Source organism: Haliotis asinina, chromosome 4 (assembly GCF_037392515.1).
Source record: "Haliotis asinina isolate JCU_RB_2024 chromosome 4, JCU_Hal_asi_v2, whole genome shotgun sequence".
NCBI classification, from domain to species: Eukaryota; Metazoa; Mollusca; class Gastropoda; order Lepetellida; family Haliotidae; genus Haliotis; species Haliotis asinina.
This window is the reverse complement of record NC_090283.1, coordinates 25,679,003-25,751,091: the sequence shown is the minus strand read 5'-3', so window position 1 is coordinate 25,751,091 and position 72,089 is coordinate 25,679,003. Positions and strand designations below refer to the sequence as shown.

At 39.0% G+C, this 72,089-nt stretch overlaps 2 protein-coding genes across 2 annotated transcripts; both read right to left on the bottom strand.

The window, feature by feature from the left end:
* Nucleotides 1-5,194: 5,194 nt before the first annotated feature.
* On the bottom strand, nucleotides 5,195-16,894 carry LOC137281422 (uncharacterized oxidoreductase MexAM1_META1p0182-like). The gene is made up of 9 exons (XM_067812637.1): nucleotides 16,788-16,894; nucleotides 10,373-10,503; nucleotides 10,049-10,144; nucleotides 8,631-8,769; nucleotides 7,050-7,090; nucleotides 6,758-6,827; nucleotides 6,466-6,502; nucleotides 5,798-5,861; nucleotides 5,195-5,538 (listed from the first exon to the last, which is right to left on the bottom strand). The coding sequence occupies exons 1-9, from the start codon at nucleotides 16,819-16,821 to the stop codon at nucleotides 5,374-5,376; spliced, it is 777 nt and encodes a 258-aa protein (XP_067668738.1). The 5' UTR covers nucleotides 16,822-16,894; the 3' UTR covers nucleotides 5,195-5,373.
* A 29,089-nt stretch (nucleotides 16,895-45,983) lies between these two features.
* On the bottom strand, nucleotides 45,984-58,638 carry LOC137281421 (uncharacterized oxidoreductase MexAM1_META1p0182-like). The gene is made up of 9 exons (XM_067812635.1): nucleotides 58,377-58,638; nucleotides 55,326-55,456; nucleotides 54,982-55,077; nucleotides 48,812-48,950; nucleotides 48,126-48,166; nucleotides 47,847-47,916; nucleotides 47,491-47,527; nucleotides 46,807-46,870; nucleotides 45,984-46,551 (listed from the first exon to the last, which is right to left on the bottom strand). The coding sequence occupies exons 1-9, from the start codon at nucleotides 58,408-58,410 to the stop codon at nucleotides 46,387-46,389; spliced, it is 777 nt and encodes a 258-aa protein (XP_067668736.1). The 5' UTR covers nucleotides 58,411-58,638; the 3' UTR covers nucleotides 45,984-46,386.
* Between the last annotated feature and the right edge of the window lie 13,451 nt (nucleotides 58,639-72,089).

The window sequence follows — 72,089 nt, the reverse complement described above, 5'->3', positions numbered from 1 at the left end:
CAGACACATAAAAACTTGAAGGTTGGATGAAAACACGTAAGGTTAGATGAAAATGGTTCCACGACTGAGGAGCATTGAAGAAATCTGTTCAACTCTAATGAGGTTAATAAAACTACACAGTAAGCAAAAAACAGTTCCATAATCTTTGCTCACTAATGCACTTTAAAGGCATTAACAAACATTACAACGTGTATTGAAATTGTACAAAGACATTTGGTTGAATAAACATTTCAACAACATTTCATTAAACGTATCAAAAATTGTTTACCAGTAATTATACATAATTCATTTCTACTACGAACAATAGTGAAGCAATAAAGGTAGAGATGATAAGAGTTCATAGTAACTTACATTTGTTCCTTAACATGCCGACTCAAGCGCATGCTTTTTCAGACCATGTTCTTCCCTAGGGATGTCACGTGATAAACAAGAGCTAGAAACTAGGCTAATTTAAATACATTAAGAATATTAGTTAAATTAGTTACTAAAGTTTGGGCGGTTTGGTTTTTGGTGCAAGTGGGGTTTGAACCTACAGCTTTAGGTTTACAAATCCACAACTTTAACCATTAGACCAACGAGTAAAGACATTTGAATTTGAATTTGAAGTTTTAGTAAGCTTGAGTTTAAGATTAAGTTTAAACTTTAAACAATGTTAGCACATAACAATTAATGGAATATTGAAACATGCAATCTTGCATGGGTTCGGGCTCAAGAAGATATGTCTTTGTTCAGGCTTGCATAATGTTAACTCTGTTACCAACAACCAAAAGATAAGTATGTAGTTTGGATGTACGTTTGGAGGTTAGCAAACGCCATGCAAAACAATGTTCTCTCACCGATTCTATCAAAACTGGTTTGCCACCTAACCAGCGTGAGATTTGGCTGACTGGAGTTGGTGTTCTGATAATACTTAGTCCGGATGAACCATAGTCTGTTTCAACAAAATTCTCATTCGTGAAAATTGTATTGGAGTGAGACACATGTACATTGATATGATATTATTTGAGTATTTTTGGAGGATTTGAGGAATGCTCAGATGGTGACATTAGTGACATTTGTACGTGAGATACATTATATAATTAGCGAGATTAGTGAAATGATTTCAACTAGTCCACAAACATTTTCCGGGCACAAAAATTTAGGCTCCTAGTTTCAAAAGGACGCAAATTCGACTGCAGATGAATTCTGTACTTTACCAATGATGAATTGTTGAAAGAGTTTCAAGTACTGACAAATATCAACACAAATCATTCTTACCCAGTCCTACTGTGTACACATTCGAACCCACACCCTCAGGGTCAGGCACCCTATTGACATCAAACAACAGTAGTAGAATCAGTACTTTACTAGGAAAGAGCAATCTGAAATGCAGCATATGTAACATGCATTACATTTGACCATTTTCTAAAGGACCATTTTCTAAATGGCATAAATTGTGTTATCACACATCAAGTGCATGTGGACACTTCACCTACAAGCTGAAATGAAATCTTCATCATGTTATCCATTAACGCCAAATTGACGGATTCTGTCTGTGTCCTCCATCCATAGATAATTGAGGGCAGTACAGCTTATAGGGCTGAATCAGGTTTTGGTGTCAAGGCTACACAGAAATAAGTCAAGATTGTAGTGACACATTCTGTGCACCATTCATGCAAGACTGCACATAGCTATTTGTGATTTTTCAGGGTAAAGCTATAGAGATATGTTACAAAAATCAGTGGGTTAATATTCAGTCACATCGGCAATATCTCGGCCACATCTTGACAAAAACAATGTATACAATGAAAACATTGTGAAGATTAAACCTGTCGACGATGGACTGTAAAATATTGGAGAATCACAGATCTGAACATAAAACTAGCATGTAGAACTAACACAGTGTAATTAAACAGATGATACATTATAAAATACGAGTTATACAACATTTGAAAGCTGATCACCATACTAGGAACTATGGGGACTTACATTGCTTTTGCTTCCTGGATGGCTGGATATGCCACCATTCTTCAGCCACTGATATGTTACAACTGTTACAGCTCATGGTCGTAACATTTGTGGAAACAGGATTGCTGTCTGGGTCAAGTCCTGTTGCCATTGTACTGGGGAAAGATGCGCTTATCACGGGTAGTGTAAGGTGTGTAAGGATCCACAGTTTATGTGTCTGTAACCCGGAGATTGATCTCTAAGACTGGAGTAGGGACGAATACAGTTCACCATAAATGATGGCTTATCTTTTTTCATACACGTTTATATACTGGGGGACGAAATAAGCGATTTGTGAAAACATACGATACAAAGCCTGTGAAGAAAACCTTGGAAAAAAATAAAGAACACTTGTGCTTTCATGTGATCTTTTTTTACCCCTTCAGCATATCCAGACTGTCGTCATCTACCGAGAATATTGCTGATTGCGGGGTTAACAATATACAGCCAAATGAAATACTTCCTAACACTTGTCAATCTGAATATCAAGATAACCCTTTGTAAATCTGATTTCAATTGTATTTTAATGTCATATTCTAAGATGCTTCGCTTAAAGATTCTAAGTCCGGCCTACAGTTACTTCACTCCTAGAATATTGCTGAGCGCGACGTAAAACAATATACATCGAAATAAAATACTACCTGACATTTCCTCAGGCTGAATGTCCATCTTACGCTTTGTAGATCTGATTACAGTTATACTGGTGTGAGATTCAAACATGTTTCGCTAAAATATCCAAAGTTTCGCGTGCAGTTACTTCACTGCTCTTCTAACATGACAGGTGGAAACATAAAACCTAACTGTTTCGAGAGAAAATATGTTGCACGTCGACCCTCAATTAAACAGTTGACACAGTCCCACAATACGTCCGTGGAATGGCTCGCAACCAGTCAGCAACATCAGGATTTACTGTCATAAATTTACTGTGGTAGCGGAAATGCGACGTTCATTTGGCCAAATATATGTTTTACAGTAATTACGGATGCAATTACGTTAGCATACAGATGATGTGTAACCCGAACGTAAACCGTCATCAAATTGTGTATCACGTGTCTTCCAGGCAACGTGCTTCTTAAAGTAGGGGTGAGGTGGGGCGACAACAGAACAACACTTCAGTTAGCCCTGACTGAGGATTGTTAATTTAAGTTCACCTACCCGTCACTTTGCTGTTTGTTTCTGGCTAAATAATGGTGAAGTACATTGAATTAGTCAATTCCACTTACTCTAACTATATTAGTTCAGGCCAAAACTGAACTTTACTACATTATACATAGCGGTTGGAGGATCCGAAGAAATTATGAACTCACTTGACAATTCTTAGATGACTTTCACTCATTGACAAATCACAGATTCATGGAACCATAGTACTCGTATGAGGAAACTTAAGATATCGGATGGTCATTGGATACATATTATCAATCGCAACAATGGGCGCAAAATATGGCACTGAGACCAGAAAGGAAAGCTCGCTGAAATCGGCGACCAAGAGGCTGTAGATGTTGTACGGGAGCATCATGGACATAAACGAGTAGGCAACAGTGTTTTTGATACAGTTAATTGCACCGTATATGAAAATACCGGTACTCTATTGTGAGTGAGTGTGGGTGGTTCTACCATGGGTAAACATGTCCACAAGCAACTGTGGTATCATTTGTCGGTGTTTAGGTAATCAATGTTGTGATCAAAGTTTCAAGCCCGCTGCAATCAGCGACAACAGAACTGTACAAGAGCGTCATGAACATGCATTGTGTATGTGAAGGCACTAGTGTTTTCGACCAATGTTAATTGCACTGTATTTGATTGAAACTAAAGGTAGTGTCTTGTGAGTGCATGTGATTTGTTTTCAAACAACCAAATTATTTTCTGAAGATGCTAAAAAGCAAACTTACTAGAAATTTCCGGCAAAACAATGCTATACAGGATGATATGTGTTTCAAATCTAACCACTTGTTTTAAACTCGAATTTGTGACAATCTACTTATTTTACTGTCCTCCGCTGACGTTTGTTTAGAATTTACCATGCTATGCATAAAATCAATCGTACTCGTCACGATATAGCCGAAATGTTGTCTATGTGATGATAAACTGATGAATAACACTCACATCTCCAAAGTCGTAGGTATATTCAAATCAATCTGTCCGCCTTACCCTACCTAACCAGTTCGACTAGGAAAAAGAATACAAAAACCAAACTCCAACCTAAACTACTCCATACGTCCATTCTCCTCACCACTTCGGGCAAGTGCAAAAAAATCAAAATACACACAATTTAACATTTGAAGTAACTTTCGTTCAAAATCACCCTCTATCGATCAAACCAAATTGCCTCGCGTTCCCGAAATACGCATCATGACGAAAAGCGCACGTAAAATCTGACAGTCATCACTTAGAATGACACGACGTTTCGTAGTGTATGGTTGCACCTCTGACAAGGATGCAAGCATACATTCACAATAAGAAGTTGACATATATACATCTTGCCGTCCCTCTGATGTGTTTTTTATTTATACTTCCCATCTGCACATGTACTCCTAAAACGCTTCGTCTCCCTCGGTCATTGGATGTCAATTTCAACGGCACATCATATGATCAATCTCTATTTCTAGGAGAGCTCACAACTATTTGCAGCCATTTGCAACAAGTTATTGACGCTTTCCCATTTTTACGAGGTGCCTATTCACAGTTGGGTAGACTGGGACACATAGTCACAGTACTTTGCGCAAGTTCACTGCACATTGCTGTACCCGCAACAATATGTTTGCACGTATTGACGTGGCCACCATCTTGTCATATACTAACGGATTCGTGTGTTCTTTGGAGTGCACAGGGTTGTGTTCTGTACACTAGTGTTTGTAACAACGTTCAAAAGAGTCTGCACACAAAGTTCACAATAATGTTTTGATAACCAGTACCCGAAGCTCGCGGAATCACAAGCCTGGTGTCTCACACAGCTCGACCACCATGCCAGTAGAACAGAGACAAGACACTCTCGTTGTTAGCGCACCAGATGTGTTCATGTGTGTGGACAATAGTCTACCAAGCAAACAAGGAGGCTCTTATATTCCTGTCCAGCGGTGACCCGAAACTCCTGTGCATCTCTAACGTAGTAGTGGCTATAAAATACATATTTCTCAGTTGTTCTTAACTGAAAGCTCATTAACATCCCCCTGTGTTCACGTTTAACCAGACAAACAAAGTTTGAACCAGGTTTGCACAATATACATCCATATATATTTATTTAACTACAAGTGAGACAAATATTGTTGAATTTGAATCATCGATTAGTAACAGCAATTTGTTAAGCATGTATTTGTTACACTTTTGAATGTTCTTTACACAACTTCCTAATCACGGAGGCAGGTAAGCCTCTTGCATCCATCAATATGTTCATGCAATTGCTGGTGTGGTCATTGTAAAACCACCGTCGGCCCTGAAACTCTCCCCAGTTACAAAGCCTGCTTTATCCGAGGCGAGGAAGGCCACAATGTGACCCATTTCTTCCGGGGCACACGATCGACCCATTGGCGTCGCTTTTATCATAGCTTTCTCCACCTGAAAAAACAAGTGTGAATACATGAATGACATAATATGGTATATGCAGTAGGAGAGTGCTTTCGGTGCTTTAACTTGACGGTACCATGCTATTCCCTATCAAACATTGCTTGCAGTTGTAGTTGCTTTTAAAAGATCGGATGGTCAAGTTTGCACTCATTGTACACTGAGTGTCGTGTATCTGTAACGGCGAAAAGTTGCGCATGTCATCAGTTTCAAAAGGTTTCCAGGGCAATTTTGATGGGTTGCACGTACTTACCTCAGCAACTTGTCCTTTGTCATTCACCATATTTGAAATCAGCTGACTGGGTACAAAGCCCGGACTGAAACAAGGAAAACAACACAATGAAGCAGCTATTAAAACGAACACACCACTACCAGTGAATATAGAAATGAAATTGAGTACAATAGCCAATTAACTATAGATGAACGTATATGGACTAATAAGCAGGACACCAAGTGCAACACAATCATCTCCATCTACCTGCGTACGTAGTACGTTATATTCCTCTATGATTAAATCCTAAGATGGACAGGTTGTATTATTAATCTGCCATCGAATGTTGGACATGCTGGGTACGACATGTTCAATAAGCGTGCACCCAGATGGAATCGTAACAATGAAATATTCATATAAAAATCCCCAAAACAAACATAAAACCCCCAAACAATCCCCCCTCCCAAAAAAACCAAAAAATCCCCCCCACACACACACACCGACCCCCCCTCCCCCCTCCGAAATAATAAACACACACAAAAAAAAAAAAGCAAGCAAAAAACAACACACACAAAAAAAAACGAATCACAAACGACTTGATGCCTATTGAATCTCATATGAAACTGACTTCAAAAGAACTTAAGAAATATGCTATCGATATTTCCATCTGTTTAACATCAACCGTTATTGTGTTATTTATTTCTACTTACTTGACTGTGTTGACACGTACCCCCTTTGTTGCCAATTCTGTGGAAAGTAAGTTTGTTTTCTGCATAACCACGCTTAAGAATATTTCATAACCTTTGCCACAGGAAAAGATCATTTGTCAAAGTTAAAGTCGAATTATTAGACACTATATATTACCACACGTAGCACCTCTTACGGTCTAATGTGTTCACGAAATTTCTGATAAATGCCTTTGCTTAATATTTGAGATTGCAGATTGCAGGAGCTAACATGAGTGAGGCGCCCAACTGTTGCAAAAAGGTTTCAAAGACTAACCTTGGGCAAGGTAGCGTGTAAATGTCTCTAGGGCCACCTTCGACATAGCGTAGACACCGCCACCTGGTGCCTGTACACATGATATGTTGAAACATCTTTGAATGTTACATGAAAATAATGGTAGCAGCCGGCTCGGTTTTTTTTATATAGACATCGAAAATGATCCACAAATTAAATGTTTCTGAAAGGGGACTAACCTTATGTCTCCACAACTAATACTTTCGTTACTCACACAAGCACTTCAGTTTTACAGACTGTGAATTATTTGTGTAGTTGCTAACGTCACACTCACAATTGTACCCGTGCCGGCGGTCGAAATATTGATCACGTTTCCTGAAAGAAAAAGAATGTTTTGCAAAAGAAACCCCTAGTGACTACACTTATATAACATCCTCTTCAAGAAAGCAAGGATATATCCCGTGATTCTCCTTTAACCAAAACACCTAGTGACTATACAAACATAACATCTTCTGGAAGTAAGTGAAAAACAACATATCCCGTGTTTCACCTTTAGCCCAAAATAAACAAACAAACAAAACAAAACAAAACTAGTGACTATACTACGGCAGTGTATTAGGGCCAAAAATTTTTGGTGTCACTATCTCCTACGTCGGACTTAACATCACATTCGTAGGACTTATTATCTACTACGTAGGATTTAATATCTCCTACGTAGGACTTATTATCACCTTACCTTGGACTTACTATATCCTACGTAGACGTAGGACTTATCTTCTATGTAGGACTTATTATCTCATCCTACTATAGTAGGACTTAATATCTCCTACGTAGGACTTACTATCTCTACAAGGTGATAGTAAGTCCTACGTAGGAGATAGTAAGTCCTACGTAGGAGATATTAAGTCCTACTATAGTAGGATGAGATAATAAGTCCTACATAGAAGATAAGTCCTACGTCTACGTAGGATATAGTAAGTCCAAGGTAAGGTGATAGTAAGTCCTACGTAGGAGATAGTAAGTCCTACGTAGGACTTACTATCACCTTGTAGAGATAGTAAGTCCTACGTAGGAGATATTAAGTCCTACTATAGTAGGATGGTAAGTCCTACTACTTAGTAAGTCCTACGTAGGAGATAGTAAGTCCTACGAAGGTGATAATAAGTCCTACGTAGGAGATAGGACTTACTAAGTCCTACGCAGGAAAGACGAAGTAGTAAGTCCTACGTAGGAGATAACAAGTCCAAAGTAGGAGATAGTAAGTCAGAGGTAGGAGATAGTAAGTCCTACGTAGGAGATATTGACACCAAAAATATTTTTCACCGTGGCCCTAATACGCTTCCGTACTATACCCAGATAAAATCTTCTGGAAGAAAAATCGCTATACAGGTAGTAGAATATCCTACATTCCAATTGACGTACATAGAGAATACTAAACTACGTCCTGTGTAATACCGCATTTATGAAACAAGTGAATACCATTCACGAGTTTCATAAAGATGCTGTTACACGGGACATAGTTTAGTATTTTAGATATTACTCACCCACCACTAGCAAAATAATATCGAGCAAAGCACTTCTTTCCATAGAATTCAACGAATGTGACGACGCTCAGCTTGCCACGTGTCAATCAAGGTCTAATACTTCTGTGAGAGGGGTATTAGCATTGTGACGTCATCTTTGACGCCACATATGCGGCATCATGCAATGTTATCACACAATGTGTAATTATTGCGTAAAATTATTAAAAAGTGGTATCTTCAACGTGTGAGTAATAAAATGTTTTCTCTCAAACGAGAAACTAAACTACTTGTGGCGAAAATAGCTTCTCACGGGGCATCCGGGATATCCAGTGAACAATAATTGTTTGTGAGTGTAAATCCTGGGAATTATTTCCTTCGAAATCATTTCTGACCTTTGGATTCAATCAAATGCGGTACAGCTAACTGCGTCAGAAACAAAGGTGCCTCCACGTTTACAGTCATCATCCTGTCGTATTGGTCTTTGGTAGCTGATTGTATCGGACCCATGGTAGATATCCCAGCATTGTTCACCTAAACAAAGGTATGATACAATATGTTTGTTTGTTCACCTAAACACAGGTATGATACAATATGTTTGTTTGTTTGAGAGACCCATAAACATGGTACAATCTATTTATTTGTGTTCTGATTTGACGCCACACTCTGTTATCAATAAATATCTGTTATCTGTAAATATACATACAGGCAGATAATCATATTTTGTCTCACGTGTTCATACAACCAATCACTCAGCGATTTTGGAAGACATTAGAGCTTAAGAATAAAGACATATATAATATGAAATATATATAATTCATATACACGTTATTTATATACGTATATTAAGAGTCCCATAGGAAGTCTTGACACTATCAAATGTTACGAACGGTTTGCTATGTAAAACATGAAACAGTTCGTGTGGAGATACAATTGCAAAACCCTCTTACTCGCTACAACAGGACAAAAATAACTCAGACCTAACGGTGTCGTTTAAATGATAGAAGGGCAAGACGTGTTCTTCATCTCCTATAATGTTGATGCAGTTAAAACAATAGCTATGATTAAAATGCATTTTCTCAGAACGCCCTGTTTCAACCCTCAGCGACGCTACCCCACATCTAAAACTAAGCAAGCAAATATTCGAGTCCAGATTTATCTACAATTGTGTAATTCGGTTAGGGTCCATGCAGGAGAAAGTCATGGAAGTCGCCCCAGTCCGCTGTGATGTACCTACTATTGCCTACAGTCTTTTGTACTGGCTAAATATTTACATCTGTATCTGTGCTATTTTAGTTGATTGTACTGTTCGTCATTGACAGGTTTTAAGAATTTAACTTTATGTATTATGGGTGTATGAGTTCCTTAACTCAGTCGTTTAAGACATTGGAAATCATCTCAGGATTTTTCTAAATAAAGGTGGCCGCAGATGTTGCTTGACACCACCATTAGTACCTTGTTACAGATGGCAGACACTGCATTCAGGCCAATTAGTTGTGAGAAATAGATTCACCTTAGTTGTGTGTAATTTATAGTTCAACTGGTGGAATCATGTTACATGAGACACAAAAATACGGAAGTAAAAATCAGCAGAAACTGTTATGAAGTAATTTGTATATATTTATAGCAGAATCTTTCAACATCCTGGCCATACACATGGTGTGTCGAACATTACTCGCGAATAGTCCACTTTGCAGTTGGCTTATGGAAATATAAACGTTAGAAATTCTTTCTGAACCATTCAAGTGTCACGTAATCACTCGCAGTACATATATATCCAGACTTCCTTCTGTCCAACATGACGTATACTCACCAGAATGTCTATTTTCCCAAATTTCTTCTTTGTTGACTCCACGAGAGTTTTTCTGAAAGCATCCTGTGTAATGTCACCCACGTTTGTGAGAACGTCCTAAAATAGAACAGTGAGCAACCAAGAATAAACTTCAGTATGATGTGGTCTTCGATTTGGTAGTGAGGACAGAGAGATAGTGACTCTTTTGGACACCTCTTTTGTGAGATGATCAATTTCAATAGCTTACGTAAATTTCTGCGTCTTGGAAAACTTTGGCTTTATTTGTATGGAATAGTAACAAGTGTGTTTCATCAGATGTTGATGCCAATTTTGGTTTCTAATCACCTTACAGCCTGCCTTCTTGCAGTCCTTTACCACTTCCTCTAAGTTCTTCTGGTTCCTACCAGTCAAGGACAGCTTAGCTCCTTCCTTTGCAAACGCTACGGCAATTCCTGCCCCAATTCCTGAACTGGAACCTGAAACAGAGATTAAGTTTAAACGTGCAAACTATTCCACTTCCGTCTGCAGTGTGTTATTTTCTATGATTGTGCAGCTTTATCATTTTATTGTAATTATTATATCAGTTATAAATACTCACTGTTTTCATATGTCTGGATTATATCAGAATATCTACACAAAGCATGGAATGACATAGATTTTAATGCTATATTCACCTTCTGTCATCTCTCTAAAATGTAATTAGTACTCATCGTAACATGAATAACTAAACACGAATGACTAATAACAACAGTCAGTCCTAAAATATTGCAACAATACACAAGACGGTAGGTAAGGATGTAAATAATAGGCAGTTGTAGGAAATGTCCGTCAGACAGCTAGGGGAAGAGGTGTAGGACAATCACAAGAGTGACAAAGTCAACGTCGGCAGCAACAAGCTCAGCAAGCACAAGTAGTTGCAGCAATTCATAGTAGTTACTTGCAATAAACGTCAGACATTACGAAAAGGCCACAATATCGTCAGATTTCACCACTATCGGAAACATCACATAAACAGTACAACCAAACAACGTCACAGGCACCACACACGTCAGGAAAGGGCCTTTAAAGAACTCGATCAAACTCAAACACCAACAGTCCCACAAACAACATCAGAACCAACATTGCAACAACATTACATTTGTATTTTCTTCTGCGCACAAAATATATTGTTTCACAAATATAAAATACATCCCAATCATCTCCTTGAGAATACACTTGGTTGTATATGACTAGCACAACTAAAATGCTCATATCTACCACTCTCAACATCTACCTGTAAATATTTTTAAAAGTACATTCTTAAGAAACCGAGAACGATCCTTAACGGTTACGTATTTTTCAACATGTAAAAGAGATTTTAATTTGCTATAATACAACATTTGCTTTTACATAACATTTGCGGTTTGACTGTAAAGGCGAATACGAGGATTGAAATTATCATACAATATTTGCTGGAAAATATGCTATCCCAAGAAAGAAACGTATAGGCAGTTTGAACTGTAAAAAGTATATTAATTACCTATTGTGTTCAAACAATCGTCAAAATATGTTACAAAACTGTTGAGAACATTATTTTACGCAGTTGCACAAGTACAATATCGATTTTACCTGAAAAGCTTGAATTTAATGAGATTTCTTACAAAGATTAGAAAGGTATCCCCGCAACGCAAGAGAAATCACCTCCCGTTTGAAACTGTGCAGCAAAGAGCATTCATTGCTCTGGCAATAAAAATCCAGATTTCAGAAACTGGCATTCATAAACTGGCATTCAATTTGAAGGAGTTTCAAGGTCAAATGACTACGTCGCGTCTTGAATTAATGCACGCTGGAGATTCCAAATCTTCTGCGGCCAGGCCTTTAATGTTAGTCGGAGGAAGTTATCGTGGTTTGCAGCTCGTTGCAACTAAACAGGTATAGGAAATGACCGTCCCCGTAAAGGCAGAACTCAGTTACCACTGCTGCCCATGATCGGTACATCCGAGCACTACAGATGAATGATCGTACTGCCACGGATGAGAGCACAGCAGACTGGGTTTCTGGACTTCAGAGTATATCCGGTCAAACTATACGGAACAGGATGAAAGAGATTGGTCAGAAAACCCACTACTTCGTCACCATCACGTCTCCGTTATCATGTTTGAAATAAACATTTTCGCAACAGATTTCTTTTTTAGAAGGTAAAATAACAAAATCTTTTTGATCCCCAAGTTCATGACTAATCCAAACAAAGACAAATCTCTTTTGAAATGAACTTTTTCATCTTTGTCCCCTGCCTATAACTGTGTGTTCAGTCCGCTTTATGAGGATTTGTATAACAAAACGCCTTCCCTTGTTCCGCCTCTGGGGCTAAGAATTAAAGCATTTATTTCTTCTGCCGGCATTGAGCTGAAATGTATATCGCCTTCCCGTCTTCTTTCTTCTCTTCCTTGGCAATTGGCTAGGCCACAAGTTGACCTAACATTAACATCATTTAAAAATCAGAAACAAATGACTCACAATATAAAGAAGAATATCATCAATTAAAAAACAAATATATCAATTACAAATCCTTATTTACAGATGGCTCCAAGGACGGTGGCGCAGGGGCTTGTGCCACTGTCATTGGATCCAGAACAATATCTTCTAGACTACCAGATAGCAGCTCTGTTTTCACAGCGGAAGCTAACGCTATATTAACGGCTCTTAAATATATTCAAGGACACCCAAAACATAAACAATACATAATCTATTCAGACTCTCTGTCTTGTCTTCAGGCGATTAAAAATTTATCATGTAAACATCCATATTTAGTCGAAATTATTGAACTGTATAATGATCTTGCACCTAGCAAATACGACATCGTCTTTTTGTTGGTTACCCAGCCATGTAGGCATTTCTGGTAACACGATGGCCGATCTTGCTGCCAAGGCAGCACTCCATAAATCTGTGACACCACTTTTTATTCCTTACAGTGATTATAAAGCCACCATTAGATCTTATATCCGTGATCTGATGCAAAAGAAGTGGGGCACCCAAGTGGGTATAAATAAATTACATGAGATAAAACCTTACATTGGTTATACCCACTTGGGCTGTCAGTCCAGATTTGAAGAGGTTATTTTACGACGATGACGTATTGTCCATACACGGTATACTCATACATACCTATTGAAAGGTGAGGATATTCCGTTTTGTATACCTTGTGATGAAAGAATCATAGCATGTCTTGCTTCACTGTGTTGAGTATTCCATCACAAGGGATAACTAATTTAAATCACGAACTATGAAGGATCTTTTTAGTGATGTTAGTTATCATTTAGTCATTGCGTTTTAAAAAGAATTAGATCTGTTATGTGATTTGTAAATAGATAAATATTTTATGATTGGAAGTTTAATTAGCAGGTAAGATTGTTAGTGGCTGTATCCTCGAAGGGGGTTGAAGTACCGTAAAATAGTTTTCCTCCTGAGAGGGTACGTAAGTTGAAGTCAGATTTAATCTTCCACATTTTTAGTCGTAGAATATATGTCATTTTAAATTGTGGCTAATCTTGCATACAGTCGCCAGCAGCTGAGGGGATGGTTTTAAATCTAGCCACGAAGTAAAAACACACTTATTCTATGATTAAAAACCTGGAAAACTGAAATTTACTTGAAATGTTTTGAGACTAAGTCCTCTTAGGAGGACAATTATTTTACAGTACTTCAACCCCCTTTAAGGGTACAGCCACTAACGATTTGAGTTACTAATTGAATCTTCAAATTTTAAAATATGTATCTATTTACAATTCAGTTAACAAATCTGATTCCTTTAAAAATGCAAGGATTAAATGAGAGCTAACATTGCTAAAAGATCCTTCATAGTTTGTGAATTAAAATACTGATCCCTTGTGATGGAATACTCAACACTAAAAATAAAAGCATGTTTTACCGTAAGAATTTGCCGTGACAAACGATGTAAGAAATCCCCTGTGAAACAGCAAAACAGAACAAAGACAAGTCTAAAACATTTCAAATCTGTATTATTAAGCAAGAGAGCAAGTTATACAAGGTCACATCAGTTTCACAATACTGATTTCAAATACAATACAACTGACACAAAATCTAAGGCAATGGGTCACACAATGTAATATAGCAAACTCACCAAAGTCTTAGTGCAAGAGAGAAACAGTTATGCAGAATGTAACACCGCGAGTGGTCTGACAGTAGTTTTATGCGTTTATGGATTCGTTGGCGGAGAATATGAATGTGTGTGTCCCTAGTCTATACGGCAACTAGCATTTATATAGACACGCAGTCATTTCCCGAAAGTTCGGGCACACACAATCATCGCCTGTAGAAATCTCTAGCTGTCTCCCGGAAGTAACAAATAGAAAACCAAGGGCACATAATTTCCGGACAGCCTGCTACCAAAATCTTAAAAATGCTGCCCATCTTTTATACGAAATGTGACCCATCATAATTATTATTCAAAACACTAAACGTTGCTTTCAGAAAGACTCTCGTTGAGACAACCAAGGAGAAGTTCGGGAAAATAGACATTCTGTTGAGTATACTTTGGATTCTGCGGAAGAGCTAGAAAGACCTAGGCATACATGCCTTGTGTAGTATCACGATAGTTGTTTGCCGATTAACACTAGAAGTCTGCAGGTCACCTATGTGTAATCGATCTGGGACCAGACACGTCCGACTCGAGTTATGGTCATAACTGTTTGTCACGATAAACAAGAAACAAATAACACCAAAGTGAGTGAGTTAAAATTTATCATCACATCAGCAATATTTCAGCCATATCGTGATGCGAAAGATGAGAAAGATTAATTACAAAAATACATATTAATTAATGGCAAATTGTAAAAATTTCTCAACGCAGGACGGTAAAACTAACTAGAATATCACAGAGAAGAATGTAAAACTATTAATTAGATCTAAAAAGGTCTAGCTATAAAGGACAATACAATATAAAAAAAGGGCTATAGATTGACAACAACCGAAGGTAGATCACCACACTAAAGCCGATGGGGACTTGGGCATGTACAGGTATTTTTTAGCATGTGTTAAACTCTATTGCGTTAGTGATTGTGAGTTCTGTAATATGTTTACAGAGGTTAACTTCTGTGTGCACAAGCATCACATGTTGGTAATGCATCATATGGAATTTCATTGTCATTGGATGTTACGTTCGGGTGCAACGCCACGGTAATGCACCCTTACACCCCAACGTTTGCTGCATTTAGTTTCTTAGTTCACTTAGTTTTTGTCGATAGTATGTATAGAAACTACACTATGATTTAGAGTATCAAATGCGTAACTATCAAATCTATAAGCATACAGTAAATTATATACTTTATTTAATTTACCTCTGAACTAAGGACTGCAAGGAAAATATGTGATCAATGTGAGAGTACTAAGCCCTCAAACCAGCTTATGAGTCACTGATGATATTACGTGCATCGCTCTTGAAGGCGACTGTTGATAAAAGACACACATGACTTACAGTGCAATCATATGGAAAGCGTGTGTAATCATTAGGATGATTTTTTTCAAAAACCTGACTTAAACACAGGACAAATAATAATATCAAACCAAGAACTGGGAACCTGCTACTAAAACAAAAATAGAATTAAAAAAGTGAGTTATATATGGAATGTTAAGATGTCTACCAGTCTTCAAGAATTGTAATGCTACATCTGGCCTTGGAGATATATTGTTTGCTGCCGTGTTGATATGGGGTAAAACGTGCTGCTCAGTAATTGGGTGGATAAGACCTACTAACATCTCTGGTGAAAGGTCGACATCGGCTGTCTCCACTGGAACAAAGTGACCCGTCTCTGTAATTCATAGAATTCACATCAAATGCTTGACGGGATGCACGTGGGAAATTGAATGTGAAATACTATCACAATACTATTACAATTTTTAAGAATTTTCAAAGAGGTTTTGCCTCTCTTTCCCCTTACTGAAACATCCCTCCACTTCCGCTTTAAATGCATTCTTCGAACTAATACTCAAAGCTCTAGATACATCCAGACTTAGATCTCTGTGACCTCTAAGATTTTAATTCCACTAACCACTTGTCCAACCAAGGAAGTAGTTGACCTTGGGTATAGTTATTATATATAGTAATCAGTTATATATATAATGAGTCAGTGTATACACATTATACCCATAGGTGTGTGTGTATGTCTCTCTCTCTCTCTCTTTCTCTGTGTGTGTGTGTGTTTAACAAATGCTACTCATTTCATTTGAAAAGGAGCCCCAGTGAGTTGGGAGATTAAGGTGCTGTGGAAATCTGGACGTGCTTCATTCGGGGATTTAGCAATGCAAAGAGGGCTGAGTAGAGTGAGTGAGTGCGTGAGTGAGTGAGTTTAGAATTTAACGTCACATCGGCAATATTGCAGCCATAACGTGACGAGAAATGTTGTAGATGCACACAAAAATACAAATAATTAAAGAACCGGTCATCGGCGGACTGTAAAAGAACTAGAGTATCACAAAAAGAGTTAAAACTAGCTAGAATGTATATTTAAAAGCAGAAAACGATGTTAGACTATACCACGTACAATTGGCTATTGATCACCAACACCTGAGGGCTGGGTAGAAGGGACTGTGAGCCAGGTTAGGAGTATCCTCCCTTGTCTCTATAAGCTATTCAAATAAACCTCACCGTATGCTGGTCAGCATCAGAAACAGTTGCTGAGGGATCATTACTTGCTTACATGCGGGGTATTCAAACACATGAAAAACAGATCCTTGGTGCGCGTTACATAATTAACAATCTCACCTGTAATGATAGCAACTTTTTCTCTCAGCGCCATTTCAACAGCAGGTGACTGGTTCAACCGGTGTGTTGCGAAATCTGTAATACCTTGCACGGCGACAGGCGATTGTGTATCTACAGGTAGAACGGGCGAAGTTATATATAACAATGAAAACGCATGCGCACACTTGCTTGCACCTTTTTACCCTGTGTTATGATGCAACGTCTAACTTCACTCAGTGGTGCATGTCTATTCATTCTTAACAAGACTGCAATGACTTGCAGTAATCTCCAATGACAAATAGATCCTACCTGTTGGCCTTGTTTTACGCATGGTATCTCTACACGTGTCTATGTGTCATCCATAGTATATATATTACCTGCCTTTCGTTATTAATGATACATCTTGGTCCTAATATCCGTTACCCATGGTACATCTACATCCTACTTTCTGTTACCTATGGTTTACCTGCACCCGACGTTTTCTTACCCATGTTATATCTGCACCCGGCTTTCTGTTATTAATGGTATATCTGCACCCGACTTTCTCTTTCCCACAGGTATCTACAATGCATGTTTTTCAGTAAATTATCGAGTCTTTGACATCATGATCATCAAGTCAAGTGTTTGACATCATGATCATCAAGTCAACTGTTTTACATCATGATCATCAAGTCAACTGTTTTACATCATGATCATCGAGTCAAGTGTTTTACATCATGATCACCAAGTCAACTCTTTTACATCATGATTATCAAGTCAAGTGTTTGACATCATGATCATCGAGTCAAGTGTTTAACATCATGATCATCAAGTCAACTGTTTTACATCATGATCATCAAGTCAAGTGTTTGACATCATGATCATCAAGTCAACTGTTTTACATCATGATCATCAAGTCAACTGTTTTACATCATGATCATCGAGTCAAGTGTTTGACATCATGATCATCAAGTCAAGTGTTTGACATCATGATCATCAAGTCAAGTGTTTTACTTCATGATCATCAAGTCAACTGTTTTACATCATGATCATCAAGTCAAGTGTTTCACATCTTGATCATCCAGTCAACTGTTTTACATCATGATCATCGAGTCAAGTGTTTTACATCATGATCATCGAGTCAACTGTTTTACATCATGATCATCGAGTCAAGTGTTTTACATCATGATTATCAAGTCAAGTGTTTGACATCATGATCATCGAGTCAAGTGTTTTACATCATGATCATCGAGTCAAGTGTTTTCCATCATGATCATCGAGTCAAGTGTTTTACATCATGATCATCAAGTCAACTGTTTTACATCATGATCATCGAGTCAAGTGTTTGACATCATGATCATCAAGTCAACTGTTTGACATCATGATCATCGAGTCAAGTGTTTGACATCATGATCATCGAGTCAAGTGTTTGACATCATGATCATCGAGTCAAGTGTTTTACATCATGATCATCGAGTCAAGTGTTTGACATCATGATCATCAAGTCAACTGTTTGACATCATGATCATCGAGTCAAGTGTTTGACATCATGATCATGAAGTCAACTCTTTTACATCATGATCATCGAGTCAAGTGTTTGACATCATGATCATCGAGTCAAGTGTTTGACATCATGATCATCGAGTCAAGTGTTTTACATCATGATCATCGAGTCAAGGGTTTTACATCATGATCATCGAGTCAAGTGTTTGACATCATGATCATCAAGTGAAGTGTTTGACATCATGATCATCAAGTCAAGTGTTTGACATCATGATCGTCGAGTGAAGTGTTTGACATCATGATCATCAAGTCAAGTGTTTTACATCATGATCATCGAGTCAAGTGTTTTACATCATGATCATCGAGTCAAGTGTTTCACATCATGATCATCGAGTCAAGTGTTTGACATCATGACCATCGAGTCAAGTGTTTGACATCATGATCATCAAGTCAAGTGTTTGACATCATGATCATCAAGTCAAGTGTTTGACATCATGATCATCAAGTCAAGTGTTTGACATCATGATCATGAAGTCAAGTGTTTGACATCATGATCATGAAGTCAAGTGTTTGACATCATGATCATCGAGTCAAGTGATTTACATCATGATCATCAAGTCAAGTGTTTTACATCATGATCATCGAGTCAAGTGTTTTACATCATGATCATCGAGTCAAGTGTTTTACATCATGATCATCGAGTCAAGTGTTTGACATCATGATCATCGAGTCAAGTGTTTGACATCATGATCATCAAGTCAAGTGTTTGACATCATGATCGTCGAGTGAAGTGTTTGACATCATGATCATCAAGTCAAGTGTTTTACATCATGATCATCGAGTCAAGTGTTTTACATCATGATCATCGAGTCAAGTGTTTCACATCATGATCATCGAGTCAAGTGTTTGACATCATGACCATCGAGTCAAGTGTTTGACATCATGATCATCAAGTCAAGTGTTTGACATCATGATCATCAAGTCAAGTGTTTGACATCATGATCATCAAGTCAAGTGTTTGACATCATGATCATGAAGTCAAGTGTTTGACATCATGATCATGAAGTCAAGTGTTTGACATCATGATCATCGAGTCAGGTGATTTACATCATGATCATCGAGTCAAGTGTTTGACATCATGATCATCGAGTCAAGTGTTTTACATCATGATCATCGAGTCAAGTGTTTGACATCATGATCATCAAGTCAACTGTTTGACATCATGATCATCAAGTCAAGTGTTTGACATCATGATCATCAAGTCAAGTGTTTTACATCATGATCATCGAGTCAAGTGTTTGACATCATGATCATCAAGTCAACTGTTTGACATCATGATCATCAAGTCAAGTGTTTGACATTATGATCATCCAGTCAAGTGTTTTACATCATGATCATCGAGTCAAGTGTTTTACATCATGATCATCAAGTCAAGTGTTTTACATCATGATCATCGAGTCAAGTGTTTGACATCATGATCATCGAGTCAAGTGTTTTACATCATGATCATCGAGTCAAGTGTTTGACATCATGATCATCGAGTCAAGTGTTTGACATCATGATCATCGAGTCAAGTGTTTGACATCATGATCATCGAGTCAAGTGTTTTACATCATGATCATCGAGTCAAGTGTTTGACATCATGATCATCAAGTCAACTGTTTGACATCATGATCATCGAGTCAAGTGTTTGACATCATGATCATCAAGTGAAGTGTTTGACATCATGATCATCGAGTCAAGTGTTTTACATCATGATCATCAAGTCAAGTGATTTACATCATGATCATCAAGTCAAGTGTTTGACATCATGATCATCGAGTCAGGTGATTTACATCATGATCATCGAGTCAAGTGTTTGACATCATGATCATCGAGTCAAGTGTTTTACATCATGATCATCGAGTCAAGTGTTTGACATCATGATCATCAAGTCAACTGTTTGACATCATGATCATCAAGTCAAGTGTTTGACATCATGATCATCGAGTCAAGTGTTTGACATCATGATCATGAAGTCAAGTGTTTGACATCATGATCATCGAGTGAAGTGTTTGACATCATGATCATCGAGTCAAGTGTTTTACATCATGATCATCGAGTCAAGTGTTTGACATCATGATCATCGAGTCAAGTGTTTGACATCATGATCATCGAGTCAAGTGTTTGACATCATGATCATCGAGTCAAGTGTTTGACATCATGATCATCAAGTCAAGTGTTTGACATCATGATCATCGATTCAAGTGTTTGACATCATGATCATCAAGTCAAGTGTTTGACATTATGATCATCGAGTCAAGTGTTTGACATCATGATCATGAAGTCAAGTGTTTGACATCATGATCATCGAGTCAAGTGTTTGACATCATGATCATCAAGTCAACTGTTTGACATCATGATCATCAAGTCAAGTGTTTGACATCATGATCATCGAGTCAAGTGTTTTACATCATGATCATCAAGTCAAGTGTTTGACATCATGATCATCGAGTCAAGTGTTTTACATCATGATCATGAAGTCAAGTGTTTGACATCATGATCATCGAGTCAAGTGTTTGACATCATGATCATCAAATCAAGTGTTTGACATCATGATCATCGAGTCAAGTGTTTGACATCATGATCATCAAGTCAAGTGTTTGACATCATGATCATCGAGTCAAGTGTTTGACATCATGATCATCAAGTCAAGTGTTTGACATTATGATCATCGAGTCAAGTGTTTGACATCATGATCATGAAGTCAAGTGTTTGACATCATGATCATCGAGTCAAGTGTTTGACATCATGATCATCAAGTCAACTGTTTGACATCATGATCATCAAGTCAAGTGTTTGACATCATGATCATCGAGTCAAGTGTTTTACATCATGATCATCAAGTCAAGTGTTTGACATCATGATCATCGAGTCAAGTGTTTTACATCATGATCATGAAGTCAAGTGTTTGACATCATGATCATCGAGTCAAGTGTTTGACATCATGATCATCAAATCAAGTGTTTCACATTATGATCATCGAGTCAAGTGTTTGACATCATGATCATCAAGTCAAGTGTTTGACATCATGATCATCGAGTCAAGTGTTTGACATCATGATCATCAAGTCAAGTGTTTGACATCATGATCATCGAGTCAAGTGTGTGACATCATGATCATCAATTCAAGTGTTTGACATTATGATCATCCAGTCAAGTGTTTTACATCATGATCATCGAGTCAAGTGTTTTACATCATGATCATCAATTTAAGTGTTTTACATCATGATCATCGAGTCAAGTGTTTTACATCATGATCATCGAGTCAAGTGTTTGACATCATGATCATCAAGTCAACTGTTTGACATCATGATCATCGAGTCAAGTGTTTGACATCATGATCATCAAGTGAAGTGTTTGACATCATGATCATCGAGTCAAGTGTTTTACATCATGATCATCAAGTCAAGTGATTTACATCATGATCATCAAGTCAAGTGTTTGACATCATGATCATCGAGTCAAGTGATTTACATCATGATCATCGAGTCAAGTGTTTGACATCATGATCATCGAGTCAAGTGTTTTACATCATGATCATCGAGTCAAGTGTTTGACATCATGATCATCAAGTCAAGTGTTTGACATCATGATCATCAAGTCAAGTGTTTGACATCATGATCATCGAGTCAAGTGTTTGACATCATGATCATGAAGTCAAGTGTTTGACATCATGATCATCGAGTGAAGTGTTTGACATCATGATCATCGAGTCAAGTGTTTTACATCATGATCATCGAGTCAAGTGTTTGACATCATGATCATCGAGTCAAGTGTTTTACATCATGATCACCAAGTCAAGTGTTTGACATCATGATCATCGATTCAAGTGTTTGACATCATGATCATCGATGTTTGTAGTTGGGATGCGATGGCATGTATCCAGACTTTGTAGCCTACTTCGACAAGTGTGTGATGCTGTAGATCAGTTCTAACGGACATCTGTCATGCAGGCTAGATCTACATACATCGAATTTAAGCGACATTAGACATTAACTCAACCAGATACTATCTACGTAGGATGTGTTTGACAACACACTTCAATACTAAATGACATATCACTTAAGTTTTAGACCTTTCAGCCATACTATCTGTCTGTCTGTCTGTCTGTCTGTCTGTCTGACTGTCTGTCTCTCTGTCTGTCTGTCTATCTATGTGTGCTTGCGTGCGTGCATGCGTGCATGCATGGGTTCATGTTGAGCCAGCATTTTAACGAGAAGATCTGCATGGACGTTTTCACTCCATTTCACTCCAGCGAAATACTTAAGTTGAGTTCAAAACCAACATTCTGCCAGCTCGATCCCATATCTGGACTGCCTCTTGCCTGTTATTACAGATATTGTAAACCTCAGTTTGACTTCAGGACAAATCCAAAAATGCATGAAAACTGCTCTTAGTAAACCGTTTATTAAGAGACCTAATCTTGATCGCAATAAACTGCAAAGTTACCGACCGGGATCAAATCTGATATTTCTATCCAAGATCTTGGAAAAAGCAGGTAAAACAAGATTCCTGGATCACCTTCTTTCACTGGACCTACTTGATACGTACCAGTCGGCTTACACAAGCGGATTCAGTACAGAGACAGTTCTCAATAAAGTATTAAACGACTTGAGGACCAGTGTGGATGATGGAAATGTTGCACTTTTCCTGCTGTTAGATTTATCAGCAGCAATTGATTCTGTTGACCACACCTTGTTGACAGACCGACTTCGTATCGAATATGGTATACACGGCGTTCCGCTCGTACCTGAGAGATAGATTCCAGAGGGTTAGCATTAATGCTACATCATCTGACAGCATTCGTTTGACTTGTGGTGTATCACAAGGTTCGGTACTGGGCCCTCTACTGTTTACGCTTTACAGCAAGCCTGTCTCTGATGTCATTAGTAATAGATGAAGTGATTTTTTCGACAGATGTGAGAAACTTGGGTGTGAGACTAGACTCGTCACTCAATATGGACAACCATATAAATGACCTCGTCAAGAAATGCTACCTTCACCTAAGGAACAAAGGTAACATACGCCACTCTCTCACAGAACAGACGGGTGCAGTACTTGCCCGTTCAATGATCCTTGCGAGGATTGACTATTGTAATAGCCTCCTTGTAGGGGCTCAAGCGCAACAAATCAAACGGTTGCAAAACATCCAACACTCAACGGCTAGAATTGTCACTCTGTCAAAAAATCCTGCCATATCACTCCAGTACTCAGGTACCTCCACTGGCTGCCTGTCAAAGAACGGATACATTATAAGATCCTCACGCTCACATATTAGTGTATCGATGATATAGCACCTGGTTATCCATGTGAACTGGTAGAAAATTATGCCCCTACAAGAACACTCTGTTCCAGTGAGCAACACCTATTAAAGGTCCCCAACATAAGGCTCAAGACATTTGGAGGAAGGTCGTTTGCATATAATGCTGCCGTTATATGGAATGCTGTCACTTTTGGTCTCAAATCAACTTCAGCGCGAGCCTGTTTCAAGAAGCATCATAAGACCTACCTTGTCTTTTCGTGTGCAACACATGGCACATAAACCTTTCACGATGAGAGCGGCAGTAGTCAATGCCGGCCGTGATCGGGATCAGTTTAGAAAATACTATTGCATGTCTGTAAACCGAGACAGTTAGGACCATATTTCAGCCCTAGATGTGTCTTCCCTTTACAAAATACATATTTTGCACACTGTGACAATAATTATCCAGAAGAGATTGAAATATATACCCAGATGTCACATCACTCAGGCAATTTGCACTTCTGCCATTGCAGACACAATCATACATACGATTGAACGATTCAGAAAAAATGACTTATTGACAATACATGCTTTATAAACGCTTATTTAAACATTAATAATTTTAATGTGATTGTTTATAAAGTAAGCGCAAATGACCTATTATGCCTTAGAGACAGAGAGAAATATATCAAAGGCGTACATGTATATTTTATTTAAACACTCACTGTATGAATTACAGTGATTGATACAGTGACACTCACTGTCATCAACAGTGGTGACGTCATTCACATCATAGTATGACGTAAAGTTAGAATGACGTCACAAATGAGCAACCAGCTGAAAAGGCCAGCTGATGACACCTCACTGATGTACCCGTACTCGATGTAAACGAGTGCAGACAGTAAAACCCTTTGGTTTATTTTTTTGTTTACAATGTCGATAAACATCATGTGTTGGCCACTTTCCTGGTGTCAGCCAGATTTAGGGGTGGTAATAGAGGGAAGTAGTGGTGCGTTCATAAGATGTCTGTCCTTGAAACGTTTGTTAACGTTTACAAACTACAAGGGGTCAAACTACAAGTAGTTTACTCTTTGATCACTTTTAGCATCCCTCGCTCTCAAAAGGTTAAAATATGCAAATGTTTTGCCAGCATACTTTTTGTAGAGGACGTCTGTGTCTTCAGTTTTATCTAGCAACTTTGACGGATTGTCAGAATCTTTTAAATATTTATTTTTCAATATTTCAGAAAGAGCATCATTAGAATCAGCTGCAGGAAGAACAACATCCTTCTTCTTACCCGTCAAGGCATAAATAAAGTCATAAAGCGCATTTGCCTTCTTGCATTCAGAAACACTTCATTTGTAACACAATAGCCACTAGATACGATGAAATGTCAACCAAGTCGGCAAGTATAACCTCCCGATGCCGTTGTTGCGATAAGCACAGGTAGTTGCTGGAGATCAATTCTAACTATATTTCAAGAATTGGCTGTATTTTATCAACCCTCCTGTGGAAAACATGACCTTGTTGAATCTTAAAAATGTTATGGAATGTAGGTAAACTTTGCCAAACGCGAATATCCTTATAATCTAGGACTAAATGACCAGATTTATCCGATATATAAGGCAGCTGAAACCAGGTGCGACAGCAGAAATTGTGTGATTATTTCCCAGCCATGTTCTAAATAGTACTATGCGCAAAGGGGAACGAAGTACTTTAAACACAGCTGGGGACATTGCGTCAGTCCATTTTGGCTGTTTACATAAGGACGGATTTTCAAGTTGCCTAAAGTCTGCTCTGTACAACTTATGTTGTAATGTTAGTTTAACTGAAATACTAGAGCTAAATCATCACGTTCTGTCAATAAGTCTGAACTAGACAAACTAGCGATTGTGAGCTTTGTACGAGGCCGAAGGGGTACGAGTGCACAAAATAAGTTAAGACACGTAGCCTGATCACCATATCCACCCACACGTAAAACTGGGGACAAATTCTCAGCAGGAATCCCCTTGCGATGTCATGTTACCGTTGGAAGAAAGCTCGACTGATTAGAAGCTACCAAACGCCGCAACTGGCGATACTTTATGCTTAATCGCGATTGACAATATGAAATAGGTAAAGTAATATTTACAAGTGCGAATACTGGGAGATATGGCACTGTCCGGAGTGAAGGGGGACATCTGGAATTTATGGTGGACCTGTCAAACACGAGCACGCACTTGTTTCTTTAGTTCAATATCTTACATGATCATCACACTGGATAAAGTTTCATTTTCAATATTTCTTATTCCTTTGCCTCAGGATCGTTTTTTTTAAAATTTTAAGTGTCGATAGTTTACATAAGAATGTCTAGGAAGGATATCTATAGTATCAGATTTGTATCCAATATATTCTCTACAGTATCAGATTTGTATCCAATATATTCTCTACAGTATCAGATTTGTATCCAATATATTCTCGGCATATGTGATAACTCCACCTTGTTACACCCCTCGTCGCCTGTTTCACTTACTTCCAAGTTTAATATAGAACGTTAATGCAGAGGACCCAGCCTTGAGGATCCTTAGAAACAACATTTGTCAGGTGGCAACTGAAAAACGCAGTAAATGCAGCGAGATTATTGAAAAGAGCTCTCTTAGGAATTCCCAGGAATTAAGCATGTTGACAGTGTATAAGTCAATCACATCCCAGAAAGTTTTGGATGGAATAATTACAATATTATTTAATCCGCCACATAACTTTTGTGATTTAGTAGTAGAGTTACAAAGAACACGGAAAGCCATTCCACAAGCAGTCGTGTCTATGTTAGTGTTTGTGATATTCGCGTATGACGTAGATTCGTAACGTCAATGTCCTAGGAGCCGTTGAAGAAAGAAACGTTAGCACTCCGCCAGTGGTAAGTCTTTGTTGAGGTGTGGGAAAAGCGATCACCTTGGCGCAGGTTTTACTTTGTAAAACGGCACAACGGACATTCAACAAAGTAGTTCCGATATCAATATCCACCTACTAAGTATGGAAACTTGCTGATGATTGGATTGATCCAGGTTTGGCTCAACATACCGCAGCCAAATAGTTCGAATACCCAGCAACATAGTGCAGTGTTAAACACCATACGAACCTGATCATCCATTAGGTCCAACCTTTATCTCAAGCGAACAAATGAAATTTCATTCTAGGAATATTAATATCTCAAGTGATCAGATGCAATTTCATCCCAAGGATGACAACTGGAAAAACTATTACCCGCTGCCACAGTTATCATTAAACCCTCCGCCGAGAAGATGTATTAACCTCGAGAGAAGCATACAACTTATAATATTTGCACCCTGTTGTCCAAGCATCCGTGACCAATTGAGACTCATCAACAGGATGTGATATGTAACCAACTGATGTCTCCAAAAACAAACCAGTGCATATACCTTCCTAATTCATGCCATACATATCAGCAGGTTGTCTGTTGTCTAGTTGAGTCTACCTTCTCATTTAACAAACTTTACACATACCCAGGGCTACTAGGTAGCTTAGTGGTTATAGCGTTCGCAAGTCACGCCGAAGATCCGGGTTCGATTCTACTCATGGAGAATGTGTGAAGCCCATTTTGTAGTGACCTCCACCATGATACTGTTGGAATATTCCCAAGACCATACTTACTCACGTATATCCCCGTCAAGGATATATATTATGGATTACTCACTCACACAACGGACTGATTGGATCGACATGTTCGGGTAATCTGAAAAGAATGCGTAGATCAGCTACAAATCACGAAAAATATTTCTTGCTCAAGTGTGTACTAATATCATTTAATCTCTCCCTTAAGTAGTTACTTCATACTAAAAACGTTCTATTCTTAAATACCTATTTCAGATCAAAAACACGAAAGCTTGATTTAATAAGACGTCGGATCCTCTGAAACGGACATTCTAGAATCCTTATTCCACGTTCAATCACGATGAAATATACACGGCGTCATTAATGGTGGGTGAAGCTCTCCCTGACACTAATTCTTAAAAATTGTAGCCTCTTCGGTTTCGTTTGCAACATATACAACTTAAATGTTTTAGACACTTTCTTGATTGTATAAAACGCATGAGATCGTTGAAATGTAATTTTTACGACCTTTAGAAAATGAATACATTTTTTGGAAATGTCTCATTTTTATTCAAATTGTCAAGATGGAAATCCATTTACCAAGTGGAACTATCCATGACAAGTGGAGCACAATACCCATACATCGATGTTGTTTACTGTCGTTCACTGTCCAGGTACCTGTTACAAATCATAGCTGAAATTGAGACGTTTTTGACACTGACTGCAAAGTTTCTGGCTATATGTGGACCTTCTGGAAATGGTCAAGCTCAGCGACAGGTTAATGTGCGCTTTATTGTGAGTCAGAGTGGTATTTGTAGACTGTGACAAAGGTTTCAGCCCAATGAGTTCGTCACCCAGGTACAGCAGTCTGAAAATAGGTACATGGTTAACAGTACCTTACGTAACAGATTCCTCAACGCTGCGGATCTTCAGACAAGACACGTACAATGTTAACAATGTAAGGATATCCAGGAGCACCGTTTAAGGGCAGCCGGATTCTGTTGAAGTCGACCCGCAGGTCGTCCACCACTGGCACCACGTGACAGACTGGTGCGTTTGAGACGGAGTTGACATTATGTCCATTGGAATCTTAGTCAGTGGTCTCGTGTGTTCGTGTGTGAGAGCAGATCCAGTCTGTCCTTCCATGATGATCGGCAGAGGATTTATTGTCGAAGTGGACAGTCAATGACAGATGCAACTGTGGCCACGCAGTTGGTCTTAGCAGCGAAAGCTCCCACTGGACGTACTCCACTGCACGTGGTCCTCTGTAATCATGGCCATAATTATCACAGAATTCCTTACACAGCTGGGTGTAGAGCGGATGGAGTGCCTGGAATGGGCTCGGTCGAGGTGTGTACATATGTCACCCAGCACTAGTTGATGTCGCAGGACTCCGCAGAGCTCTAGTTGAGGAATGAAATGCGATAGTAGTCGTCTACACAATTGATGTTTGCTAGTGCTGTTGTAACGTTTTGTGTGAGTGTTAAGATGTGTCACGTTTGTCAGTACATTATACATCATGATGACACTCTTAATTCTATTCCATCACAAGGTATAGATTAAATTTTTTATTTTTTTAAGAAACTGAATTTTTAGATACATTATTACATACATTCTTAGATAAATGGTTTAAAGTTAATAAATATGTTATTATTGGCAGTAACTGAGAGTGTTAGTGACTGTACCACCAAAGGGGGTGGGGGCGGGTATTGTAAAACTATTGTCCTCCTGAGAGGGTACGTTAGTCCCAAAACATCCAAAGTCACTTTAAAACGACTACTATATTTACTCGTGGCACATATGCTGCTCTAAGTTAGATTATCTAAAACTGCTAATTGCTGAAGGGTTGGTATAACTCCAGTCCCACTGGTCCCTAGTATGGTCTCACCTTCAGTTTTTCTCAATCCATAGCCTGTTTCTATATTGTATCGTCTTGTATAATTCATATACATTAAGTTTTTAAATCTACATATGTGATACACTAGTTGGGTTTTACTGTCCTTCACTAACAGGTCATTATAACTTAGCTATAATTATTGTACACATATAATTTGATATAGTCGCAATATGCCTGCAATTCTGCCGATGTGACTTAAAATTTTAACTCACTCACCCCCTCTTAAGTTCTATTAGTTCTGAGAAACTTTTATTTGCATGTGCAATAAATCGTGTGATAGTTTATCAATGACGCTTAGTGTAGTTATTTGGCATGACAAAACTATTTAACATGATCAACAACAAAGTACTTTGTCAAAGCAAGTTTCTAGTGAACAACTTTTGGAACAGGTAAGTTGCAAGTCGAGCTTAAGTTCAGGGTCCACCAGAATCAGTCCTAGAACAGTTGAGTCGAATCAAATTTTTGTAACGTGCTCAAGGCTTCGACAGAGGACATCACAAGTCAAATTGTACGAGTGTTAAGAATTGACACATTCAAGCTGTTTACAGAAAACAAAATGTTGGAGTCACAGTTGTTCACATGAGGACGTGTCTGGAGGTATACGCCGCGCGGACGTCAAATCAAACCAACCTGTTAGGTGTGGGTCTGTAACGGTGTGTAAAGGAATCACTGTGACTCCGGAACCTTGCATTTTGTCAATACTTTGTGTGAGTAGGCAATAGTGTGCAATGCCATGCAAACCTAGTAGTTCACAGAATTAACTGATGCCGATCTCTCACAGGTGTCTGAAAACGATTGTGCCCATGTTCCACAGCCTTTGTAGTGTTGGTATCTGAGTGTTTTTTCCATTTGTTTGCACAGAAGCCAATATTGACATTTGAAACATGTTGACAATCAATTATCCCTGATAAGGTGATACGACCAACGAAGCGCTTCATTACCATCCAGTTCCTCACAGCTAAAAGAAAGAATAAAAAAAAGAATCTTAAAGAAACAAACAAAACCCAGTATGAACATCGACATCAATTTATTTAAGGTACAACAATATATATGTAAGGGCTGGTTTTGTCGTTGTTACCCCGTGAGAGGCGACTAACGGGATCGGGTGGTCAGGCTCGCTGACTTGATTGACACATGTCATCGGTTCCCAGTTGCGCAAATCGATGCTCATGTTTTTGGTCACTGGATTGTCTGGTCCAGACTCGATTATTCACAGACTGCCACCATATAGCTGTATTATAGCTGTATAAGTTTGTATTAGTGCGGCGTAAAACTAAACTCACTCACTCACTCGTTGTTACCCCATCACTGGCCTGGAAACATTCTCCTGTTACAAGACGGCGTTATCTGAGGTTAAAAAGGCCACACTGTAAAACGTTTCTTGTGGTGCAGTCCCGTGGCCCACTAGCATCTCATTTAACATTTACCATGTAAAACAGAGCAAATTATTCCTCGTCATAAGATGCGGTCAATGGAATAGGATAGTCATGCTTGCTGATTCGGTTAACATGCGCTTAGGAAGCCGTTTTCATGTCTATATAGTACTGAGGTCTTGGTCGGCCTTTTTAGCAACAATCATGAGTAAGTTCTGGCTTATTTTGTCATTATGGTAGCTACGTCCATGGTTGATGCATTTGTAGACTGCATAAACAGTGACTAATTCATATACACATATAACATCCCCAGAAAGAAAGTTTGAATATGTGGCGTGTTTCAATTTATGATCGACAATCGAAAAAAATAAATTCTATATGACGTTGTTGAAAGTTCCAACATGGAATATGCTTTGTTCACAGCCGCATAGGTGACTGAATGAGTTTTACGCCTTACTCAGCAATATTCCTGCTATATGGCGGCGGTCAGTAAATCGGGTCTGGACCAGACCATCCAGTGATCAACAGCATGAGCATCGATCAGAGCAATTGGGAATCGATGACATGTGTCACCCAAGTCAGCGAACCTGACCACCCGATCCCTTTAGTCGCCTCTTACGACAAGCTGGGTTGCTGAAGGCATGTTCTAACCCGGACCTTCACGGGTCACTTGCATAGTGAATATATGTATTGACATACATGCATGGTTCATAAAGCATAGTTACCTTTCTTATAACAATGTCTGTCGAAAATATTGTCTTCTTTAATGGTGTATTAGAGAATTACAGATGACTGTATGTTAAGCTAAGTGGAGTAATAGTATACACATTGTGTATTCATAAAGGTTTATTACAACATAAAATACACAGTGCGCCGGCCTAGTCTGCCCCTCGTCATCAGACAAGCCCTTGGTAACCGACGCCATGATCCAAGAGAGTTGTCCACCTAGTCTCATGCCGGGCAATAAACTCGGTCAGCTCCCTGTCTCGCCCTGTTGCAGTTGCTTGAGTGAGTTAATAACACTCGTATAAACATTCCGATTACGGAGCAGCTCGATTCACAGCTAGTGTCCCGTGTCCCAAAATGCACCCTTTGAATGTAACGTGACTCACCAGCCAGATCGGGATGCATTGACCTCAACACATACTGAAAGCGATACAGCGTTGGTTCTGTCTCCTGTGGTACACTATAATCACGAATGTAATTGGCAGACTAAAGAATATATGTTTATCCTGTGAGTGAAACGGTGAGCAATTTGCTTTATCGGTTACGGAAAAGGCGGGGTAGATAACAGGCACAAACGTAAATAGAAATGCCCGTCAGGTAGCCCTGAACGACGATTGATAATTCAGGTCACCGATGCAATCCTCGTTGTATTTGTTTAGTGCCTGTGATTAAACGTCCGTGAGTGTTTGAATGGGTATCCTGTTCGCTTTATTGCCGTGTATAATGTATGAAGGCACAGTTTTCCTTCATGTACTTGCTGGGAAGGTAATCAACGGTGTTTAAAATACACTTTGTCCTATATAAATCCCCCTAGTGCACGACCAGTCACCCCTTTACACTATTCCTTTCTTACACTATTATATACGGGAAAAATGTTAAGCACCTAATGTATTGACTGCTAAAAGGACTATGCTCGAGTTCAGTTTGTGTACCATGATAATTAAAATGAACATTTGAGAAACTATTGCAAGCCAGCATGGTGAAAGCTTTGGGCCAAGAATGGCGACACAATTTTCTACAACGGACAAACAGCTGATGATAGGCATGCGACTTAGGGTACAGGCAACACCTGTACTGTACACCAACTCCAGATCACGTTGGCTAAATGAAACCCTTAAATAATCTGCAATAAGGCAGGCATTCCCTGCTATTTCCATTATGTTCATATGTTTATAATAGCTCAGGCGGTCTGTATATCGACTGCTAAAAGATTAATGTTCGAGTTTAGTTTGTACGACGATACTCATGAACATATGAGAAACTATTGCAAGTGAGGTTGGCTGAAGCTTTGGGCCAAGAATGGCGACACATTCTTCTCAAACGGATAAACAGCCGATGATAGGTATGCGACTTGTGGTACAGACAACATGTGCAGTGTACACCAACTCCAGATCACGTTGGCTAAATGAAACCCTTAAAGATTCCGCAATAAGACAGGCATCCCATGCTGAATTTTTATGTTTATGTGTTTACAATAGCACAAACTACTTAAGTTGAACTTCCCTTCCCACGTGTCAGTAATTGCACAGGCTGCCTATGTTGAACTTCCCTCCTCACATGTTGACAATAGTACAGGCGTTCTGTGTTACACTTTCCTCTCCACGTGATAGCAATAGCACAGACAGTCTGTGTTGAACTTCCCTCCCCATGTGCTAGCAATAGCACAGGCGGTCTCTGTTGAACTTCCCTCTCCACGTGATAGCAATAGCACAGGCTGCCTGTGTTGAACTTCCCTCCCCATGTGCTAGCAATAGCACAGACAGTCTGTGTTGAACTTCCCTCTCCACGTGATAGCAATAGCACAGGCTGCCTGTGTTGAACTTCCCTCCCCATGTGCTAGCAATAGCACAGGCAGTCTGTGTTGAACTTCCCTCTCCACGTGATAGCAATAGCACAGGCTGCCTGTGTTGAACTTCCCTCCCCATGTGCTAGCAATAGCACCGACAGTCTGTGTTGAACTTCCCTCTCCACGTGATAGCAATAGCACAGGCTGCCTGTGTTGAACTTCCCTCCCCATGTGCTAGCAATAGCACAGGCGGTCTCTGTTGAACTTTCCTCCCCACGTGATAGCAATAGCACAGGCTGCCTGTGTTGAACTTCCCTCCCCATGTGCTAGCAATAGCACAGGCTGCCTGTGTTGAACTTTCCTCCCCACCTGGGAGCAATAGTACAGACTGTAGGTGTTGATCGTGTGATTATTGCATGAACAGGAACATTAGGATTATGTCAATAGAATCCTTGAAGGCATGTGTAAATACAGCTCCTACTTCCATTATGGACTTTTCCATGGACTGTCCTTCAAACTGCTCTAGTTGATGCATGTTCGTCGATAGGCGTGTTAGTAACGGGGTGCACGCTTTCAACAAGTGATCAGTTCTAGGACTGTGAATATTTTACGCGTCTCGTTTCCGCGATCGGAGATTATCATGTCAAAAACTCCCACGCAGTGAGAACAATCGGTATACAAGTGTCTCACTTATCTGGTAGAGAATCACGACCTCAGATGTTGGTGTTGCTATGCGTGAACGTGCACATTCAAAAAGATGTCGTGACAGCTTCGGTGTAAAAACACTCTGTCGATTTTATAGATCAGAAACAAATGTAATACGTATATTTTAAAGAGCATTATCACACCTTATGTTTATAAATCTAATATACATGTATATTACAAAATGTATCAAGATGTAATGATCCAAACGACAAAAATCATATAAAAAGAATTTGATAAAAAGAAGTCGCTCAATTTTTCGTGTAACGTTTAATTGTAAAGTACTTCAATGATGAAACGATATCAGACTGAAAGATATTTTTAAGTATCAAATTTCAATAGTGAAACATTTTTGTTATTTCAGATATAAAGTAGTCTGTCTCACAGTCCCTAAACCATATCACTTTCCTTAAATGCTAGACCCGATTGCAATGCTAAAATCACGGCTTCACTGGGGCTATTTGTGAATTTAAATGGGTAAAACAATATGTATCAAGAGACTAAGCGCTAGGTTATATACAAAGCAGCGCTGTGATCAGCACGTTCACATGCAAAGGGAAAAGCATTACTGATCTCAATATCGGTTATGCAAATCAGGGGCCGGTGGGGTAGCCCAGTGTTTAAAGCGTTCGCTCGTCGCAGTAGACGCCATGGGTAATAGAAAGTGGTATATAACACATTGTACATTGTTATCGAATGTACAATGCCAGGACTGGTTGATTCCCCATTTGGGTGCAATGATATGAAGCCCATTCCTGGTGTTCCCCGCCGTGATACTGAAGAAATATTGTTGAAATACTAAAACTAAACTCACTAATGTAAATCAAGTACATCTTTGTTAACAGAATGTCGGGTCAGATGTGTCATTAGTAACGGACTACTGGGTGTAGATGTACCATTGATGTCATGTGTAACACAACACGCTTCGTCAATCCAGGCTACTTTTATTTTAAAGAGAAAGTACAGGTTTAAACTGGCTTTGGTTCTGGCTCTGGCTTTGGCCCTCAGTCTCGCTCGGGACCTTTTCTGCTGCGGGCTGCCGGAGAGGTTGTTGGTTGTGCATCGGTCGTCTACCCTGCCGCCGTCTGCCGCCTCTTTTGTCTCTCCCTGCTCAGAAAAAAACCTTCGTTCTTATGGGTAGGAGTTTGCGTCCTACCCCTGAGCCCCTTGACCCAGTTCCTGACCTTATCGTCACGTTTTCAGTCAGGCACCGGAGCGGGATGTCGTACCAACATATTTAAGTTGTTTGTCACACCTGGTTGTCGACACTTGGCCCATAGCCTCAGGCTGAAGCATCTGGTCGTGACCCTTCACCTACTGTTCCAGGCGTTTTAACTGTCACAGTGTTCCGCAATTTAGTACATGAACTACTTCTTTAGACCGATGGTCATCTATCAAGACTGTCCATCGTCAGGAACACACCCACTCGTTAGCTTCAGAAACCCGTCCAAGAATACGTGACGCTCTTCAGGTAGCTTCCCAAGACCACAAAACGTGCTCTATTGGATGGAGGTCATTGGAGTGAGTGAGTGAGTGAGTGAGTTTAGTTTTACGCCGCTTATAGCAATATTCCAGCAATATCACGGCGGGGGACACCAGAAAATGGGCTTCACACATGGAGGTCATTGGACCTCGATGGGCAGTCCATGATGTTGATTCCAGCGTTTTGAAGGAAATTTCGTGTCAGCATCGCGTTATGCGGCCGAGCATTATCACGCTGGAACTGTAGACCTTGGCCATGAATCTCCATGAAAGGAACGAGTTCAGGGGTGAGAACCTGGTCGTGGTAGCAGCAGCTGTGAGGTTTCCACGGATTTCCAGAAGTCGGGAACGGTTATTCCCACAGACAGCACCCCACACCATGCACCCCACACCAACTTCCGCCCCCGAATCTGTCGACTTCCTGTCCACAACACTAGGCGTACCGTTCACGACGTCGTCTCCATACTCTATGCCTTCCGTCCGCGAATCTGAGGGTAAACCTGGATTCATCGCTAAAGACGACTCGACTCCAGTCTCTCTGGGTCCATCGGAGGTGACGTTGATGAAACGGCGTCAATATTGGCCCACGATATGGACGTCGAGAATGGCGACTGGCAGCTCGCAACCGATTTCGAATGGTCTGTGAGGACAGTCGACCTCTAAACATCTCAGCCCTGGTTTGTTTAGCCGACAGAAATCTGTCACATAGGTGACGTAGGACGATATGACGGTCTTCTGCTCGTGACGTCACACGTAGACAACCCGATTTGGCTGATTTGGCACTAACGTCATTTGCACGACGAAAGGATGGGTTAAGTGGGTTTTGCTCACGTTTTTCTTGGGTCGAAAGATAGGGATTCCATTCCGGATAAATAGATGTATCATCAGAGAAGCATTATTCATTATTTTTATTTTTTTGTGTGAAGTTTCTTTTTTTACTCAGTATATATGAACACTAAAACACCAGCTATTGACCAGCAACAGGTAGGGCATAGCCACATTACTAGGGTTCATGGGGACTTACATTACTCCAACTTCCTGCATGAATCGCCAGCAGTATTTATGAACAGCAAGTATTTTAACCTTGCCAGTGTTTGTTGTAAGGATGCTTCTGATGTTGTTTCGGTCGTTATGGCTAGCCAAATGGTTCAAGTGACCACGTGCTATGCTGAAGATCTGGGTTGGTTTCCCACACTGACAAAACGAAAGGAGCCTATTTCAGGTGTCCCTTGCTGGAATATTGCTAAAAGCAGATTAAAACTCAATAATTCACTCTGATGTTTGTGAGGATTCTGTTGTTGATAGTGGGGATGCTGTTGAAGCTGTGGTTATTGAGCATCGTTCATATCTTCCCCATGGGGATTTAGGACTGATATTTCGGATATTACTTTACTGCTAGAAAATTGAGGGCGATTGCAGTACAATGTATTGTGCTGAATCAGGTTTTGGCGTCAAGGCTACACAGAAATATGTCAAGATTGTAGTGCCATCTGTGGGTCAGTTCATGTAAGACTGCACATAGCTATATGTGATTTTGTCGAGTAAAGCTCGAGAGATATGTTACAACAGTGAGCGTGGTAATATTCCAAGTCACATCGCCAATATCTCAGCCACATCGTGACAAAAACAATATACAAATGAAAACATTGTGAAGAGATACACCTGTCGACGATGAACTGTAAAATACTAGAGAATCACAGGTCTGAACATAAAACTAGCATGTAGAACTAAAACAGTGTACTTAAAGAGGATACTACAATATAAAACATGGTTATAGATCACTAACAACTGAAAGTAGATCACCGTTTTAGGAACCATGGGGACTTACATTACTTTTATTACCTGCATGGCTGGATTTACTACCATTCTTCAGCCACTGATATGTTACAGCTGTTACAGCTCATGGTCGTAACACTCGTGGAAACGGGATTGCTGTCTGGGTCAAGTCCTGTTGCCATGGTACTGGGAAAAAATGCGCTTATCACGGGTGAGATTCTTCAAGGTGTAAGTTGTGCAATGATCCACATTTTATGTGTTTGTAACCCCGGAGATTGATCTGTAAGACTCGAGTAGGGACGAATACAGTTCGGCAGCAATAAATGATGGATTATCTTCTCCTGACACGTGTAAAATAAGCAATTCGTGAAAACACAAGCTCCTTTATGTTTTTCAAGCTCTGTATCCCATAGCTCGTGAGGAAACCTTGGAAGAAATAAAGAACACTTGTGCTTTCATGTGATCCTTTTTTCCCCCTTCAATATATACAGACTGTCGTCGTCTACCGAGAATATTGCTGATTGCGGGCTTAACAATATACAACCTAATAAAATACTACCTAACACTTCTCCATCTGATTGTCCAGTTTACCCTTTGTAAATCTGATTTCAATTGGATTTTAATGTCATATTCTAAGATGCTTCGCTAAAAGATTCCAAGTCTGGCCTACAGTTACTTCACCCCTAGAATATTGCTGAGCGCGGCGTAAAACAATATACATCGAAATAAAATACTCCCTGACACTTCTCTGTCTGAATATCCATCTCACGCTTTGTAGATCTGATTTCAACTATACGCGTGTCATATTCTAACATGCTTCGCTAAAGATCCAAAGTTTCGCTTGCAGTTACTTCACTCCTCTTCTAACATGACTGGTGGAAACATTTGACAATTTGACATTGACAAATCGCAGCAGACCGAGAAAAGAATCCATATTACGGAGATTTATGTAACCATAGTACTCATATGAAGCAGCTAAAGATATCGAATGGTCATTGTATACACATATTATCAATCACCACAATGAACGCAAAATATAGCGCTGAGACCAGAACGACAAGCTCGCGGAAATCAGCTACCAAGGGGAGCATCATGGGCGTAAACGAGTAGGCACCTGTGTTTTTGAAAATAACGGTACTCTCTTGTGAGCGAGTGTGGGTAGTTTTACCATAAGTGAGTGAGTGAGTGAGTTAAATTTTAATCAATGTTGCAGCCATATCGTGACGAAACCAATTTAATTTATATCAGTTTTAAATTAATAAATTTAGAACATAAAAACCTGCCATCGAAGGGCAGTAAAAATGTTAGGGTATCACAGATATGAACATAAAACAAGCATGTGAAACTAAAACAGTTTAATTAAAGAGGACAATGCAATATAAAACCTTGGCTATAGATCACCAATTTACCATGGGAAAACAAGTCCACAAGCCACTTTCTTATCATTTGTCTGTGTTTAGGTAAACAATGTCGTGATCACAGGTTCAACCCCAGCTGCAGTCAGCGACCAAAGAGCTGTACGACAGTGTCATGGACATACATATGAAGTCACTAGTGCTTTTAGTGAGTGAGTGAGTTACAACTTATCGTCACATCGGCAATATTCCAGCCATGTCGTGACGAGAAGGATTAATTACAAAACTACACATTAATCAATGGCACATTATAAAAACCTGTCAACGGAGGACAGTAATACCAACTAGAATATCACAGAAAATGTAAAAGTGGTAATTAGATCTAAAACAGTTCTACTATAGAGGACAATACAATATAAAAATGGGCTGTAGATTGCCAACAACTGATGAAGGTAAGATCACCACACTAGGGAACATGGGGATTTACATTACTTTTGGTACCTACATGGACCCTGGATGGATTTACACCATCCCCTCAGCCATTGGCTTTTATGCGGAGAATTAGCCATACATTAAAATGAGAAACAAACTACGATTAAAAACCCGGAAAACTTAAATTACATCAAGTGTTTCTGGACTTAAGTACCCTCTCAGGAGGACAATAATTTTACAGTACTTTAACCCCATTTGAGGGTAGAGCCACTAACACATTGAGTTACTAATTTCAAGTTCCAATTATAAAATATTTATCTATTTACACATCAGTTAACAGATCTAATTCTTTTAAAAAGGCAATGATTAAATGAGAACTAGTATTGTTAAAAGATCCTTCATTGTTCTTGATTTGAAATAGTTGTCCTTGTGATGGAATACTCAACACAGTCAAGTATGCTTGACTGTCATTCTTTCATCACAAAGGTTACAAAACGGAGAATCCTCACCTTTTAGTATATATTCGTGAATGTATCTTTTGTGGCCAATGCGACATCGTCGCATGATGACCTCTTCAGATCTGGACTGACAACCCAAATAGGTATAACCAATATCAGGTTTATATTTATTTCTACCTACTTGAGTTTCCCACTTCTTCTGCATCTGATCACAGATGTAAGATCTAATTGTAGGTTTATAATCTGAGTATGGTATAAGAAGTGGTGTCACAGAGTGCTGCCTTGGCAGCAAGATCGTCCATCGTGTTACCAGAAATGCCTACGTGGCTGGGTAACCAACAAAAGACGATGTCGTATTGGCCAGTACCAAGATCATTATATAAACAGTTTAAGAATTTCTATTAAAAGTGGATGTTTACATGATAAGTTTTTGATAGCCCGAAGACAAGAAAGGGAGTCTGAATAGATCATGTACTATGTATGCTTAGGATGTCTTTGAATATATTTAAGAGCTGTTAATATTGCATTTGCTTCAGCTGTAAAATAGAGCTGTTTTCCTGTAATCTTATTGTAATCTAGAAGATGTTGTTCAGGACCCAGTGACAGTGGCACCCGCTACTGTGCCACCGTCATTGGATCCAACTGCAAAGAAGGACTTGTAATTGCTATATTTACTTTTTAATTGATTGTATCCCTGGTTATATAGTAAATCATTCTTGTCTGACTTTTTAAACATAGTTAATGTTAGGTCAACTTGTGGCCTAACCAACTTCCAAGGAGGAGAAGAAAGAAGGCGGGAAGGAACTATTTCCCAGCTCAATACCGGCAGCAAATAAAAATGGTTTAATTCTTATACCAAGAGGCAGAACAAGAGAGATTTCTTATTGTATAAATCCTCATATAGAGGATTGAAAACACAGTTATATGCAGGATTAGATTTGTTAGAGTGTAGGTTTGTAATGTATTGTAAATATACTTTAATACGGCGCTATGTAAGAGATAGCTCATCTGCCTCGACACAAAGGTTGTCAACAGGAGAAGTTCTAAATCATCAAAGTCTTAGGCCTTGGCGGTGTACTGAATCTAATAGTTTGAGGTTACTTTTGCATGCTCCATCATATAAAATGGAGCCGTAATTAAGTTTTGATCGGGTGAGGGATTTGTCTTCTGATCCCCTCCCCAGTTGCAATTTGAAACTACTTTTAATGAATCAGTCCATTGCCTTCATGCATTTAGTCTTTCACTATTTATGTGCGGTAGGAAGGTCAGGTGTCTTTTACAACTTTGATAGTAGATTCATCCAATACTAAATCTAGATCCTTGGTTTATATTTCCTGCAAAAATGAATGTAGTTGGTCTTGGCTTTTGAGAATTTAAAACAATTTCAAGACACCATTTAATCTTATTCAAACATAACTGCAACTGCCGTTCAATAGTATGCATGCTTTTGCCGCGACAAGGAATGTTAAAATCATCCACCAAAAGTGATCCATCGATTGCATCATTTACGACCTTTGATAAACTGTTGATTTTAATCCTAAACAAGTTAACAGAGAAAATACTTCCTTGCGGGACACCCTGATCCTGATTGTAATGGTCAGAGAGTGTAGACCCCACTCTGACTTGAAATTGTCTGTCTTCTAAAAATTGAGATATAATTTGGGGTAAACGGCCCCTCAAAACCAAAGTCAAGGGGATCTTTTAGAATGACACACTTCCATGTCGTATCATATGCATTTTCAAAGTCGAAAAAATGATACAGCATGCTGTTTATTCAATATGGAATTTTAATAAAAGATTCCAAACGTACCAAATGATCGATGGTACTTCTGTTTTTGCGAAAACCCCACTGAATGTTAGTGATGAGGTTATTGGTTTCCAAAATAAACGATTATTAATCATGCGTTCCATAGTCTTGCTGTGTTATTGGTTGGTAGTTAGAAGGATCAGTATGATTCCGGCCAGGTTTAGGGATAGGAATGACAATAACGCTTCTCCATGATGGTGGAAATGGCCAGAAGTCCATATATTGTCAAAGACAGTCAATAATGTTTCTGAAGATGATTCAGGTAAATATTTAAGTAGCTGATAATGTATATTATCGGGCCCTGAAGCGGTGTCATGAGCTTGACCAAGGGCAGTGTGGAGCTCATGAATGGATAAAAAAAACTTCTTTATAATCCTCCCCATTGTCTGAATTAAAATTAATTTTCTTTTTTTCCTCTTAGTCTTTAAATTTCTTAAATGCTGGTAAATAATTAGTTGAGGAGGAATGTTTAGCAAACGGTTCACCAATTTTATTGGTAATAACAGAAGCTTCAGTTAGAAGAGTGTCACCCTCCTTTAGGTGGTGGACACTACATTTAGATCCTTTGCCTTTAATTTTCTTCACCATATTCCAAACCTTAGAAATTGGTGCTCGTGAGTTGATTTTAGAAACATAATTTTGTCATGACTGTCGTTTGTGTTGCTAAAAGTGCGATGAGTCTTGGCAGTTGGATGTCGACGGAAAAGCTGTTCTGCCTTCTTTCTCGCCTTTCTAGCATGTTTGCAGTCACTGTTAAATCATGGTGTACGAATGTGTGGGACTGTAGAGGATTTAGGAATACATTCGTCAGCAATAATATTTAGTTCATCAGAAAATGTTTGAATTGGATCGGTAACACTAAGAAATACATTAGGTTACAGTCTTTGAGTGCATAATACTAGTGTTTTTAACCATGATGCTTTACAGGATGATATACTGGGCGTTGTAACAACACATTATTTCAGAGAAAGGATTATACGTCTTGATGCAATGATCTAAACATACTGAATACGTAGCATACACCATATAAAACATACAAAAATTACGATATAAATGAGTTAAACCTGACATGTTCCTGTTTTCGTTCTTTATATCATATCGATTGGTGACAGTCGGTTTTGGGCTAAAGAAATCTATTTGTTTCAGGACGTGAGTTTGGTACAGGACGACATTACTTGGACATGGACGCAGGCAGAGATTACGTCATGTGCGGATTTGGCGGAATGTTATGTTTTGTTTATATCATTTTGATGTCATTGACACATCAAGATGTAGGCATACCATGGATGACAGAAAGAACACACATGCCAACTGACAGAAAGCTTTAAGCAAATGCACACACTGCACAGGAAGAGAATCACGTGAGCGTTTACAAATGCAGTTAAAACAACACATACCTAACACTACAATGTACCACCATGGCCCCTAGTGTGGTGACCTACATTCAGTTGTTGGTAACATATGGTCTGGTATCGTCATCTATGGCTAAACTGTTTTAAATCTAACTAGTAATAAGAATATTAATAAGAGTACTTATATGGCGCCTCATCCACATCACTAAGGGACATGCTCTGAGTGCATACACTGAACATCATTGTTATTACCCCAGATAACCCAAGCTGCCTGTTAGGCGCTAGTAGGTTATAGTCACATGACTTTATCTCACCGGCTATCCATTTTCTGGTGGGTGGACAGAGGCAATTCTTGAACAAACTCACTTGCCTAAGGTGGGACCACATGTTTCACGTGTGCTTCGTTGTGGGGCAGGACCGACGTCCTCTCAGGAGTCAAAGTGCCAAACACGGCTACTCATCCAAGGACTGTCCGAGCTCAACGGTGCTCAACTTCAACTGATTTTGTGACCTGAGCACTACACACAGGACCACTCGCCAACTACTTGTTTTAAACTCGAATTTGTTATAATCTACTTATTTTACTGTCCTCCGTTGACGTTTTTTTTCAACAATTTATCATTAATTACCATGCATAAAATTAATCGTTCTCGTCACGATATGGCTATTAAATTGCCTGCGTGATGATAAATATTAACTCACCTCAGACTACCAACACTCCTAAGCTGATGAATAACACTCACATCTCCAAAGTCGTAGGTATATTCAATCAAAGCTGTCTGTCAACCTTACCTAACCAGTTTGTATTATTACAAAAACAACATATAGGAAAAAGAATAAGGAAACAAAATCGAGCCTAAACTACTCCATACTTCCACTCTCCTCTCCACTTCGGGCAAATGCAAAATACATACAATTTAATATTTGCCGTAACTTTCGTTCAAAATCAGCCTCTATCGATCAAACCAAATTGCCTCGGGTTCCCGAAATACGTATCGTGTTGAAAAGCGCACGTAAAATCTGACAGTCATCACTTAGTATGACACGACGTTTCGTAGTGTATGGTTACACCTCTGACAAGGATGCAAGCCCACATTCACAATAAGAAGTTGACATATACACATCTTGCCGTCCCTGTGGTCTGTAGGATGTGTCTTTTTATTACTTATATATAGTCCTTCCCATCTGCACATGTACTCCTAAAAAGCTTTGTTTCCCTCGATCACTGGATATCAATTTCAACGGCACATCATATGATCAATCTCTACTCCTAGGAAGGCTCACAACTATTTGCAGCCACTACGCGCAACAGGTTATTGCCACTCTCCCATCCTTAGGAAATACCTATTCACACCTGAGTGGACTGGGTCACATAGTCACACTACTTTGTGCACGTTCATTGCACGTTGCTGTACCCGCAACTATATGTTTGCACGTATTGACGTGGCCACCATCTGGTCATATACAGTATGGTTCAAAATTATTGAGAATAGCTAAAGCATTTCATATTATTAAACGAGAACAAATCAGATAAAATTGAATGTATTGTTAAAGTGAACTGACCTGTTCATGTTGTGTAGGTAACAATTTAATATTTTATCAAGTCTCCTTGAGCTTCACGGCACAGTCTAAGACAGGTAGGCATACTTCCTATCAGAGAGGTTAGTGTCTCGTGAGTTATGCTGTCCCAGTATCGGACCACTTCTCTCGTCATGTCTTCAATTTTTGTCAACCCCTTTTGATTCACACATTCCTTCATCACCCCCCAAATGTTCTCAATGGGATTTAAGTCAGGACTATATGCAGGAAATGGTAATGCAGTCACATTTTTCTCCTGAAACCACTGCTTGGCATGTTTTGCGGTGTGTTTAGGATCATTATCTTGCTGCAAAATCCAGTCATTTCCATAAAACACATGTGCACTTGGAAGGAGAAAATTATCTAATATGTTAGTGTAGCGTTGACTTGTCAGATTTCCCTCAAACACACACAGCGGGGTCGTTCCTAATAAGGATATCCCTCCCCATACATGAAACTTTGGGCTGTATTTAGGTCGTCGATACAACGGTGCTGACGCAGACTTTGTCCATATTTTCACATTATTGGGATATACCCATATTGAGCTTTCATCAGTAAAAATCACATTTTCCCAGTCAAAGTTTTCATGTGCCAAACACCACTCAACACGCCTGTCTTTATGTTCTTGTTTCATGAGAGGAGAAGGAATTCCAGTCTTTTTCTCCCATCCAAGATCAATCAAATTTCTTCTAACTGTAGATTTTGATACAACTGTTGATCCCCTTTCTATCATTTCATACCTGATGTTGGAGATGCTTGCCCTTTGCTTTTTAGACGCTAAAATTCCAAGCCGGACGCGATCTGAGAAGTCCAATTTTCTGGGTCTCCCTGCTCCTTTCTGGTGCCCCAAATCCTTTCCCTCTTTAAAATTCTTCCTAATCCTATACACAGTAGAAAGAGGAGTTCCTGTTCTCTCTGCCAATGTATTTACATCATCAATTCCTTGATTACACAACTCAAAAATCAACCTTCTTTTATCTTCAGCAGACATTGTTGATAGTGCTGAGGAAAATGACGTCTGCTACAAATTCAGGGGAGGTAACTCTAATTGTACTATACTCAGTAGGCCAAGATGAGTTACCTCCCTTATACCATTACTTAGTTTTAAGTATCAGTGAATCAGTTGAGGTGTTAGGATAGCTCAAAGTAAAAAGAAAAATTCTCAATAATTATGAACCAGACTATACTTACGGATTCGTGGGTTCTTTTAAGTGCACAGGGTTGTGTTCTCTACACTAGGGTTTGTGACAACACGGAGTCTGCACACAAAGTTCACAATAATGTTTTTACAACCCATACCTCAAGCTCGCTGGATCACAAGCCTGGTGCCTCAAACAGCTCGAAAAGCACAATCATGAATAATAAATCCATTTCTATAACGCCCTATATCCCATCACCAAGTGGTTGCTCATGGAGCTAACATATGTACATATTTACAAACAGGAGTTCATTTAGAGGTCGTAGTGCTTCTTGAGCAGGAAAGTCTTTAATTTAGACTGGAAGCTGGTTATTGATTGGGATTCTTTGATGGACGCATGTAGATTGTTCCAGTGCATTGTTAAGACAACTATATGTCATGCTGAGTATCTTATATTCCATCCTAACTGAGATTGGCAATCAGTGCAGACGCTTGAGGGTTGGGGAGATGTGGCTGTGCTTGGTGGTTCTGCAAATCATTCACAGCTGCATTTTGGACTTATTGCAATCTGGAGAGCAGGTCTTTGCTCATGTTCCCGAGCAAACTGTTACAGTAGTCCAAACGGGACAACGCCATATTTCTAACAAGATGGTGGGTTGCATTAGTTGTTAGCAGGTGGCGTATGCTGGAGATATTCCTTATATGATGATAAGATATTTTGCATAAGTTACTGACGTGTGACTCCATGCCAGTAGAACAGACAAGACGCTTTCGTTGTTGGCGCACCAGATGTGTTCGTGTGTGCGTGAACAATAGTCTACCAAGCAAACAAGGAAGCCCACATATTCCTGTCCAGCGGTGATTTCACCACCGAAACTCCTGTACATTTCTAACGTAGTAGTGGCTAAAAACTACATATTTCTCAGTTGCTCTAAACTGAAAGCTCATTAACATTCTCCCGTGTTCACGTTTAACCAGACAAACAAAGCTTGATACAGGTTTTCAGAATATACATCCATATATATTTATCCAACTACAAGTGAGACAAAATGCTGCTGAATTTCTTCAAAGACTTTGTATTTACGTTAGTAATGGTTCCTGCCATCGTACCCCAATTACGTAGATCGATGCTTATAATGTTGATCAATCGATAGTCTGGTCCAGGCTGTTTTGCTTACAGGCTGCTGCTGAAATATTGCTGTGTGGCCTTACACAGCAAAGTAATAATTCTGAATTTTTAAGCCGACGGTTTGAAATAAATAAAAATATTCCTTTTCCAGGTTATCAAATCATCAATTAGTAAAAACAATGTGTTAAGCATGTATTTGTTACACTTCCGAATGTTCCTTAAACAACCTGCTAATCATGGAGGCAGGTAAGCCTCTTGCGTCCATCAACATGTTCATGCAATTGCTGGTGTGGTCATTGAAAAACCACCATCGGCCCTGACACTCTCTCCAGTTACAAAGCCTGCTTTATCCGAGGCGAGGAAGGCCACAATATGACCCAGCTCTTCAGGGGTACCAGCTCGACCCATTGGCGTCGCTTTTATCACAGCTTTCGCCATCTGGAAAAGCGAGTGTCAATGAATGTGTGAAAGAATGATGTTTATATGCTACAATCAGACAGTGCTCTAAATGTTTGAACTGCACTGTTACCAAGCCATTCCCCAACCAGTAGCGTTTGTTATAGGAACTCCTTTAAAGGATCGAATGGTCACGTTCGTACCCACTGTACCCCGCATGACGTTCATTCGCTAAGAGAGCTTCGAAAATCTAGGCCCAGGTTTCCAGGACGGATGTGATGGGTTGATCGTACTTACCTCAGCAGCTTGTGCTTTGTCACCCACGATCTTTGCGATCAACTGACTGGGTACAAAGCCCGGACTGAAACAAGGTAATGAACACAATGCAACAGCTATTACACCACTACCAGTGAATATAGAAATTAAATTGACTACCATAGCCAATTAACTATAATTGAACGTATATGGTCTAACAGCAGGAATCCAAGTATAACATAATCATCTCTAACGGAACATAAAACACAACTTATAAGATCGACGATTTTACTGATACACGGAACTAATTTGATGAGTGTGAGCTTCATTTGCAAGAATTTTGTACTACACTTCCTTTCACAATGTCTGATACATCTTCTGTGACACATGCTTGGCCGACTTCCAACAACTCATAAAACTACTTTCTTTGTGTCAGTTTCAACTGTCTGTGAGATGTCCTACAACCGGTATATGTGGGTGCGATGGTATTGTGCAGGTGTAAAATTTGTGAGATTCTTACGCACGTGGTACATTATATTTTTCTATGATTAAAACCCAAAATGGACAGATTGTATTACTGATCTGCTATACGGTACACGTCGAGTAAGACACGTTCATTAAGCATGCAAACAGATGGAATCATATCAGTCAGAAATTCATAAATAACAACAATTTAAAAAAACCCAAAACGACACGACCTCATATTGTGGTTTTATATGTACTTACCTGACTACATTGACACGTACCCCCTTTGTTGCCAATTCTGTGGAAAGAGATTTTGTTTGCTGCTTAACAAGGCTTAAGAATATTTCATGATCTTTGCCACAGGAAAGATCATTTGTCAAAGTGTAACTCGAATTATTAGGCAATATATATTTCTACACGTAGCACATCTTACGTTCGAATGTGTCCACGCAATTTCTGATAAATGCCTTTGCTTAATATAAAATAAATATTATATTTAAATAATTTATATTGAGAAAGTGATTTGGGTTACCTGTTCTTTGATATTGCACAGGAAATTGCAGGAGCTAACATAAGTGAGCCACCAAAATGTTGTAAAAAAGGTTTCACAGACTAACCTTGGGCAAGGTAGCGTGTAAATGCCTCTAGGGCCACCTTCGACATAACGTAGATACCGCTACCTGGTGCCTGTAGATATCATGTTGAAACATCCTTAAATGATATACAAAAACAACTGAAGGAGCCGGTTCGTTTCTTTCATATAGGTATCGAAAAAGATTTATAACTTTAGTGTTTAGAGGGGACTAATCTTTTGTCGCCACAATTAATACTGTCGTTACTCACACAAGCACTTACAGGTTGTGAATTATTTTTGTATTTGCTAACAGCACACTCACAATAGTACTCGTGCCGGCGGTCGAAATGTTGATCACGTTTCCTGAAAGAAATAGAATGTCTTCTGAACGAAAGCAAGAAAATATCCCGTGTTTCACCTTTAGCCAAAAAAGACTAGTGACTGTTCCCAGATAACATTTTCTGGAAGAAAAATCGCTATACAGGTAGTAGAATATCCGACGTTCCAAATGACGTACATAGAGAATACTAAACTATGTCCCGTGTAATGCCATATTTATGAAACGAGTGAATGGTTTGGTTCACGAGTTTAGGATCTTCATAAATATGGTGTTACACGGGACATAGTTTAGTATTGTATTTATTACTCACCCAACATTAGCAAAACAATACAGAGCAAAGTACGTCTTTCCTATGAATTCAACGAGTGTGATGACGCTCAGATTCCACGTGACAATCAAGGTTTAATACTTCTGTGACAGGGGTATTAGCATTGTGACGTCATCTTTGACGTCACATATACGGCATCACGCGATGTTATTACACAAAGTGTAATAACTTTGTAAAATAATTAAACAGTGATATCTTCAACGGGTGAGTAATGAAACGTTCTCTCTGAAACGAGAAACTGAACTACATGTGGCGAAACCAGCTTTTCCCGGGATATCCAGTGAACTATTGTTTGTGAGTGTAAATCATGGGAATTATTTCGTTCAGAATCATTTCTTACCTTTGGATTCAATCAAATGCGGTACAGCTAACTGCGTCAGAAACAAAGGTGCCTCCAGGTTTATAGCCATCGTTCTGTCGTACTGGTCTTTGGTAGATGCTTGTAGCGGACACAAGGTTGCTATCCCAGCATTGTTCACCTAAACACAAGTATGATACAATGTTTGTTTGTTCACCTAAACAGAGACTTCTAAACATGGTACAACCTGTTTATTTATGTTCTGATTTGACGCCATACAGACAGATAATTATATTTTGTCTCACGTGTTCATACATCAAATTACTCAGCGATTTTGGCAGACATTAAAACATAAAAATAAAGACATATATGATATGAAGTATACATGTTATTTATATAAAATATCACGACGTATACTGAGAGTCCTATAGCAGGCCTTGCTATATAACACATGAAACTGTTCACAAAAAATAATTCAGACCTAACGGTGTCGTATAAATGACAGAAAAGTAAAACGTGCATTTTATCTCCTATAATGTTGACACAATTAAAACAATAGCTATTGTTCAAATGCGAGTTCTCGTAACGCCCTGTTTCAACCCTCAGTGGTGCTACCCCACATCTAAAACTAAGCAAGCAACTATAGTCCAGATTGTTAACATCCGAAACGATGGTGTAATTGGGCATGGGTCCATGCAGAAGAAAGTGATGGAAGTCACCACAGTGCGCAGTGATGTACCTACTGATGCAGCCTTTTTTGTTGTACTGGCTATATGTTTAAATCTGTATCTGTGCTGTTTTAGTTGATTGTACTGTTTTAGTTGATTGTACTGTTCGTCATTTCAAGAATCTAACTTTATGTATTATGGGTGTATGAATTGTTTTAGCTGATGTGACTTCTGCTAGGATTACCCATGTAGTCAAGTCAAACGTTTATTGTACAAAAGGACTCCGGCCAGTATACAAGACAGTATGTATATAACAAAAAGTTACACACAGGGAGTAATACGTTCTTTAAGCATTTCATTTCTTTTAACTAATGCATGTTTAATATATAGTGAAGGGTTTAATATTTGAGATTAGTTCTTAGCAGTTAAAACATATACGAAAGCTTGCGATGGTGGCATCTTTATCAAATGATCTTTAATATATTTCTTTCGAAGGTCACTATAAAATGGAGAGACGAACACAAAGTGAATTTCATTCTCTATTTCTACATTGCATAACTGACAAATTCGTTTCGATTTTGCAATGGACACATTTTTTCCCTTATTTTCGACAAGGTCTAATAAACCTAGTCGATATTTGATAAAATCGTTCCTTAAAGTTTCCGTCGTGAGTATTGATTAATAAATTTCTGGTTGGAGTAGTCTTGAAAGTTCTGTGATAAGCATAACGTGAGCTATCTTCTAAAGTTGAATGCCATTCCTGGTAAAACACATTTGCAGACCGAATTCTAAATTCCTTAAGAAACATGTCTACACATCCAACTGATTGACATAACCATACGAAACCATAACCATAGGAAAATAGAAGATTCCTTACATGCGTTACGCATCTAATTTTTCCCATGTTATCTAAATGCAAAAGCATATTGTATGCTATTTTAGGAAGACGCTGTTCGTGCATATGAAGAAGTGTGGACCAGTATTTTAAACATCTCATTTGGGAATTAATGTATATGGGGTAGCTACCACATTCACCATATACCATACAATTTGGTATAGAAGACCCAACACTAAGAAATTTTTTACATGCTAATAAATGGACCTTCTCCAAACATTCATACCGCTGGAATCCCCATACCTCTGAGCCGTATAATAAAATTGGTTGTATCTAGGAGTTTAAAGAATATTTTAGGTGGTAAGGGTTCAACTTTATGTCGAATTGAAATAACTCTCATTAGGGCTTTCTTCGCACGCAGTGATAAATCCTTGGCACATTTGTTCAAGTTCATAGTATGTGAAAACAAGATTCCTAAATATGAATAATGATCCACTACATTGGCCAGCTGACCATTAAATACCCATCTTTCTTTCAACGCTATTGGACCACCTTTCCTAAAGATTACAATTTTAGTTTTATGTAGATTCACAGATAATTTCCATTCATTTGTGTATGTATTTAGAATATTTAGTTGCCTTTGGAGACCAGCCACAGTATCTGACACTAAAATGACATCGCCTGCAAACAGTAACATCAAAACTTCTATTCGATCTGGAAACATTTGGATGACATGTTTACCATTTGAAGCTATTTCAAGATATAATTCATTAATGAAAAGTGAAAATAAGATTCGACTCAGAATACAGCCATGTCTTAAGCCCAAAGGGCAATCAAAGAGATCTGTCACACCTTCCCTGCAACGAACACATGATCTCACATTACGGTATATTGCTTTTATAAAAGCAAATATTTTCCCCTGTAGTCCAGCTTTCTGAAGACATTTTCATAACTTAGAGCGGTCAACTGAATCAAAAGCTTTTTTGAAATCTACAAATGCTACAAACAATTTATGTGTTCCACGTGACCGGGTCATTCCGGTCACCTTTTTTATGCAGGGGAATTATTATGGAACATGACCAACAGTTGGGGAAAACACCCTTTTCAAACAACTTATTAAAGCATTTGCATGGGAAAGGCATGACTGCAAATCTGGAACACTTTAACATTTCAATAATTATATCATCTGGGCCTGCTGCTTTCCCCCTTTTTAGGTGATCAATTGCATCAAATATTTCGCTTTCAACAATAGGCGAATCTAAAACAAGTTCGTCAACGTCAGTATAGCATTCAGTAGAATCATTTTGCATGTCATCAATTTCTGTGTCTAATATTGCTTCATTTGAGAAAACCTTCTTAAAATGACAAAGACACTGTGTTTTGGATATGTTGTCTTTAGATGGGCTCCATATTTCAAGGATCGTATTTCTTTCCAGAATGATGACGCGTTGCTCATAGAATTTACCAGTTTGTCTTGTTTACGCCTACGCAAACCGATTTTGAATTTCCGACAAGAAGCCTTATATTTATTTCTACTTTCACAAAATGCCTTCCGGTCAAGACTAGTACGAGTTACCCTAAATCTTCGCAGTGGCTTACGAACGTTTCGTCTTGCAGTCCGACATTCAGCATTAAGACGGGAGATTTGATCAATGTTACATTTTAGTTCTTTTCTCATACAAGATGATGAATCCAGCATTATTTGAACAAAATAATTAATTGCCTCTGCAATGTTATTATCAAGTTTACTGAAGATTAGTTGTGTAGTAGACGTGATTCCTTCTAGCAGCTTACTCAAATAAATGTCAGATAATTTGTCATTCCATATCAATTTCTCCATAATGACGCCTTTAGGTGTTAACTTGCTATTTCTTCGATACATATTTGAGAATCTACAAGTCAACGCTACAGGTAAGTGATCAGATTTCAGACGGTCGCGAATATTCAACATGTTAATATAGTCGAAGAAGTCAGGAGAACGTATGAAGTAATGATTAACGCTAGCACCTTGATTGCCACAATAGGTAAATTCTTCCACCGTATCTCTATACACTCTCCCGTTGACAAAAAACAATTGGAATGCATGCAACATATCTAACAACAATTGACCAAATTTGTTAATAATGGTATCATGCGATTTCCGATCTCCAACTGAAATGCTTTCATCATCAGGAAATACACAGCTGCTACAAGTATCATCGTTTTGTAAATCGGCTTTACAAGGATTATTCAATTCACCTGTACGAGCGTTCAAATCTCCACATATCACAGTCACAGAATCTCTAAACTTCGACTGATTATCTAACAAAAACTCTTCCATCTGTGCAATACTACAGTCTGTGCTCACGTGGCGAGCCAGCTGGTATGTACGTACACACGTTGACACTTTTATCGTAACACTTTTATCGTAACACTTTTGAGGTTGTGAACCTCTGATTCAATCATCATACAGAATTTACTTACTGAATGATGGACACATACACATACACCACCGGATAGCCTGCCGTAGTCAGATATCTTTATTGCTGGGCTATAAGACGTGTCAGAATCACCTAACCAGTCTTTGATAAGACCACTATCGACAAAAGTTTCCACAAGACATATTATTTGGAATTGCTTTAAGTACGAAATATAATCACTGTCAAGAATTTTGTTTCATCAAATGTTAACGTTCCAACAAAGGAAAGCAAATATTTCGTCGGGGCAGTCAACATTTAACGTAGCACCAGTGTCAGCCTTGTTCGGTCCTTGTAGGGTAATATCCGGGCCTCGGCCAGTTCCCTAGCTTACCGACACATTAGCGCCTGATTTTCGAAGCGGACGTTTTGGTAATGATCGCCGGTCTCCTGACGTTTTAGTTCCAGACATCCGTCCATCCTTGAAGTACCCAAACTTGTTGGTTCCCTTAAGCGCCTGCAACTGTTGACGTTGACGTGACGTAAGATCGCTAGAAATTCCAAGACATCCTTCCTTGAATATGGGTCTCGCTTTCAAGGCACGGACTTTGTCGTCAGACATATGTAACATGGCAATCATTGGGCGTGGTCGTTTCGCATTTTCACGTTTAACGCCAATTGTATACCCATGTATACAATGTGTAAAGTCCAAAATCTAATGCAGCAAGTCATATTACATCGTTCATTTAAGAGTAAAACTCAAGTACTCCAAACTAAAACAAGCATAAATCCACAGGGAACAGAATTTTCATATGGTGAGCTTATGGCTGTGAAAGCCTGATGTATTTAAGATGACTGTAGCCTTGCCCTTGTCTGCAGGGGCAATGGTGATGTCCTTGTCATTGTGTAAGTCTTTGAAGGCTTGCTTTTCGACAGCTGTGAGGTTAGATGCTTGTTGGCTGGCTTTGGCAAGGATTTCTGTGATCTGGCGAAGCAATAAGTCTCCAGGTGCTAGTTGTTGAAGGACCTTTCGATGTTGGTAATGGAGTCATCGTGGTTGTGTAGAGGTCGGGTGGGGATGAATTTTAGTCCTTTGGAGAGCACGCTGACCTATTGGTCAGTGAGGCTTTAGTCACTGAGATCGACAACAATCTTTTTGAGGAAGTCACATTTGCTGCTTGAAGTCTTAGTGCTGCTGTTGGGCTGGCTGCTGACAAGGTGTTGAAACTTCTTCTTGGTGTTCAGGTCTAACTTTTGGTTAGTCTGGGTCTGGGCTGAGTGGAGGGAGTTGAATATATCTGGTTTGGGTGTGTCCGCCAGTTGGTTGATGTGGTCAGTGATCTGGTTGAGGGTGATTGCTTTGGGGTTCTGGTGATGTTGGGTTCTCTTTCTTACCAGTCGTCTGGAGGCGGAATGCAGGATGGCTCTTGATGCAGGTGAGTTGACAGGTGAGGCGATCTTGAGGCCTTTTGGTATGATGTCACAGTCTCGACATCTCATGAGAAATATAAGATGGTTGCTGGCTAGTACGTGTTTCGTCTTTAGTCAGCTGAGGCTGAGGTCTGGATTGCCACCATGTAGGCGGTGGATGATCTGTTTGCTTTGGGCGTTTTAGAAGTTTGATGCCAAACAAACAGATTTGTCTTACTTACACATGGCAATAATGTTAACACACTGTATTCTTAACACCCCATTTCGTGTGTTCTCGTGGAATGGTGATAGTCCTTGAAATGTTTTAGATCATTTTCAGTTACTGTTCTTACTTTTTTCTCGGATAGGGGTTTTGGTGGTTCATATTCGACTTTTAAGGGTTGATTGTGCCATAAATCCGCCCGGTCTTCAGATTGAAATCATAGACCATAAAAATCCATGGTTACATAACTCAGTCGTTCAAGACATTGGAAATCATCTCATGCTTTTTCTCTATAAAGGTGGCCGCTTGAAACCGCCATAGTACGCTGTCACAGATGAGACACTGCATACATGCCCATTAGTTCTGAGAAATAGATTCAACGTTGTTGTGTGTAATTTATCATTCATCTGATGGAATCGTTTTACATGGGACACAAATATATGGAAGTAAAAATCAACTGAAGATTTCATGAAGTAATTTGTTTATACTCGAATCTTTGCTCATCCTGGCCATACACATGGGGTGTCGAACACGACTCGCGAATAGTCGACTTTGCCTTTGGTTTATGGAAATATAATAGAAAAATTTGAAATTATTTCTGAACCATACAAATGTCACGTATGTATAATGTCATGAATATATAAGCAGATTTCCTTCTGTACTACTTGACTTATACTCGCCAGAATGTCTATTTTCCCAAACTTCTTCTTGGTTGACTCCACGAGAGTTTTTCTAAAAGCATCCTGTGTAATGTCACCCACGTTTGTGAGAACGTCCTAAAATAGAAAAGTGATCAACCAAAAATATATTATTGCTTCAATACTATGCGTTCTTTGATTTGATAGTGAGAACGGAGAGTTAATGAGTCTTCTGTGACAGGATTGGAAAATGAACCATATTTATTAATCACTTTCATAGCTTAAATGAATTGCTGCGCCTTGGAAAACTTGGGCTTTGATTTTATGTATGGAATAGTGACAAGTGTGTTTCATTAGATGTTGATTCCAATTTGGTTTCTACTCACCTGACATCCCGCCTTCTTGCAGTCCTTTACCACTTCCTCCAAGTTCTTCTGGTTCCTACCAGTCAAGGACAGCTTGGCCCCTTCCTTCGAAAAAGCTATAGCAATTCCTGCCCCAATTCCTGAACTGGAACCTGAAACAGAGATTATGTTTAAACGTGAAAACAATTCCACTTCTGTCTCGCTCAGTTATCTATACATAAAAATGGGGCTCAAGACATTCCAGATCATTATAGAGGCATATCTTTAATGAGCGTTATTGGGAAAATATGTTTTAAATAATAAAATCACAAACTGGTCAGACAGTCAAGTATCTATTTCTAGTACGAAGGCCTCAGGTCCAGATACAATGCAGAGTATACAGCTGTATATACAATGTATATTATATATGTTATGGTACTCATATACTGTCTATGTGATGTTTATCTACTATCTAAAGTTGTACATGTATTTTCTCTTAATTTATATTATGCATGCCATAGGAATTTACTTCAGCTTTTTTTAAAACTACTACATTATCCGTTAATAGAAGGGATCTAAATTTGTACATATTCGGATTTGATGATACACAGAAGGGAGGTACTTAATTCGTAGCGTGCTATATAATGTACAAATGAATACAAAATGGTACTCGTCTTCAATAGCTAAATTACAATATGGACATAAACGCTGAAATTTATCTATTCCTAACCATCTCCCTTCGTTACATTTTAATCTTAATAAACCACATCTAAACTTAACAAATATATTCCTTAGTCGTTTGTCAATAGTGCAATCTAGATATTTCTCAGGAGCTAAAATGCTTTTATATTCACGATATAAACAATATCTGGAGCTATTATTCAGAGTACAAGTCCACGACTGGAAAAACATATTAATAGCAACATTTTAAAGGCATTAATAAAAGGGGATATATCTCCTACAGATTGGAACATTCACACATAACCAAAACCACGTGAGAACAAGATCTTACGAATACACGATGCAAAGTCGTGTAACTGGTCAAACCTAAGAAATTTAATTCCTGAATGCCAGCCGGCTTTTAGAAGAAATTATTCAGCTACTGACCATATCTTTACACTATATGCGATAATACGAAAGTGTCTGTCGCATAATAAACATAAACGTTATGAAGCATTTGTGGACTTTAGGAAAGCATTTGACTCTGAGGATCGTTGGAAATTATGGCACTGCTTACGAAAGTCTGGTTTGCAAAGGAAAATGTATTCTGTTCTAAAATCTATGTAGTTGAATGTTAAATCATGTGCTCATTGTGGTGATGATTTTTTCGACTGGCCCATGGGAGTTCGGCGAGGGTGTATTTTAAGCCCTTTATTGTTTGCTTTCTTCATAAGCGAACTGTATTATGATATTTCTAATTCAGGTAAACCTGGGGAGCAAATATTCCATGATATGACTGAAATCTTTATCCTCCTTTTTACCGGTGATGTAATTTTAGTGTCAGATACTATTGCTGGCTTACAAAACCAACTGAATAGTTGGGAACGTTACACAAATGAATGGAAATTATTTGTTAATTTTGACTAAACAAACATAGTTATCTTGGGAAGAGGTGGGCCTGTCGTCTGTAAAGAACACTTTTTGAGCAAAAATGTTAATCAATATACCTATCTTGGACATGTGTTTTCCAATACCATGAATATCGTGCTAAGACGGCTCTTATTAATGATATGCCAGTTTCCCAGAACTTTGGAATTTTAACCCCGAAAATACGTTTTGTTTGATGCACAAATCCAACCGATTATGCTCTGTTGCTCTGAAATTTGGGATTCCAACGCTATGAATTTTTAGCGTGTACAAGATTTTTAAATGTTGCGCAAGCAATGCCAACTTGTATGGTCTATGAAGAATGCGGTAGGTATCCGATATATATATAAGTTCATAAATCAGAAGTCTAAAATATTGGTTAAAGATCCCTGGAATGCACGAACAAAGAATCTCAAAACGAGCTGATAACATGCGTGTAGTTTTAGATGATAGGGGTAAGACAACATGGGCGTCCCATATTAGAAACCTTTTATTTTCTCATGGGTCTGGATTTGTGTGGCTAAATCAAATAGTTGGTAATATTAATCTATTTATTCAGCAATTTCGTGAACAGTCCTTTTAGAATGGCATTCCTGTTAAGACAATAGTCCAAGATATCAGCTGTACAGATCGCATAAGAGCTTAATTCAGCCTGATCTGTATCTATCTGTTATTGACATCTAGAAATATCAGACGCATATTTGTCATTTTTTCGATTGGGCTTATGAGACTTATCAGTAAACAGGGGCAGACGACTTTCAATAAAGAGACGTTTAAGGGTATTTGCACTCTGTAACTCAGCAACAGAAGATGAAATTCACTTCGTTTTTGTCGATTTAAGGCAGAAATATATCCCAAATAACTACCTATTAAGATACCCCTCAACTGTCTTTGTTTCCATTATATGCTCCAAAAATGAAAATGTAATACGCAATCTTGCCCTCTATATAAAACATGTTGTTATCTTTAGAATCAATACCTTATCTAAACTGTAATTTCTTTCGCGAAATGTCTGTAACACGTGCTGATAATATGCTTGTATTACTGGTATATGGGCCGGAGGTCTTCAGTACAAGAAATATCTTTGACCGTCCGGTATGTGTTGTTTTCTATCATTTTACTTGTGCATGTTTATCATTTTAATTATTACATCAGTTATAAATACTTACTGTCCTTATATGCCTGGATGCTATCAGAATATATATATGGCTTCATGCACACAGTTCATGTTATGACATAGATTTCAATGCCACATTCAGCGCTTGCGTCTTCTCGCTAAACTTGAATTAGTACTTATCGCATCATGAGTAACTTATTGTGCAGTTCAGGAACTGTGAGCCAGGTTAGGTGTAGTCTCTCTTGTCTTTATCAGCTATTCAATAAGCCTCATCTTATGCTGTTCAGAGTCAGAAACAAACCCCGGAAGATCATTATACTTGCTTACATGCGGGGAATGCAAACATATGAAAAGCAGATCTCTGATACCCAAATAATTAACAATCTCACCTGTAATGATAGCAACCTTTCCTCTCAGCGCCATTTCAACAGCAGTGACTAGTTCAGCCGGTGTGTCGCAATACCTGTAATACCTTGCACGGCGGCTGGCGACTGTGTATCTACAGCTAGAACGGGCCAAGTTATATATAGCACTGTAAACGCATGCGCACACTTGCTTGCACGTTTACACCCTGTGTTATGATACAACGTCTAACTTCACTCAGCAGTGCATGTCTATTCCTTGGTGACAAGACTGCAACGCCATGACAGTGACTTGCAGTAATCTCCACTGACAAATAGATCCTATTCGTCATCTGTAACCTATAGAAACTCTACGCCTATCCATGCCTTCCCTTATACATGATATATCTCTATCCTACTTTCTGTTACCCATGGTACATCAACATCCGACTTTCTCGTTTCCATAGTTATTCTACAATGCCGGTGTTCAATGCCGGTGTCCTGACCAAGCAGTCAAGTGTTTCACATCATGACCATCGATCTACGTAGATGGAATTCCATGGCATGTATCCAGATTGTGTAGCTGTAGATCAGTTCTAACGGACTGTCATACATGCTAGATCTACACACATTGAATTTCAGCGACAACAGACGTTAAGTCAACCAGATACTATCTACACAAGATATGTTGTAGACTTTTCCACCATTACACACACACACTCACGCACACACACACTCACTCACTCACGCACGCACGCACGCACTCACTCACTCACGCACGCACGCACTCACTCACTCACGCACGCACGCACGCACGCACGCACATACATACATACATACATACATACATACACAAACAGAGGGGATGTGTGTGTGCATGGTTCGTTTTGTAACCTCACATTAAAGCCAAGCAATTGACTGAGTTTGCTGCGGCTAGGACACGTCGACCTCGACCGGTGTTATCACTGACTCATTTCTGGGACGTTGGTTATTGATGAACATTAGAGAAAAGGTCAAAATATGTGATTATATTCATGTGGCATCAACTGATGTCATGTATCCATGCAAACCATGTTCAGGCAATCATGTAGAAGTTACAAGTACTGGAATGCAGCAACAGTAGAATAAATAGTTCTCTTTTGGTCTGCAATACATGGCACATAAACCTGTCACGATGAGAGCGGCGGTAGTCAGTTTTAGTGAGTGAGTGAGTTTAGTTTTACGTCGCACTCAGCAATATTCCAGCTATATGGCGGCGGTCTGTGAATAATAGAGTCTGGACCAGACAATCAAGTGATCAACAGCATGAACATCGATCTGCGCAATTGGGAACCGATGACATGTGTCAACCAAGTCAGCGAGTCTGACCACCCGGTCCCGTTAGTCGCCTCTTACGACAAGCATAGTCGCCTTTTATGGCAAGCATGTGTTGCTGAAGGCCCATTTTACCCCGGGACCTTCACGGGTCAGTCAGTTTTAGAAAAAAAACATATTGCACTTCTGTAAACCGAGACAGTTAGGACCAGCCTTTCAGCACTAGATGTGTCTTACGTTTACTAAATGTTTATTTCGCACACTGTGACAATAGTTACCTAGAAAAGATTGAAATATAGACACAGATGTCACATCACTCAAGCAGTTTGCACTTCTGCCATTGCTATAGCTTACATGACACAATCATGCATATGATTGAACGATTCAGTAAAATGAGTTATTGACAATATATGCTTTGAAAACGGTTATTCAAACATTAATAATTTTAATGCGATTGTTTATATAGTAGGCGAAAATGACCAATCATGCCATATAGACAGAGAGAAATATAATATCATATACGTACATGTATATTTTAGATAAACACTCACTGTATCAATTACTCACTGTTATCAACAGTGGTGACGTCATTCAAATCATACTGTGACGTAAAATGAGTAACTCCAGCTGAAACGCCAATTGCAACTGATGACACTTCACTGCTGTACCCGTATACTGTATACGAGCGCAGACAGTGTAAGCACGATAACACAACGAAGGATGAACAGTTTCAACAGTGTTCGTTAATTACGACGTATAATATAATTGAAACAGTCAACAGTAACAACAGAATGTATCGGAGACTATGAGAGAGTCTAGGTACTTCTCAGGCGCTCACCGGGTCTAACCAAGTTTTGTTCTTCGGACTTCGCTGTTCAGCTGGTCTGCTAACCGTGACTGGTGGTGGTGTCCGCTGGTCGGCGTTCAGCGCCCTTCTGTGCCTCAAGTTTCCTCTCTGTCGACTTTATTTACGGTGCTGCTTATATGGGGACTGCTCCCCAGGAACATGTCAGCAATACGTGGAGACCAGTCAGCATCTATCTGTACACCTTGCCGACGTTGCACCAGTCAGCAAAACGTGGCGAGAAGTCAGCATTTCTTCGGACAATTGGCCACAACATCACAACTCAGTTAAATCGTTGTGTATTCTATTAGCTGGTCATTAGTGGTGGCCAGTACAATCATATTTTTATGTGGTAAATTGGCCCTTATCATCACAAGGTCTTGTCCAGCACTGACCGAATCTTGTTTCCCATGGAAAACAAGCCTGCCCGACGCCGTCGGTTCCAAATACATTCCCGTGCTTCAAATACTCAATAACACCCGGAAATTGGACAACACATGATGCTTATCTCCTAATTTCTTTTCAGAATCACATATAGTCATATTGAACTGATACTTGCAATCCATATCACCAACACAACAATATATACATTAACAGTAACAAAGCAAGCCAAAGATGAGTCCATCATCGGACTGCTGCAATCATTTGACGTGGAATTCAGTTGCACACCCGCGTGCCGCATTTGACCACGATTGTGTCCCTGGGAGATCTAGACACCGATCTGGGGAAACACCATGGGGTCGCTAAGGCAGTTGAAGATGATTCAGTTTTTTTCTTATGAGATGGATAGCGTTACGTACCGCTGAGACTGATATCCATTGACTGCGGACAAAACACAAGAGTATTTTCTAGTTGTCTGGATATGCGCTTTATATATACAGTATATAAACGAAGGGCGTTCAATTAGTTTTGCAAGCTGGGCATGTGTGTTTACATTTGCAGTGTCAGCTCTTAGCAGGTTACCTTAGTCAAAGCATAATGTTGACACATGTCATAACAATTCCTAGACGCAACAATAATTTAGATATAAATGTTCCATTGACCGAGATGTCTCCATCATCATGGATATCCTCTCAAACATGAGCAACGCGCTGCAGTAAATTTCCTTTACAGAGGAAGGATGCAAAGGTACAGAATATATATCATATGTAATCGCATGTGTAATGTTATGGGTGAGAATGTTCCTAGCTTTTCCACAGTTTGGTCTCTTCATTTTAAGCGGGGCAGGAAGTCCATAGACAATGAAGCACGGTCAGGAAGGCCCTCAGAGGTCACCCAAACGGAAGTTGTCGCCCCTACAGAAAAAGAAAGAATTTTAGCAGACCGACAAGTGAAAGTGTCAGACCTGTCTTTGGAATTCCAGATATCGGTTGGGAGTGTTGAAAAGATAATTTAGATCATCTTGGAATGTCCAAAGTATCTGCAAGATTTCTTTCTCATCTGGTGACAGGTGACAAAACATGGATCCACCAATGGGACCCTGAAGCTAAACTGGATTCCATGCAGTGAAAGCACCCGAGTTCCCCACCTCCACAGAGGTTTCGCACTCAACCATCTGCGGGCAAGGTTATGGCCACTACCTTTTGGGATACCAAAGGCATATTATTAATTGATTACTTGCCATGCAAAACTACAACGAATGGTCCATATTATGTCAATTTAGTGCAATAACTGCCACAATCCATTCCACAGAAACGTTGTGGAATGTTGTCACGTGGTGTTCTGCTTTTGCACGACAATGCCCCAGTTCCCAAGTCTCGAGTTGCACAGGCTGCACTACATGAATGTGGATTCGAACAGTTAAATCACCCTGCCTACAGTCCAGACCTAGCCCCCAGCCACTACTTCCTGTTCAGGAACCTGAAATCTGCCCTAAGTGGAAGGCACTTCCGGGATGACGAAGATGTCAAACCTGTCACAGAGGCGTGGTTAGTGGGGCAACCTGAAGACCTCTACAAAAGTGGCAAAGAAATATGGAATAAGTGTATTGACATGAAGGGGGTGTTATGTTCAAAAGTAAAAGTAAAAGAATGGTCATGAAGTCTGTTTTATATCGATGTTTCAAACCTGATTGAACTCCACTAGTACATATGCCGGCCTAACTGTGCCAGGATCACCCAAACCTTCTCTGCTGCATTTTTATCATAACCTGTCAAACATAAAGAAAATTGAACTGCGTTTCGTAAACCGATACCGACCGTTCAGTGCTGATGATGTATGCGGTATATGACAGGTAAGACATTTTCACATAAAGACGAGAGCCTCACGTAAAATAGGTTACCTACAATCGGTCTGAGAATGGTGAGGTTCAAGACAACACGCTTGAAAACGACCGAAAGTTTAAGAAACTGAAGCCATGGCAAATGTTATCTTGGCACCTCACCGAAATAATACCCTGATATGTACAGCAAAAGCATACCAGTATACCACCAATCACAGTGATCTTTCCTGTAATGATACTATCGAAATTTCAAATTGATTCTCCAGTTTCAGCGTTTCATGAAAGATCTGCCAGATTGGCCTTTTTTCATGAAACCGTCTAAAAAGGCACTAGTATATGCTTACATGACTTCAGAATCAGAATAGTCAAAAGATATGAGGCTTTATCGTTATGCTTGCATCACTGAACTGTCAGAACCTTATCTGTAAAAAGATATTAACGGGTGGTTTTAACGTATGGATCAAAATGCAGTTTCATCTCTGAGACGAAATTATATTTTTGCGATATTGTTCAGAACAGAGTCGTCAAGGTCTCGCATCTTATTGAGTGGCTTCACAATCCTCCTTCAAGACTTCTAGAAACACTCCTGGCTGCAGACTCCGACTTACAATGATAGTTTTGACAGGAAGCAGTGCGTGAATGTAGTCCAGAAGATGTTTGGTTGGTATAAGGGCCAAACCGCAAGTGGTTTACTGTCTTTGATCAATTTTAGCATCTCTCGCTCTGAAAAGGTTTAAATATGCAAATGTTTCGCCAGCATGAGGACGTCTGTGTCTTGAGTTTTATCTGGTAACTTTTGACGGATTGTCAATAATCTTGTCTGACGACAAGCACAAGTTGCTGGAGATCAATTCTGACGATGTTTCAAGAATTTGCTGTATTTTAACAACCCGCCTGTAAAAAAATGTTGATTCTTAAAAATGTTATAGAATGTAGGCAAACTATTATTAGTGTGTAGGAATGAATATGCAGATTTTTCTCCAACATACTCCTTGTAGAGGACATCTGTGTCTTGAGGTTTATCTAGTAACGTTTGACGGATTGTCAGAATCTTGTTAACATTATGTTTTTCATTTTTTCAGAAAGAGCGTCATTAGAATCAGGAAGAACATTATCCTTGTTGTTACCCATCAGAGCAAAGATTAAGTCATAAAGCGCATTTGAGTTCTCGCATTCAGAAACCATTCCTTTGAAACACAATAGCCACTAGATACGATGACATGTGTCAACCACGTCGGTGAGCATGACCTCCCGATCCCGTTAAATGTCTCTGGCGAAAAGCACAGGTTGTTAGAAATCAATTCAGTGTTTCAAGAATTGGCTGTATTTTATTCAAAGAAGGCAGCTGAAACCAGGAATGGCAGCCGAAATGGTGTGATTTTTCCCAGCCATGTTCTGTATCGTATTATTACCCACGTGGTACTTCGTAAAGGTGTGTCATAACACCTTAGAGTGATTTGATTGGCTAATACGTGAACTTTGACATTACTGGTACTACTTTCATCACTCATTTCATTCATGATTTTCATTCAAGTTTTCACACCTGAGAGCATGTAAAACGAAAACACTTCTGTGGAATTAGACAAAATATATTTCATTTAGTGAGGTTACTAGCATTATTTTCAATTTTATGATAACTATAAAAACGAAAATAAAAGAATCTATAAAAATACGTAAACAAATACGTCTAGTAGGCTCTCATGAGTGTAAACAAATATGGCGTCGCCCGTAGAGGTTATTGATTTCGTCGAAATTGACTGACAGTTGGTTGGAAGAGTTGTGAATGTTATCAAGAAATTGAATACCTTCTGCGTGTATGTTGTCTGGGCTACAGTAACACACCACATCAAAAGACGAGCGGCGCTCTTGTATCTCTATCACTGCCACTGTCAGCCGCATCCACTCGTGTCTTCCCGCACCAACCATGCCTTCCGTGGTTTCTTATGTATGGGTCAAAAGCACTTCTCAGTATCTGAACACAATAGGCTTGAAATCGTCTTCGTTCGAGGTTGTAGGCTGTGTTTTCAGACCTAATATTTTCGATGGAATCTTCAACATAAACATCGAAACGCGACAAGTGGGAATTCCAAACCGAGATGAGAAGGCGTCACTGGCATCCTGCGCAAAGCTTCGCCGAATTATTTACAGTAACTCGACCTCCGATGAAGAACATTAAGCTCAGCTATTTGAGACATTCAGTTCCCTGTTATTCACATTCATCTTTGCTGTTGAGTTTGCCCCTCCTAATTAAATGCTCCCTAGAATCTTCTTCTTAGGGAACACTTCTCAACATGACGACTAGCGCAAGATTTAGGTCAAGTTTAGATCTAGTCAAGTTCAAAATATTTACACGTCAGAAGTGTTTTGATGAATTACATTCTTGCTTTTTTCCTCCACTGAAAAGAATTTAATTTGTATTTAAATTACGAATTTGTATATTTTCTTGTGATTTGGCGCCGTATAGGAAATACATTGCCTCTACGCAGCGTACGTTTTCCTGGAGTGAAGCGGTTGACATTCCAATCACCAATATGATGTATTAATCCGCGTTACATGGGTCTATAGTGGAAAGCAAAATATTGCTTTATTTTAACGATATTTTCACTTTTTAGACTTGATATGAAAGGGGAACGAGTTTAATATTCTATAGCTATGTGCAAAGGGGGACGATGTACTTTAAATACAGCTGAGGACATTGCGTCAGCCCATCTTGGCTGTTTACATAAGGACGGAATTTCAAGTTGCTCAAATTCTGCTCTGCACAAATTATTTGTTGTAATGTTAGTTTAACTGAAATACTAGAGCTAAATCATAGCGTTCTGAGAGAATTTGTTGTGGATACGGACAGTATATTTTCGTTATGTTTTGTTCACAGCGAACCTAACCACTTCAATACAAACTTCCAAAATGTGAGAGGATACATTTTGGTAGTGTTACAATTTGTAAGAAAAGATGCCAATGTACTACACCAGAAAGCAGGTAATAGCGATTTGGATGGACCTATCCGATACATGAAGGACTTAGATTCCTATATTCTCCTTTTTGTGTAGATGTATTTTGGTCAATTTTGCATCATTATTAACGGAGTAACAGCCACATTTTCAAATGTAATGAAATAACTGAAAATAATGTGACATTTTAGTTGACGTCACCGCATGTTTTGTGCATTTTGTGACGTCGGAAAAAGACGACTCTGGTTGCTGATTAGTATATATCTAAGCTAATTTCCACTCGGTGTGCAAATGATCTCGGCTTCTGTGTCAGAATTCAACACTTTTTAGCCAAAATATAAAATAAATGGTTTTACCACTCAAATAGTGTCCTGAATATATCAACAATTACACGGTTTTACTACATATCTTATTGTGAGCAACACGCGCAGCTGTCTGGCATCAGTTTCACAACACCTGAATATTCATTGAATATTCATTTAGGAAATAAACTTTTCTTCTAAAGATTATGTAATTATTTCACGTCATAAGTATGCAATGAAAGGTACAAAGAGATCGCTTTTTCAGCACAGAAGTATTAGAATACTGACGTAAGGCTTGTCCAAATTAAGACACGACCTAGTTTATATATTTTTAACAATTTTAGTATAAATATTGTTTGAGTTGGATATTCTGCCATCAGATATATTTTAATCGCATTTGAATTGACTTTATTATCGAAAAAATTGATAATGAATCATAAAACGTTCTTGACAAACTCGCACCTGGTCAATCAATATTCATAATTGTTTTGTCTATAAAAACGACACAAACCAATACAATGAACAAGACAATTCCTTCATATATCTGTGCCCCTACATTTCATAAAATCTAAAAAAACATTTTCATTAATAATATCAGTTTTACTTATAAGTTGGAATTAAATCGCTATTTATTCACCTGTTCATATTAAACTGCAATATTTGTCCCCACGTATTGAATATTGTACATCACGGGAACTAAAGCACATGATGAAATAATGGCTACGTGTGATCTTCCAACACTTGAGTAGAGGCTTAAAATGTGGTATAGTACACTTACTGGGTCAATTTGTAAACATTATTCAAACAATCGAAAGCTTTCGCAGCAGAGTTACAGCCGTCTGAAAATAGGCACATGATTAACAGAGCGTTGCGTAACAGTTTCCTTGACGCTGTGGATCTTCAGCCAAGACACGTACATGTTAACAAATGAGCACCGGTTCGTTGGCGTTTAATTGCAGTCGCATTCCGTTGAAGGCGACCTGCAGTTTGCCCACCACTAACCAAACGTCACATTCAAGCGCGTTTGAGATGGAGTTGACATTATGTCCATTTGAATCTAAGTCAGTGGTCTCGTGTGTTCTTCGTAGATGAAAGCAGATTCAATTCATCAATGATGATCGGCAGAGCATGTATCGTCGCAGTGGACAGTCAGTGGCAGATGCAACTGTGGCCACGCAGTCCGTAATCTTACTGGACAACGTTACCGGGACTAAATTCTGGATCCTACAGCAATACTATTCCTGCAAGCTATGCATGGCTTTTAAAGTCGACCCTCTTTACTGCAAGACGACAAAGCTAGGCCTCACAGGGCCATAATTGTCACAGAATTCCTTAGAGAGCAGAGCGTAGAGCGGATACAGTGCCTAGAATGAGTTCGGCTGAGGTGTGTACACATGTCACCCAGCACCAGTTGATGTCTCGGGACTCCGCAGAGCTCTTGTTGAGGAATGGAATGCGATAGGGGTGTTCTGTACAATCGGTGTTTGCTAGTGCTGTTTTAACGTTTTGTGTGAATGTCAAGCTGTCTCTCGTTTGTCAACACATTAAACATCAAAAACTAAACAATTGTTTACTTTTTTGTAGAAACTGAACTCTTAGATACATTTTAAGAAATGGTTTCAAGATAAATAAATATTTTATTATTGGTAGTTTATATTAGTAACTGAGATTGTTAGTGGTTGTACCCACAAAGGGGGTTGACGTATTGTAAAATTATTGTCATCCTGAGAGGGTACGTAAGTCCACAAACATCCAAATTTAATTCAAATCTACTACTATATTTATTCATAGCATATATGTTGTTCTATAGTAGAATATATAAAATTACTAACTGCTGAAGGGATGGTATAAATGCGGCCTCAATGGTCCCTAGTATGGTTCGACCTTCAGCTGTTGGCAATCTATAGCATGTTTCTATATTGTATCGCCTTGTATAATTCATATGCTTTAAATATCACATATACTCTAGTAGGGTACAACTACAAAATCACTTGTTGACATCGCTGTAAATGAAACCCCGCCATTAAAACTACTCATTTCGACCTTAAAGTAACTTAAATCGACCTTTTTGACAACAGTGCACAATTCTCAGCCGCAAACGAAATTTAAACCAATCAGAGCGGCGCGTCTCCGTGAAGTAATTGTAGGTATAGAAATGAGGGTCTGTGCAGTATTCAACTACATTTCAGGGGTTAAACTATTTCTTTTACAGGTTTGTACAAACCTGAAATGGCAAAAGCTGTTGAGGAAAATGAAAGCTATATGTTCTCACAATCTATTATCATTTAGTTTTGTCTCCTGCATTGCCTAGTTTTCGAGTTACAACCCTTGTTTTCATAGACGATTCTGTCAAAATCACTTGGTGTCACTAGGTTGTAATCCGTGTTAGGTGGTACAAACCTACACGTTATTTGTCATCATTCACTTGATGATCAGTTAATAAATTTATAACAGATATAATTAGCGGTAACGTCACTTAGATTAGCCGACAAAGGCCCCCAGTTGGCCTTTCTTGTGTCTGGATCGATCAAAGGATTAACCGATAACACGCTGATTGATTAATTAGTTTTATGCGGATTTAAATGGAGAATTTGTCAAAAGGTAGTGTTTATGTATCTACATTTACTAATCTGTACCGAATACACTCTGTCGTGTCTGTGTCTATGTGAAAACAGCATCCCTCTTTCAAAGGATCAACCGCCAATACATTTATTGATTGCTCATTATTGGCTAACTAAATAACTTTTTAAAAGGAATGACGCACATTATGCAATTTGCCATGTGTGCTATCTTGGGTAACCAATGAATCTATACAGCAATGTGAAAAATCTGAAACGATACATCACGTTTTCGTATATTAGAATGTTAAAAGACACATCACTTTGGAAATCTGCAGATGAATTATATATCAATCAATTCGACCCCGACCTCGCTGAGGTTATGTTACAAGTTTGTGTCATGCAAAATCCTTTTGGTAATGATTTAAATACATATTCATGTAGTTTTGATTTTCTAACTTGATGAAAACAAACCATAATCTCATTAATTCAAATGGATTTGACTTCACGATTTTCAAAAGTGGCGGCGCCCTGTCTTGGGATGAATGCTTTTTAAGTTTGTTTTCACCGACTTACAAAAGCAAAATTACTTTCTACTGTTAGTAAAATATGTATTTCATTGATGGATATTAGGATTTTGCATGACATTGCTTGTAATTTCACTCTTGGAAGTGAGGTGGAGGTCAATATAATGTTGCTTGCAATATAAATGTCACTTTGACCCCCACCTTGCTTCCTAGGAAGAAGTCCTTATGTTAACAGTTGTGTCATGCAAAATCCTTTTGGCCATGATTCAAATGCATATTTAACTACCAGTAAAAAGTAGTTTTGATTTTCTAACTTGATGAGAACAAATCATAATCTCAATAATTCTAACGGACCTTAGCCCGTGACTTCACGATTTTCAAAAATGGCGGCGCCCTATCTGAGGATGGATGCTATCTAAATTTGTTTTCACCGACTTAAAAAATCAAAATTACTTTTCACTGGTACTAAAATATGTATTTTATTGATGGACATTAGGATTTTACATGACATTGCTTATAACCAGGGAGACTATATAGAAGGGGAGAAGAAACTCCTCGAAAAGCCGCTGGACGAATGTCTCGGGTCGTTACGTAACCAGTGTAGCTAATGTGGTGGAAGCGTAGTATTTAGGATTGAGCCTGGTTTATTTTCAACAGCTGATTAAGTTCGCTGAGTGTTGTAACAACTGAAATCCACCATGTAGAAGATACGTTAACCATTTTGTCACTTCAGGTTAAGTCAAATAATTGGTACATGTATTAGTGTCCGTATTAGGACAGTAGATTTGTAGTAAAGTTTCAAGTCGCTATGTTATAGCAGGGATACTCTACAAAACTATAGGCTTCCTGGTTATAGCTCACTGGCTTCTATCCTCGATTCACGGCGAAGATAGACTAAATTGTGCCGATAAAAATTTCTTTCACACATTCGTTTAATTTTTAGAAGGAGAACATACCTTTAGTTGAAAGGTATTTGCATGTAATACAGTTGAAGTCAGATTCAATCTTCCACTTTTTTAATCGTAGAATATGTGTCATTTTAAATTGTGGCATACAGTCGCCAGCAGCTGAGGGGATGGCGTAAATCCGGCTAGGGACCATGCAGGTAGCGGAGGTACTGAAAGTCCCCATGGTCCCTAGTATGGTGATCTACCTTCTGTTGTTGGCGATCTATGGCCTGTTTTTATAGTGTACTGTCCAAATAGTGATATGTTAGTATTTACGTTTTCACGCTTTTAAATACTAACTGCGATAGTCGAGTGGTTTTACTATCCTTCGTAGACAGGTTCTTCATAATATACATAATTATATATTCTTTTTTATGTCACATATGTTCTCGTCACGATATGGCTGCAATATTGCCGACGTGACGTTATATATTAACTCACTCACTCACTATATATACATATAATTACATATATAATTACATATATAATCTGATATAGTCACAATATGTGAAGTTGGTAGCTAAGAAGGCCGGGCGGGACAACTTAAAACAAATTCTGCCAGAATTTCCGCAGAAATGCATTTTCAGAGCCAGTTTGTGAGCTTATTAACACGTGAACACTCTGACACATGAACGTTTCGTGTTCATCTCCTCGAGATCGTTCCAATGACATAAAATATGTCTTTGTAGCTTGCTCCCTTCTATGTGTCAAGTTAGGACTCGCTGGCCATTCCTAAGTTGTCCCGCCCGGCCTTTAAGTGTTTTTTTTCATTTGTTTGCACAACCCACAGCTACCAATATTGACATCTGAAACATGCTGATAATCAATTATCCCCGCATAAGGTGATACGACCAAAGACGTTGTTAATTACCATCCTGTTCCCCACTGCTAAAAGAGAGAAAGAAAGAAGAACTCAATATGAACATGACATTTATTTATTTAAATCCAAGAACGACAATATAAAGTTTCACTTTATGTAACAGCTAGGTTTGACACATTCTCCTGTTACAAGACTGCGTTATCTGAGGTTAAAAAGGCCACATGGCCCCGTGGCCCACAGGTATCTGATTTACCATTTACCATGTAAATCAGAGCAAATCATGCTTTGTCATAAAAGGCGGTCTATGTAATTGGATAATATTGCTCGTTGATTCGGTTAACATGCGCGTAGGAAGCCGTGTAAGCCCGATGGGTTACAAAGTTTCATATCAGTATAGTACCGAGGTCTTGCTCGGCCGTTTTAGCAACAATCATGAGTAAGCTCAGGCTTTTTTTCATTATGGCAGCGACGCCCATGATTGGTGCGTTTGTAGACTGCATAAACATAGTGACTAATTTATATACACACATAACATCTTCAGTAATAAAGTGTTAATATATCGTGTGTTTCAATTTATGATCTTTCGGCAATCGAAAATGCCTTCATTTCTCAGAATAAATTCCATATGACTTTGTTGCTGGGTTGCTGGAACATGTTTTGACCACAAGCTCATGAGTGAGTGAGTGAGTGAGTTTAGTTTTACGCCACACTCAGCAATATTCCAGCTATATGGCGACAGTCTGTAGAACCAGACAATCCAGTGATAAACAGCATGAGCATCGATCTGTGCAAATGGGAACCAATGACATGTGTCAACCAAGTCAGCGTAGTCGCTTCTTACCACAAGCATGGATTGCTAAAGGCCTATTCTAACCTGTACCTTCACGGGTTAGTTGCACAGTGAATATATGTAACAACATAAAGTTATTACGATTAAGAATTTGGTGTGACAAAAGGTATAAGAAATCCCTTGTCAACCAGCAAAGCGAAACAAAGACAAGTTTTGAATATTCAGATACTGTATTAAGCCAATGAGAGCAAGTTATACAAAGTCACAAGTCAGTATCACAATATCTATTTTAAATACAATACAGACGAGACAAAGTCTAAGGCAATGTGTCACAAAATATAGTGTATAGCAAACTCACCAAAAGTCATAGTGCGAGAGAGAAACAGTCGTGCAGAATGTAACACGGCGAGCGGCCTGACAGCAGTTTCAGGCGTTGGCAAATTGATGATGATATAGTCCAGTGAATGAATGTGAATGTGTCAATCTG

Excerpts from the sequence above, each read along its gene's own strand:
- LOC137281421 (XM_067812635.1), bottom strand. The coding sequence starts at position 58,410 with ATGGCGCTGAGAGGAAAGGTTGCTATCATTACAG. Across the intron at positions 55,078-55,325 it reads GCAAGAAGGCGGGATGTCAG|GACGTTCTCACAAACGTGGG; the intron begins GTGAGTAGAAAC and ends TTTCTATTTTAG. Across the intron at positions 47,917-48,125 it reads CCGCCGGCACGAGTACTATT|GCACCAGGTAGCGGTATCTA; the intron begins GTGAGTGTGCTG and ends TGATATCTACAG.
- LOC137281422 (XM_067812637.1), bottom strand. The coding sequence starts at position 16,821 with ATGGCGCTGAGAGAAAAAGTTGCTATCATTACAG. Across the intron at positions 10,145-10,372 it reads GCAAGAAGGCAGGCTGTAAG|GACGTTCTCACAAACGTGGG; the intron begins GTGATTAGAAAC and ends GTTCTATTTTAG. Across the intron at positions 7,091-8,630 it reads GCATTTGATTGAATCCAAAG|GAAACGTGATCAATATTTCG; the intron begins GTCAGAAATGAT and ends TTTTTCTTTCAG.